This window comes from Camellia sinensis, chromosome 3 (assembly GCF_055761805.1).
Source record: "Camellia sinensis isolate YWXY chromosome 3, ASM5576180v1, whole genome shotgun sequence".
Taxonomy (NCBI): domain Eukaryota; kingdom Viridiplantae; phylum Streptophyta; class Magnoliopsida; order Ericales; family Theaceae; genus Camellia; species Camellia sinensis.
This window is the reverse complement of record NC_138963.1, coordinates 14977841-15034225: the sequence shown is the minus strand read 5'-3', so window position 1 is coordinate 15034225 and position 56385 is coordinate 14977841. Positions and strand designations below refer to the sequence as shown.

At 36.2% G+C, this 56385-nt stretch overlaps 4 protein-coding genes across 4 annotated transcripts in view; 2 read left to right on the top strand and 2 right to left on the bottom strand.

The window, feature by feature from the left end:
- LOC114278939 (uncharacterized) overlaps positions 1 to 1230 on the bottom strand; it is a 2339-nt gene extending 1109 nt beyond the window's left edge. The window contains exons 1-2 of the mRNA XM_028221097.2: positions 971 to 1230; positions 353 to 679 (exon numbers count right to left, since the gene is read on the bottom strand). Coding sequence (XP_028076898.1) covers positions 353 to 679; positions 971 to 1040 — 397 coding nt within the window. The 5' untranslated portion in view covers positions 1041 to 1230. The remainder of the gene's footprint in view (positions 1 to 352; positions 680 to 970) is intronic.
- A 26810-nt stretch (positions 1231 to 28040) lies between these two features.
- LOC114299556 (uncharacterized) lies at positions 28041 to 31471 on the bottom strand. Its single transcript, XM_028244327.2, has 7 exons — positions 31081 to 31471; positions 30725 to 30974; positions 29658 to 29858; positions 28950 to 29562; positions 28739 to 28845; positions 28587 to 28646; positions 28041 to 28486 (listed from the first exon to the last, which is right to left on the bottom strand). The coding sequence occupies exons 1-7, from the start codon at positions 31258 to 31260 to the stop codon at positions 28431 to 28433; spliced, it is 1467 nt and encodes a 488-aa protein (XP_028100128.1). The 5' UTR covers positions 31261 to 31471; the 3' UTR covers positions 28041 to 28430.
- An 829-nt stretch (positions 31472 to 32300) lies between these two features.
- On the top strand, positions 32301 to 35791 carry PTAC13 (plastid transcriptionally active 13). Its single transcript, XM_028221095.2, has 4 exons — positions 32301 to 32900; positions 34061 to 34239; positions 34972 to 35308; positions 35483 to 35791. The coding sequence occupies exons 1-4, from the start codon at positions 32331 to 32333 to the stop codon at positions 35561 to 35563; spliced, it is 1167 nt and encodes a 388-aa protein (XP_028076896.2). The 5' UTR covers positions 32301 to 32330; the 3' UTR covers positions 35564 to 35791.
- Positions 35792 to 39978: 4187 nt separating this feature from the next.
- On the top strand, positions 39979 to 41582 carry LOC114278916 (Concanavalin A-like lectin family protein). Its single transcript, XM_028235016.2, has one exon. The coding sequence runs from the start codon at positions 40290 to 40292 to the stop codon at positions 41367 to 41369; it is 1080 nt and encodes a 359-aa protein (XP_028090817.1). The 5' UTR covers positions 39979 to 40289; the 3' UTR covers positions 41370 to 41582.
- The last annotated feature ends 14803 nt before the right edge of the window (positions 41583 to 56385 follow it).

The window sequence follows — 56385 nt, the reverse complement described above, 5'->3', positions numbered from 1 at the left end:
TCACATCAGTAGTCATGATTCATTTGAGTGTGGCCCTACAATACTAACTTTCAATATACACTATTAATTTAACTTTCAATATACACTATTGATTTAAAATTCATGATAGCATTAAGAACATTTTTCAAAGACCATATCTTTTTTTTTATCTTAAATAAATAATGACTTTCCCATCTAACAAAAATGTAGTTAGTGCACCATTCACCTTATAAAAAAAATAAAATGTTACACATAAATAAATTTGTTTTCTTTTCTTTCCTTTTTAAAAATCCCAACATTGTGAACGATTTATGTGCAAATAAAAGAATTGTTTATTTTTTATTTTATTATTATTGTTGGTTTTTATTCATACCTTCGCCGGCGGCCAAGTTGAAGTAGAGATCAACAATGTTAGGGCAATTCTGGTAACAGTCAGAGGAGCAAAGCATGGCAGTGAATTGTGACTCAAGCAATGCATCCGATGATATCCCAACGTTGTTCCTATCGACACCGCACGTGCTGACGCATTCGTCGGTCTCAATGTATTCGGACATCCTCTCCACCACCACCTCCGATGTCTTACATTGGTAATCTACCTTTCCCTCCTTCGTCTCCTCATTTTCCAAAACACATCTCTTCCCAGACGATGATATCGAAAATGAACATACATCTACTGGCAAGTCCTCACATATAATCTCACCTTAAAAAATATATATAAATTTATAAATTAGCCAAAATGAAATGATCACACAAACCAGTTATAGAAATAGATACAGAATGTATATAGATGGATCAAAAAAATTAATTTATGAAATCATGAGCTCGTAGCAAAATTGAAAGAAAATACAGAATAAAAGATATGTGGATCACATTCATTCCAGGTGTAACATATGATGTGCTTATATTAATAGTTTGATTGTATAGTAAGATCCAAAAGACACTGACTAGGATCAGTTCTCGATTATAAATATATATATATATACTTATGTACCTAGAGTTCCTTGGAGGAAGAGAGAGCAAGCAAAGAAGAGGATGAATGACAATTTGATTGAAGAGGCCATGCTTTTGAAAATGAAAGTCTTCGTTGTTTTTTTTTTTTTTTTTTTTTTTTTGGATATATTTGGAGAAGCAATGGAAGTGATAAGAACTTGTGAGGTTATGTGGAGAGCGGAGAGGGGAGAGAGATATGAGCAATGAAAGAGAGAATGTTGGCTTATATATAGAGTGAGATACAGATACGGCCTTTAATGTGCTTTTTTGCTAAGTAATAAATTTGCGCCAAATTTAACGCGTTCCCTAAATTTTTGGGGACGTGTTTGGTGGCTCACTATTGGCTGGTAGGTCTCTTTAGACTTTTTCGTTGGAGACATGGCTCTTGTATAGTATAATACGTGCTTTCATTTTCAGACGCCAAACAATGACGTGTGTGTATGGATGCCTCAATGAATGTTGAAGGTTTCTAACACTGGGGAACCTTCCGTACCCTCTCGCAAATTTGAGCTCATTCGGTTGTTTGGAAATACGTCACATAGTATTTTATGATAATATGGTTAGTGAAAAATGTTGAATATTAATTATTTATCTTGAATGATTGATAAATATAAAGAAACATAATGAATAATAATTGGTGAGAGAATATGATCATATAATACTATGAAACTATTGTATAATTTTCTAACAAATTTCTCATTCTCAACTAAATATTAGATGTATCAATGATTTCACCTGACGATATTATTTGATTTTGTAGTAAGAATGATAATATTGTTAGGCTAATGGCAAAAAGTACTTGTTCATCTAATCTTATCTTTTATTAGCCAATAACACCACATAACATAACTGGAATGTTTAGTGTAGATTAAATAAGTTACTTAGAGTAAGGTCTCATTTAGGAACAAGTTATTTTAGTAATTTTTTGATTTTTTATGAAAAATATATAAAAAAGTAAAAAGAGTAATGTGATGGCTAAAATATTTAGTCCTCAAACAAGGCCTAACTCCAACGCTATTCTTTATTTTTCGCTAGATAAAAAAAAACGAAATTCTTTTTATTTTAACCATTTTTTTTTTTTTTGGCTCTAACGCTACTCTTAGTTTGCCTATTAATCCACACAAACTATTTATAGAGTCATCTAAAACCCTCCAAATATAGCTGACTTTGAGAAATTTTGTTAAAATAACTAGTGTAATAACTAGCCCGTTGGAGGAGGTAAAGTAGGACGAGACTAGCTATAATAGTCAGAACGTCTCTTTTGAACAACCTATTGGATATGTTCTTATAATTTATTTAAATTTCGAAGTTTGTGTTAAACTGTTTGGTACAATTTCTATTTATAGTTTATTAAGCAAAAATAGTTTAAATAAACTGAAAAAGACCGATTATCTAAGAAGTAGAGGATGGGGTACTTTAACTTTTACTTTCTAATTATCATCTTTTAAGCCTCGTTTGGCAACATTACTTTTTAGCTTAAAAGCCAAAAAAATCACTAAAAAAAATCATTAAGTCAACAACATATACTAAAATGTCAAAAATTCTATTTTCTGTCTATATTTTGCATATTTTTTCATAAAAAATTAAAAAGTTATTCCAAACATACTAGCTTTCTTTTTTTTTTTACATCATATTTTAGCTAAAAAATTAAAAAGTTACTAAAAAAAACATGTTTCTAAATGAAGCCTTAATTTATAATAAGTTCCATCAAACAGGCCAAATGTTACCATTACACTCTATATTTTTTGAGCAATGCAAGGACCTTATAAAAAATATCAAAAATTCTATATAATATTTACATATAAATATTGAGTAGAATTTTTAGAATCTCTACTATTTTTCGTATTTTGATTCTCCTTATTCTTGGTCCATGTTTTCAATAGGACTACTATGAATCTTTTTTTTTTCACTTTTTTATATTATCGAATATATGACATTATATTATTATTTGTTTTCATTTTTTTTACTGATTGTTTGTGAAAAATCTAGAAATTTCCTAGATATTGATTTGTGATTATGTATCAATTTTAAGCAGTAAACAACAATCCCAATCAAACAATCAAGACAAATCGACACAACAATTTTACGTGAAAAAACTATAATTGGACACCTCCAATTATGATAAAAAACCACGGGCAACAGCCACAAAACAATCCACTAAGAAGATATAAACGAATTACACAGGTATACTCTCAATTACCTAGCGAATCCACACCCGAATTGAACCAACCTCTATGTGTCTCTTCCAACCCCGTCTTCACCTCGGAATTGTCTTGACGATGAGCCACTCCAGAATTCACCAAAGTTTCAAGCTCGAATTCTTCAGAATCCACCGAAGAACAACTCTTTCTTTTATGTAGAACAAACAAATAACCCTTTGATGTATACTCTTTAAACCCTGAGTTGAATACTCAATCAAAACATCAAAGAAAACTAACAAAATATCCCCAGATATAAACCCTAGAACCCAAGAAGAAGATCTGGAGAAGTTATCCTAGATTTGGACTGAAACACGTATTTATAGAAAACTGTCCTACGATCTCCGCTCGAGTGTCGGATTGGCCGCTCAAGCGAACCTACGCTCGAGCGCGGAAAGTTCCGCTCGAGCGGGAAAAAACAACATCCAGTATTTTTGCTAGCGACTAAACTTCTGGAACTCAACATTCTCCGCTCGAGCGGACATGTAACTTGGAACGTATTTTTGCATTTTGCTTCGGAGGCGCTGCCCCTCGACCCCGCCGTGGCGCTGCCCCGGACCCATCAAATGGCGCTGCCCCCTCGACCCCCGTGAGCTGACCGGGTAGCTCGATTCCCGTCATAATCAGCGAAGTGGTAATCTTGAAAGAATTAACATCACAAACTGCTCTACAAAGCACGATTCGGGTTGGATTCACATCTAACAATTCATATCCTCACTGAAATAAAAATGCGAATAAAATTATAACACAAAAGAATTTTGTCAAACGAAATTGCCAAGAATAAAACCTAACAGTTTATAAATAAGAAATCAATCATAAGTATCCAAATATGGGATACAAAAAGATAACAAAAATCAAATCATAAAACTTGTGAATTTTAAGGCCTTTAATAATATTTCTTTTATTTGATAACAAAATCCTTTGTTCCTCTCTTTCTTTTGGGATTTCCTTCGCATTATTTTTCGATTATAAATTTATTAAATAAAAATATATCAAAAATAAAATTACCTAAATATTTTTATTTTTTACAAGTAATTATAGAAAAATAACTTTTTTAATTAATATTTATTCATTTTCTACTCATTTTCCTGTTTCAACCTTTATTTTCTTTTTCTATTGTGTTTTTTTTATAAATTCAATATCCAAACGCAACATTAATTAGATAAATATTTCATTCAATGAGAATTCCATAAAGAGTAATATTATACATTTTAAATTTTTTTTAAAAAAAATCACTGAGTACAAAAAAATGGGGTTCATGCGTATATTGTGCCTATTGGTTTTATAAAATAAAATAAAAAATCCTTGTAAGAAATTCTTTGGGTATAGTACTTTCCTTAACAAATTGTTTTTTTTTTTTTTTTTGAACTGGACCTTAACAAATTGTTTATCATATGTATTTTTAATCTCTTGATTTTATTTTTTATTTTTTGGTACATTAGTCTCTCGATTCATAGAACCTGTAACAACCCTTCAATTTTTCAATAACTAGTTGTTAAGAGACGAGTAATCAAGTTATAAATTTTCTATCTAAAAAAAAAAATTATAAATTAAATTGTTAGTAGAAGTGTTAGTATCTCTGACATTTCTCTAAATTAAAACCAAACAAGTCCACTTAGGTGGTGTTTGGCAAGTTGGGTTGGGGCTAAAATAGCCACAAAAGACAAAACAGACTATTTTAGCCACAACAAATAAAACATCACATCCAACCCATAATCATTACACTCTTCTCTCGCAAAAAAAGTCAAAAAAGTCAAAAAGCCAAAAAGCCTTTCCTAAACCAAGCTGTTTAGCCCACGCTAAAATAGCCAAAAAAGCCAAAAAGTCAACTTACTTTCCAAACGGAGGCTTAAAAGGCATATATTAAATTTTTTTTGATAAATAAAAGCATATATTAAAAATGACTTTCAATAAAGCATATTTCAATCTTAATAAAAAAATTATAAATCAATCTGACAGTCATAGAATAATGATACTACAAATAGAATCTTTTTTAGTACAATTTTGATACACAAAAAAGATTTGCACTTGCACTAAACACAAAAATGACTTGCACCATACATGGGAAACTTGCACCTCCATATAAAAATGAAATTATTTCTCCACTACTCCACACAATTTCCAATCGTAATAAAAGGTTGGAAATATGAGTATATATAATTTGTTAATGATCATATGGTTTATATTAAGAAGCTTTTACATGTTTTCGAAAATATTTCTACCTCATCTCTTACAATGTAAACGAAAAATATCATATATATTATACTTTTTTATATAAAAAAAAATATTGAGTCCTATTAACACATGATTTAATTATATTCATTTTCAAAATTACACTTATTATCTCTTTTTTGTTTTAGGAAAAATGTAATCAAATCATGTAATTACAATTATAAGATCAATATAATTTTTTATATGAATAATTTATACAGTGAAACTATTAAAATCAACAGTTTGAATAATTAAAATAACACATGTGGTGTTATATCATGGCCCGGTCTAAACTAGTCTAGTTCACAAGTCCATTCCATATTAAAAAGGTTGATTCATGTACCAATACGATTCAATAAAAAAGGATATTAAAAAAATTAGAATAATTACTAGTAAGTTTTATTGATTACACTTATTTATTCATAAGTCCAGTGCTTGTTTTGTTACATATTTATTCCTCGTTTTGATAATGAGGGGATTCAAATGCGGTGTTTGGGAACTTGGTTTTTTAGTTTTTTTTTTTTTTTTTGTTCTATTTTCACTAAAAGACAAATTGGTTACAAAATAAAAAAAAATAAATCCAAACAAAATATCATATCAAATCTCATAATCATTTTATTTTTATTCTCACAAACATCACATCCAATTACAAAAAAACACAACTATCTTTCCAAATACAAAAAAAAATTTCTCCAATTACAACTAAAAAAACCTACAAAAAAATCTATTTCCCAAACACCCAACTTTAAAAAAATTTAAATGTATTTTGTTTTTGTGAATTGATATATGTCTAGGACATTTTAATGTTTGTTTGTGACGTTTTATTTATTTTTAGTTTATTTATACTAATTTGTATTGAAATATATATGAGAAATATAAATAGTTGAATTGTATTTTTTAAAATAATTTTTAGGAACATTTACACACAAGTTCTAATTTATGAACTTATATTCCATTAAGTCCTAACTAAGAATTTTTGAACCTTCAAGTCCCATTAAATCTTTAATAGTCGGAATTGCCCTTCAAACAATAATTGTTCATCATTTACGATTATCTATAAAAGAACATGATAATTTGACATTTATTTTGATTTTCAAAATTTTAAAATATCAATTTTCAAATTGAAAAAACTAAAAAAAAAAAATTATGTGCAAAAAAAAAAACTTAAAAGTTTTTCTTTTTGAAAAAAATTTAAAATTAAATTATTTTTGGTGCAAAACTGAAAATTTTGTATTTATAAAGAATCATGATAATGGAACATTGATGTACAAAACGTATAAAAAAAAATTAAAAAAAGTCTTTAAAAATGAAAAAAAAAAATTGATAATATTCTCAGTTTTAAAACTGGAAAAAACTGATAATGTTCTCGATTTTATTAGATAGTCGAATCAAACCAAGAAATGCAAAAAATTTTAATCTCATGCTCAGTTTTTTTCATCAGTTAGTAAAATAATTATCTGGAACACTGCTATGCAAATTAATAATGTTCTTAATTTTAAATTGAAAAAAAATGATAATATTTTCAGTTTTACTGAATAGGACTTATTGATTCAAAAAATTTTAAATATGACATGAGTTATCATAACATTTCTAAATAGGACTTTTAAGTAATTAATTCTAATTTTTATAAGTTAAAACAGAATATTTTTTTAATAAATATTTTTTATTTTTTATTTTTTTTGACAAAAATTGAGTCGTAACTACCATACAAAAATTTTATTTAAAAAAAATATTTTTTTGAGATTTTTGCCAAACACACATGTAACTGCATCTGCTCAACTAGCCGAAGATTCTAGAATTATAAATGTAAGAATAGCGGGTTAAGCGGTCAACGTTCTTTGAAATGGCGAAAAGTCATACGTACCGACGGTGTTCGTTAACTCGTTCACATCGAAAGGAAAGCTTGACCACCACGTGTCAACCTAAAAACGGTGAAAAGTCAACTTACGAGAAAAGTTCAAATCGGACGGGCCACCTTTCACCTTCCTGGAGTTTCTTGTCCTCAAAGCTAATACGACCACGTTTAATGAGAAATAAAAATATTCACTATCATTGACATCACATATCAAATTGCCTAACTATGCTTTCAAATTTACCAATCAATAAAGTACGGAGAGTAAACATCTGTTACCACCCGTACTTCTAGGGTTCAAGCTACGCTTTTCTCTGTTCGACTTGCGAACACAACGAAAATAAGCTACTCGGTGGTGGGTTGTCAAAAAATCCTTTCGACGGTCAAGTCAGCACACACAGCACACACTCAGAAAGAGAGAAGACAATGTGTTAGTGTTTCTCTCATCAGAAGATGTTTCCTGCCCAGCATGGAGGGGCAGTCACGCCTATATACCTTCTGCGCGCTCCTCTGCGTCCATTCACCTTTTGATGCGTGGACCTGCTCTCTTATCCCACTTTCCCACGTGTTAGCGCAAATACAGCTAAACACCACCTAACCAAACCACCAAACGGCGTTGGCGCGAACAGACAGCCCGGCGCCGCCCCCTTTTCCTACGACCGCACTACTTCCGAGACATGCAATACTCTGAACCGAGCTTTGTTATGACCGAGCTCGGCCGCCCTCCGTTATGACATGCATTACTTCCACTGTGGCTCAGCCGCCCTCCGCTATGACTGAGCTCCTGCTCAGTTGGATTGGTCTGCGGAGGATCTGACCCACCTAGCTCAGCGAGCAAATAAAGTGAACTAGGCCCACAGTTTGAAATTACCTCGGCCAAATCGGACCTGGGCCTTAACCGAGCGCACTACCACCGGATTAGCCCAACCCAGCTCGGACCAAATTTGCCTGGCCCAATTTGCCCGACCATTGCCACAGCCCAAAGCAAGATTATGAAATCTCCCTCTCAAATAATTTTTTTAATAGTTTCTACAAAACATAACCACTCTTTAAAAATTAAATTTTAACTACAGATGGTGGTGACGCTTCAATAAAAAATTATTAAGTAATTTTAAAAAATTTATGTGATATTTTTAATAAATGAAAAATCACAATATGCAATAGCTTACATATCTCGTATAATCTAAGGATATTAAAGTTTACAATTGAGTAAATCTCCAGCAATCCCTTAAGGTGACTCGAATTCGAGACATTAAATCTTATTTTCAAGTCTTCACCATTCAATCAATTTTTTCATAATATAGTTCTCTACAAGAGTATATATGAAACTCAATAATTTTCTACAAAGGAATATAGTGTCGGTAAGAATTATCAATCCAAAAGTATATTTTTATATGCAAACATAAGTTTTAGAATTAACTGAGATACATAGACCAATTTCATAATTTAATTCCCCAAAACAAACAAACAAGCTGGCTGCAAAGGCCATTAGAGAATTCTTGATTATCAATCATATAATTTGGAGTTAATGCAATTTTTCTTGTACATTGGACAATCAAAAAACTAAAAACTAATGGTAAAAGAAATTTCAAATATATATATAATATTCATCATTTTTGTGGGGACATAATTTTTGAATGACAACACGTGGTTGAGGTGCTACGTGTCCTGGTCATGACGCCGAGAGGATCTCGACTAGGCCGAGGTTATCTGCGAAGATACCGGAATCCGGGATAAGCGGATAAAGGACAAGAGTCCTAGAATGGGAGAAGACTTCAGTTTGGGTAAGGATAAGACTCTTAGAGAGTTTATCTCAATCCTATTGGGAGTCCAAGATTAGCAGTAATCCTGAGTCCATTGAAGCTAGGCTTCTATTGGGATTAGAATAGTGTTGGCTATAAAAGAGAGGCACCCTCATGGGTCTAAGGTATGCTTTTTATGCTCTGAATAGTGAGTTAAGCACTTTTGCTATTTTTGAGAGATAACTGACTTGATTGTCGGAGTGCCTCTGGGTGGACGAGCCACCGTCGGAATCTCTTCTTTTTGTGACAGGTTGTTCGGGTTTAATCTATTCTGCCAGTGTTCTCCAGTTGAGTGCTTAATTGGTAGTGTGGTCGGAAATTGACACACACAATTTGGCGCCGTCTGTGGGAACGAAAAGAGAATAAATGGCCAACGACGGACAGAAAGAGAAGGTTGGGGACGACACTCCTACTAAGAATGGGAAACATATTGACCTTGACGTCGAAGAAGACAACTGCAATGAAGAGACTCATGATAAGAATCACGGAGGAAGGGACATCGGCTAGGAGGGCGGCGTACCGAAGAAATCGGACTGGAGTGGGTATTATAATGAGGACGACCTCCAGGTATAGAAAAATAGATGTCTGCGAAGGGACGACGAGATGAAGGGAATGGCGGACAAATTGGCGGACCTGCAAATGATCATCAATTTCCTGATGCAGAACAACGTCATGCAGCCACCGTGCTCGCTACAAGATACGTCGATTCCAGCGGCCAAGAAAGGTGCCCAGAAAAGGGGGCAAAAAAACGTTCCTACAGTCCCTCAGCATGGCGGGACCAAGAGACATTCTCACCGGCCTTCGCGGGAGGTCGGGCATGGAGAATCCCAGAAGACATGATCTCGGCCTAGATAATTAGGTTCGAGAAAAGAAGAGCTCGGCCTAAAGTGAGCAGATCCCAGATTCCAGAAGATAAGATCTCGGCTTAGATGATTAAATCCGAGAAGAGAAAAGCTTAGCCTAAGTTAAAGACTTTTTATATAAGGTCCACAAAGGAGTAGGTGGAAGCCATGCTGAGGGTTGGAGAATGATGTTTGAGAGTTGGAATTTTCAAGCTAAGATCGGTTTAACACTTGTTGAAATTTTTAAGAAAAATTTACAAGTTGAAGTTAAACTGAGGTATGTTTAACACTTGTTGAAATTTAAGAAAAATTTACAAGTTGAAGTTAAACTAAGGTCATGTTTAACACTTGTTGAAATTTAAGAAAAATTTATAAGCTGAAGTTATATCGAGGTCATGATTAAAGGAATGAATGATATAGGTTCTATCACCTCAGGATGCCGAGGTAATAGAACCTAGGGGGCAGTTGTGGGGACATAATTTTTGAATGACAATACGTGGCCGAGGTGTCACCAAAGTGTCAGCCAAGGTGCCACGTGTCCTGGTCATGAAGCCGAGAGAATCTCGGCTAGGCCGAGGTTATCTGCGAAGATACGGAATCCGGGATAAGCGGATAAGGGATAAGAGTCCTACAATGGGGGAAGACTTCAGTTTGGGTAAGGATAAGATTCTTAGAGAGTTTATTCCAATCCTATTGCAAGTCCAAGATTAGCAGTAATCCTGAGTCCATTGAAGCTAGGCTTCTATTGGGATTAGAATAGTATTGGCTATAAAAGAGAGGCACATTCATGGGTCTAAGGTATGCTTTTTATGCTTTGAATAGTGAGTTAAACACTTTTGCTATCTTTAAGAGATAACTGACTTAATCGTCGGAGTGCCCCCGGGTGGACGAGCCACCACCGGAATCTCTTCTTTCTGTGACAGGTTGTTCGGGCTTAATCTATTCTGACAGTGCTCTCCAGCTGAGTGTTTGATTGACAGTGTGGTCGGAAATTGACACATACAATTTTTATATGATTTTCTTTTCTTTTTTTTAAAGGTGAAAATCATTTTTAATATTCATTTTTCTCAAATTAATTTTTATTTTTTCAAAAAATAAAAAATAAAAATAAATTTTGAAAACTCAACCTAACTCAATTTAAATTAGCAAAAAGCTTCGAAGGCGCTAGTCATGCCATCTACATATTATCTCCACTGTTAATTTAAAATTTTAAGAATACAAAAATTAAAAAAATAAATCAACACCATCTTTTCAAATGAGTGTAAGATTGACAAAAAAAAAAGTATAATTCATCTCAAATTCAGCCTGTGAATTATGGCCCATTGTATTAATTAAAATATATATTACCAAAATGAAACCAACTTGGCTTGAGATGTCATGAACCTAGAAATCCCTATCGTTTTAAAATCTCATAATTGAAGTTTTTATTTTATTTTATTTTATTTTATTTTATGTCCTTGTTATACGTGAAGCTAGTTTTCTACCTGTGCAATGCATGGTTTCTATTAAAAAATTATTTAAAATTTTAAATGTAGAATTAATAATTACATTTAATTTTTTGAAAATTGATTTTTTTATTTTTTGTGTTTTTTTATTTTTAGTTAATTTTTTAAAAATTTTAAGTATTTTTTTTTTACTTTTTTAAATGCATCTTACTTAGATGCATCTAAAAAGTAAAATATTTGTAAAAATTAATAAATACACAAAAATATGAAAAAAAATGTACTAAATTTTCATATATATATATATATATATATTTTTGGTATTTAGTGAATTTTTAAAAAATATTTTTTTCACAAATATTATACTTTTTAAATGTATTAATGTTAGGTGTATCTAAAAAATTTATTAAAAAAAATGCTCAAAATATTAAAAAAAATTCAGTGAAAAAAAAAATACAAAAAAAAAGTTTCAATTTTCTGAAAAGTAAATTTAAAAAACTCAAATCAAACAAGCTGAATTTTTTAAATCAAACATTATTAAATAATAAATTATGAATGTATATATACTTAAATAAAAGAGTTATATATAAAAGTACTTTCAATAAAAAAAAAGAAAAGAAAAATATAAGTGTCAAAAATAAAAACTTATACACATAGTTTAAAATACATATTTCTATCTCAAATAGTAAAGTTAAAAATAACAACTTTGATAAAGAATCATACAAATCTGAAAAAAATAGTTTAAATTATTCATTACCTTTTAACATACCATTTTTTTTTTTTTTTGTGATTTACTTTAAAAATTAGATATCAAATACAATTAAATTGAGTTTTGCCCATATTTTATTGGCAAGTGATTCAGTTATTTCCCCCAAAAATAATCGTAATATTATATATTGTGAGCGCATTTCGATGATTTGTTTTAACTCAAACTGATTTTAAAATAGATTTTATAAATTAAACTCATTTCAATATTATTATTATAATTTATCTTAACTGCTTTCAATTATTGTAATTTTTTTTTCAATAAATAAATTTTTAGATGCCATAGAATAATTCATGCATTTAAATATAACAAAAATATTATATTTAAAATGAGATAAATTTTCAATAATATTGATTTAATTAGATTGTCTCACTATTAAGTAATTATTTTTCAGCATGATGAAAACGCCCTAACATGATAATATTTTTTAGAAAGTATTTTTAATTAAGGCTTCGTTTGGAAAGTGGGTTGGCTTTTTAATTTTTTAGTTTTTTTGACTATTTTAGTCTGGGCTAAAAAGCTTGGTTTGGAAAGAGATTTTTGACTTTTTGACTTTTTTGACTTATTTTGTGAGAGGAGAATGTAATGATTATGGATTAGATGTGATGTTTTATTTGTTCTGGCTAAAATAGCCTATTTTATTTTTTATGGCTATTTTAGCTAAAAAAATCCAAAAAACCTCTTCCCAAACAGAGGCTAAAGACAATACAGTGTCTTCTAAAATGACTTACCGATTATAATTTTGTCATTCAATTTTATATAATCCAATGTAAAATGATTCGTTGAAAATTACTTTACTAAACTTGTTATGTGGTCAAATTGACATATATTTTCTATTTAAAATATTTTTAATAAACAAAAAAAATCTAAATATTAATGTTTACACAACATGAGGCTCTAATATTTTTCTTCCTAAAAGAAAATTATACTTTTGTTGTTAAATCTTCATATTTACATACAATAGAATAACTTATATTTATATCATTTTCTAAGCTTACATCTTTTTATTTTTAATTTGTCTTTATACATTTGCTTTTATCGTACTTCTATTAAAAGTATTACTATGCTTGGTTATCATTTTTCAAAAACACTTTTCAAAAAATTTTATTTTTTTATTTTCCATGTTTTTTTGTTTTTACTGAATTTTTTAAATATTTTGAGCAAATTTTTTTAATTTTTAAACATACCTAACATACATATACCTAAAAAGTAAAAAAAAAAAGAAAAAAACCTTTTAAAAATTCACTAAATACCAAAAATATAAAAAAAAAATACGAGAATTCAGTACATTTTTTATATTTTTATATATTTATTAATTTTTTAAAATATATTTTCATAAATTTTTTACTTTTTAAATACATCTAATTAAAGTGCATCTAAAAAAGTAAAAAAAATATTTAAAATTTTAAAAATATAAACTAAAAACAAAAAATCACGAAAACAAAAAAATTCAGTTTTCAAAAAACTTAATTCAAAAAACTCAAACCAAACACATAATTTTCTTCTACATGATATTAAAACTAATAAACATAAATATATAAAGTGAAATAATTTAGAAACATAAATAAAAAAAAATAATAATACATTTATAGGGGAAATATGAAAAGCCATACAGGCGGAAAAGGTCCAGAAAAATGCTAGAGAAGAACAATGAAGAAAAGGCCTAAACAAATATTTCTTGATGAAATTTTAAGAAGCTAGAAGAGATGGGATGCAAACGAATCGAACTTTAGTATGTTTGGGTTTATTTATTAAGATTTTAATGAGCTTGAGCTCTCGAGCTTGAGCTCAGTAAAAATTTAACAAATTGAGCTCGAGCAGAATTGACTTAGGCTTGATTCGAGTTCGAACCTGTTCACAAGCCTTAACACATCAAAAAATTTATAATTCGAACCTGTTCACAAGCCTTAACGCATCAAAAAATTTATAAAGTCATACTTGGGTATGAGACAAAAGTTACAATTAAAACTTTGATTATATAATTAGATATACAATATATATAAACATACTAAAATAAATTCAATATTTTATCAAAATAATAATATCTATTACCACTATTATATAAATTTACTATCTATAGTTAACTATTATTTACATTTACACTTTTTAAATATATAAATGACATATTTATCTTATTTTTTATAAATATTTTTATATTATTTAATAGATAAATAATAAATATTGAACAAGTTAACTAACGAGCTGAGTCTTCGAATGTGTGGACTTGTTTATTAAAAATTTAACGAGTTCGAGCTCGAATGCAAAAAAAATTTAACGAATCAAGTTCGAACAAGCTTTTACCGAGTCGAGTTCGAACCTGTTCACGAACGGTTCTGTTCATTTGCAGCTCTAAAAGAAACACGTGACAACTTAAAACTTAAGAAAAGTCTACTTTACTTTTATATATATATTGAGAGAGTAATTTATGTGTATAAATTGGGCCGAACTAAGTCCATCTATCTTAGATATTGGGCCGAGCTACAGGCCAAGGTGGGAACTGGGTTAGCTCGGTCCTGGGCCATCTAGACACCAAGCCGGTTAGAAATGTGTCACATGGACTCTGACCTAGCTATCTAAGGCTAATTCGTGTAGCGGACCCAGGTGTTAGCAGGGACAGAAGACCGAGCTTGGTGTAGCTCGACAAGGCGCCAGGCTGCAATAGGGCTACCATGGTGTTGCCCAGAGCAATGCAGGGCAATGTTTGCTCGGTTGATCGTAATGCCAACCAAGGTAAAAGAGTTGAAACCATCTTACTTGGTTAGCAATGAGTAGGTGCTATCAAGATAAGCATTATCCTAAAAATATGATTCCTAAGAGGACTTTACTAAGAAGAGTTAGAGTCCTACTAAGATTGTACTAGGTAGAATCTATAAAAACTCATGATAGGATATTGAGACCCTCATTTTTTGAAAACTTCCACAACCCCTTTTGAATCTCCACCATTGATGATATGAACTTCACACATACATGAGTCGGTCCCATCAATGGTGGAGATCCAAAAAGGTTATGGAAATCTCCAAAAAATGGGAGTCTCAACCATTTTTCGCATAGATATTACAATTCTTACTTTTAAATACACAAAACTTTTGTGTCTATTGTCTATTTTACTTAGGCATCGGAGAAATTTCCGACACACATCCATTGGCTAACTCACATTTGTATTTCCGGATAACAAAGTGATGACGTTTGAAAGTGCACAAACCTAATCAACAAGATTATACGAAAAGATTATTCTATGCTCGTACATATATATATATATATATATGATATGTGTGGGGATATATTTCTTGGGTACCAACACATGGCATGGCGACGCCGACGTGTTTGGCCGAGGTGCCACGTGTCGTGGAAATTACGTCGAGGTGATCTCGGAGTTGCCGAGGTTATCTCCGAAGATATCGGAATCCGAGATAAGCGGATAAGGGACAAGAGTCCTAGGACAAAGAGGAGACTTAGCTAAGATAAGGATAAAACTCTTAGGGAGTTTATCTTTATCTCTTGAAGAATCCAAAGTAAGTATTAAATTGGAATTCATAGAAGTCAGGCTTCTAGTAGGACTTGGATTGAGTAAACTATAAAAAAGGGGCACCCCCATGGGTCTAAGGTACACAGTTTTATACTCAAACTTGTGAGTTTAGCACTTGATTATCTTTGAGAGATATACTGACTTGATCGTCGGAGTGCCCCCGGGTGGAGGAGCCACCGCTGGAGCCTTTTTCTTTCTGTTTCAGGTTACTAAAGCCATCTATTCTGTCGGTGCTCTCTAGCTGATTACTAGGCGGGCAGTGTGGTAAGAAAATTACCCACACAATTTGGCGTCGTCTGTGGGAATCTTAGAAGAATAGATGGCCAGTAACGGACAAGGGGGAAACATTGGGGGCGAAACTCCTGCTGGAAGTGGCAGACCAATTGACCTTGATGTTGAAGGAGACAACCATAATGCAGGAATTCATGACCAAGGCCACGTCGAGAAAGACGACGTCGAGAAAGACGTCGTCCAGGAGGGCAACACTTCAAAGAAAACAGACCAAGACCAGTACTATAACGAAGATAACCTTCAGGTATGGAGGGATAGGTGCCTACGGAGGGATGAGGAAGTAAAAGACTTGGCAAACAAGTTGGCGGACCTACAGTCGGTCGTCAACTTCATGATGTAAAATAACGTTATGCAGCCACCATACCCGCTGCAAGATACGCCAATGCTAGCGATTGATACCCAGAAGGGAGGAAGAAAAGCAATCCCCGAAGCCCCTCAGCACACCAGAAGTGGAAGCCACTCTCACCGACCTTCCAGGGAAGTCGGACGAGAGGAACCAAGGCAAGGAGTGTCCCAAAGGACACATCGCATGAAAGATCCAGGGCCCAAAGAACATCGTCATGTTCAAGGGCAAGCACTCTGCTTTGACATAACCCATGAGGAAAGATCGAAACGGGCCCACCACGAGGCCGAAAGTAGTGTGCCAAAAAGATTGAAGTCCAGAGATAGCCGAGCTCCAGGTAGGAGTAAAGAAGACTTGAGGGACTACTTCAAAAGGAGACAGCAAAATGCTAAAGCCGAGGTGACTTCCAAAGTTAAGCCGAGAACATCATTCTCGGTGGAACTTGACAAATTTGAAGTACCAAAGAGATTCAGTATGCCGAGGTTCCAAATTTATGATGGTAAGTCAGACCCCAACTTTCATGTTGGACTATACCTGAACTCAATGGCATTATACAGTGGGAACGAGCCATTGCTCTGCAAAGTATTTCCCTCATCCTTTGGGGAAATTGCATCCGATTGGTTCCATAAGCTACCAAAGGGAAGCGTAAAGACATAGGAAGGCCTGGCCGAGATGTTTGTGGCCAGGTTTGTAACAAACAAATTACAGCCCTTGAGGGTCGACGCCCTGATGGCTTTAAGAATCACCAAAGAAGAAGGCCTTAGGGCCTACGCGAAGAGATACTACGAGGTGTTCAATCGAATACCCGAATGCAACCAAGAAGTGGCGGTCGTATCTTTCAAGAACGGCCTAAAAGATGACTGCCCACTACGGAAGTCTTTGGCAAAAACACTGCCAAAAAGCATGGAAGAACTCATGGCAAGAATTGAGAAATACGCCAGAGCCGAGAAAGATACATCGGGAAACAAAGAGATAAAGCAGGAGAAAGCAAACGGCTCGCCGAAGCGAGGCCGAGGTAACAACGGACCACCCAAACAAGAAACGGAATTGAAGGGCAAACAGGCAGTGACAACAGTGTTCCGAATCCTCATCCATAAAGTCCTGGATCAAATACGAAACCAACCCTATTTCAGACCTCTAGCAAGAGCACCAGGGGAATTCATGGGAAGAAACATGGGTAGGCGTTGTGCCTACCACAATGAAGAAGGGCACCCAACCCAGGGTTGCAGAGCCCTAAAAGCACACTTAGAAGACTTGGTAAGGCAAGGCCATCTGAGGGACCTTGTTGATGAGGTCAGGACCAGAGAAGAACAAGCAAGATTGCCTCAAGCACCAGTAGCTCCACCACCTCCAGCACAGTAACCACAGGCAAGAGGACCAAGGGTGGTTAATGTGATCCACTCAAGGGTCAACGAGAACGAAGTCAGAGGAGAGACCCAGAGGGTAAGGCATTTACAGCATGTCTACCAAATCGGGGAAAAAGACCTTGGCCTAAAGAAAGCCAAGGACCAATGATAACCTTCGCTGAAGCCGACCTAGAGATGGTCCAGCATCCGCATAATGATGCCTTGGTAATATCCCTCCAGGTTGGGGAATGCCAAATAAAACGCATCCTAATAGATCAAGGCAGCTCTTGTGACATAATGTACGTCAGATGTTACAAGGAGCTAGGCCTTCATCCTGACGACCTGGAACAATCCAGCAACCCTATGGTCGGCTTCAATGGAACGCCGACATGGCCACTGGGCGCAGCAAGCGTGGAAGTACAAGCTGGTACTAAGAAGATCAAAACAGAATTTATGATAATTGACACACCTTCACCATATAACATCATCTTGGGAAGACCATGGTTGCATGCAATGGGGGCAGTTCCCTCAACATTGCATCAACTACTACGGTTCCCCACAGAGCATGGAATTAAAGAAATCAGAGGAGATCAACTGCAAGCAAAAAGTTGCTCCATGGCAGCAACAAAGTCCACTTGCAACATTCGAAAGCCAAAAGAGGCAGAGATTGAAGACGAGGACATGGAGGTCCTAGATGATGTCGGCAAGGAGCCAACCGAAAAGAGTGAAGAGACACTAAAGAAAATCCTAGTCCAGGAGGGCAACGAAGAACGTTTCTTTCTTCTCGGTTCAGGTTTAGCCGAAGAAGAGGAAAAAGAACTGGAAGATTTTTTGAGAGCCAACATTGAAGTGTTCGCCTGGACACCTTATGAAATGTCTGGCATTGACCCCGAGGTCACTTGCCACAGACTGAATGTCGACAGGTCGGCAAAACCTGTGATTCAACGAGCCAGAAGACCGACGTTGATGCACGTCGAAGCAGTAGAAGAAGAAGTAGACAAACTTCTGGAGGCCAGGGCCATCCGAGAAGTTCACTATCCGACATGGCTGTCCAACACAGTAGTAGTGAAAAAGAAGAACGGTAAATGGAGAGTCTGTGTAGACTTTACCAGCCTCAACAAAGCCTGCCCCAAAGACAGCTTTCCTCTACCCAAGATTGACCAGCTAGTAGATGCAACTTCGGGGCACGAAAGGATGAGTTTCTTGGATTCATACAGGGGGTACCACCAGATTGCCATGTACCCACCAGACGAGGAGAAAACTACGTTCATCACCCCTAAAGGCTTGTACTGTTACAAGGTAATGCCTTTTGGGTTGAAGAACGCAGGAGCAACTTACCAAAGGTTAGTAACAAAAATGTTCAAGCACCTGATTGGCAAAACGGTACAAGTCTACATTGATGACATGGTCGTGAAGACCAAAGAATCTAAGGGTCATCTTGCCGACCTAAAAGAGGTCTTTGATATACTCAAAACATACCGGCTCCGACTTAACGCATCAAAGTGCGCGTTTGAAGTTGGATCAGGCAAGTTTTTAGGGTATCTGGTAACGAGAAAGGGCATTGAGGCGAGCCCAGACCAAATCAAGGCCATCCTAGAGCTACAGAGCAACGTCGGCGAAATAGGTTCAGATACTTACTGGAAGGGCCGTAGCCCTAAACAGATTCATCAGCAGAAGCTCAGATAAATGCAGACCCTTCTTCAACCTGGTGAGAAAAGCTACAGACTTTCTGTGGACAGAAGAATGCGAAGCCGCTCTAACCGACCTAAAGAAGTACTTGACCACAACTCCGGTTCTTTCCCATCTAGAACCAGGGGAAGAACTGTATTTGTACTTGGCAGTGTCAGAACACGCAGTAAGTGCAGTACTAATCCGAGAAGAAAAAGGGGAACAAAAGGCGGTTTACTATGTAAGTAAAACCTTGGCCAGCGCAGAAACAAGGTATCTACCACTGGAGAAATTAATGCTTGCCTTAGTAATGGCTTCAAAGAAGTTGAACCATTATTTTCAGGCGCACAAGATTGTGGTCTTAACAAAGCACCCACTGAAGTCCTTGTTACAACAAGGAGACTTAACAAGAAGGATAGCAAGATGGGCAGTGGCCCTGGGCCAATATGACCTGGAGTTCAGGTCGAGAACAGCAATAAAGGGCCAAGTTTTGGCCGACTTCGTGGCAAAATTCACCCCAGAAACCATGGAACATCGGGCTCCGTTGAGCCGAGATGAGCAACATCCCAGCAAGCAAGGAGAAGCCCAGCTAAAGGCAAAAGAACAAAGGAAAGAAAAACTCAGACCCTGCAGCATCTACATCGGCGATTCATTCAGACTTTTCGTCGATGGAAGTTCAAACCGTTAAGGAGCGGAGGCAGGAGTACTGCTGATATCTCCTGATGGAGAAATAATAGAACAGTCCATCCGTTTGGGGTTCAAGGCCTCAAACAATGAAACGGAGTACGAAGCATTAATTGCAGGGCTAAAACTGGCAGCAGCAGCAGAAGCAGATGAGGTAATAGTTTTTTGTGATTCACAACTTATTGTTAACCAGTCAACAGGTGAATTTGCAACCAGGGACGAAAGGATGTCGACATATGCAAAAGAAGTCATTAGATTAGCAACTCTATTTCAGAACTGCCGATTACTCCAGGTTAACCGAGATGACAACACCCACGTCGACGCGTTGGCTTACCTGGCAAGTTCAATTCAGACTGGAAAAACAAGAACAATTATAATCGACTACATGTCGGGCCCGAGCATAGGACCAGAGAGCACAAAGCAGTAAGCAATGTGTGTGGACATGGGGCCAAGCTGGATGGATGCAATTATCGCATTCCTGAAAGAAGGAAAATTGCCAGAAGATCGTAAGGAAGCACACAAAGTCAGATTGAAATCTGCAAGATTCTGTCTGACAGAAGATGAACATCTTTACAGAAGATCCTTCACTGGACCCCTTTTAAGGTGCGTACACCCTTTGCAAGTTGAAGATTTCCTTTATGAAATCCATGAAGGAATTTGTGGAAGCCACGCTGGGGACAGATCATTAGCCCACAGGGCCATTACTCAGGGGTATTGGTAGCCCTACATGCAAAAGGATGCTGAAGCCTACGTAAAGAAGTGTGAACAATGCTAAAGGTTTGCACCTTTGATACATCAGCCAGCTGTTGACCTGAACCCAGTATCCAGCCCTTGGCCGTTCGCCCAATGGGACATGGATCTGGTTGGGCAACTTCCCCAGGCAACTGGGCAAAGAAAATATTTGCTGGTAGCAACAGACTACTTTACAAAATGAATAGAGGCAGAACCTCTTGCCAAAATCCGAGATGTGGACGTCAAGAACTTTATATGAAGGAACATCATCACCAGATTTGGGATTCCAAGAGCAATAGTTGCCGACAACGGAACACAATTTGACAGCAAACTCATCAAAAACTTTTGTGCAAAATTCAAGATCAAGAATTATTTCTCAACACCAAGTTTTCCCCAAAGTAATGGGCAAGCAGAGGCATTCAACAAAGTAATTCTGGATGGAATAAAGAAAAGACTGCAGGCAGCAAAAGGAAAGTGGGTAGACGAGTTACCCAACGTACTTTGGGCATATCGGACTACACCGAGAAGATCAACAGGAGAATCCCCCTTCGCCATGGCTTATGGCACAGAAACAGTCATCCCATTAGAGATCGGCATACCAAGGATCAGAACCCAAGGAGTAGAGAACGGCACCAATGACGTACTCCTAGCCCGAGATCTGGATCTTTTGGAAGAACGAAGAGAGAAAACTGCAATTCAGCTTGCAGTATACCAACAACTTGCCAGAGCTTACAACAAGAAGGTCAATCCAAGAGATTTTCAAGTCGGCAACCTAGTCTTGAGAAAGGTCGTCGGGAACAAGAAGGATCCCAAAGAGGGCAAGCTTGGCCCAAACTGGGAAGGACCCTACAGAATTACTTCAGTATTATGCAATGGAGCTTATCGGCTTGAGGACAATGAGGGCAAAGCATTGCCCAGACCTTGGAATACTTGTAATTTGAAATTTTTCTATCATTAGATGTGCATCATTTTTTGGCCGATATCATCAATAAAGTCTTTTTAGAATTCTTTCAACACATATGATTGACGAAATTACATATTGGTGTTTTTGGAAACATGAATAATGAGAACCCAAGTAGAACTCAGGTTCACATTGGGGGCAGAGAGAAGACAGCGACACTTAACTCACTTGTTGAAATTTGTAGCAATTTACAAGTTGGAGTGAAGCTGATTCCTTATCTTCACTTGTTGAAATTTGTAACAATTTACAAGTCGAAGTTAAGCTGAGATAATTCCTTAATTCACTTGTTGAAATTTGTAACAATTTACAAGTTGGAATTAAACTGATTCCTTATCTTCACTTGTTGAAATTTGTAACAATTTACAAGTTGGAGTCAAGCTGATTCCTTATCTTCACTTGTTGAAATTTGTAGCAATTTACAAGTCGAAGTTAAGCCGAGATAATTCCTTAATTCACTTGTTGAAATTTGTAGCAATTTACAAGTTGGAATTAAGCTGATTCCTTAATTCACTTGTTGAAATTTGTAGCAATTTACAAGTTGGAATTAAGCTGATTCTTTATCTTCACTTGTTGAAATTTGTAGCAATTTACAAGTTGAAGTTAAGTTGATTCTTTATCTTCACTTGTTGAAATTTGTAGCAATTTACAAGTCGAAGTTAAGCCGAGATTACTGTTTCTCTTCACTTGTTAAAATTTGTAGCAATTTACAAGTAGAAGTAAAGACGAGGTTATAGTTTGCACACTTATAGCAATCTACAGGATGATCCAGCCAAACAATATGCTTAACACTTGTTGAAATTTGTAGCAATTTACAAGATAATGTTAAGCCGACATGTGATCATCTGTTGAACTTTGCAGCAATTTACAGGTTGAGGTAAAAGCTAAGTATATTGTTTAAACACTTGTTGAAATTCATAGCAATTTACAAGTAGATCGTTGTTATAACTTGAAGAAAAAATTACAGTATATATTAACACTTGTTGAAATTTGCAGCAATTTACAAGTAGGTTAGACCGAGATCGCTGTTTAAATACTTGTTGAAACTTGGAAAACAGTTTGCAAAATTGACATTAAAACAATATATGTTTTACACTTGTTGGAATTTATGAAGAGTTTACAGATCTGTATCTTGCCGAAGTGAAGTTGGACGTTATTTCACCCGAGGTGCGTAACCCCGAGAAGATTATACAAAGAAAGCAAAATGGAAAGGCATGCAAAAAATTCTAAGTATAGAACTATGCAGAAGCAATCAACAGAAAATCACAAAGATTGAAATATCTATAGAGAAAACAGTTACAATTACATATTGAAGAAGGCAATACGACCTACCAGAAGTAAATCGTTTTTACAGGAAAAGGCACATCGGCCATACAAAGAAACTTATATTGTCCAAAAAACAAAAAAATGCAAAAGACATGGAAGTTATGATTCTTCAGCATCAGGAGCAGTTTGAATTTGGACCTCGACGGGTTCTTGAAAAGCTACTTCGGCAACCTTCTCGGCCATGATCTCGACATCAATTTCGGCAAGTGTTTGATTAAGACTATCATCGGTAGGAGGGACATCAGATGATGCTTGTTCAGGAGTAGCCTCCTTAATAACCTCTTCATCCTCTTCGTGAGTCAGGTCTAGGATTTGATCATCCTGAGGAAGAGATTGGATCTCACCAGCGTCCTTGGGCTTCCTTACTAGAGCATCACCGTCATCGTTATCCTCATCTTCGGCTTCAGGCTCAGACTCAGATTCTTCTTCAGCCTGACTTGGAGGTGGAAGAGGAGGAAATGGGAGAGGAACAACTTCAGCATTACGCAACGGCGAGTCATCTGGGATGTTGAGTTTTTTGGCAAGGGCCATCCAACCAAGGAAGAAGCCCCTGTTGCATGCGTGCTTAACTTGAAGTTTGTAGTCCTCAGTGACGTCGGCCATGCCCTGGGCATAGGCCTTCTCATCAGCTTTTTCGATTTCGGTTTTTTTTGTGGCCAGAGCTTTTTGAAGCTCTTTCTCAGCCTGAGCCATTTTCGATTTAAACTCCTCATTTTCAGCTTCAGCAACTTTTCTAATAGCCTCAGCAGACTCCGCTTTTTCTTCGGCTATTTGCTGGGCCTTAGTAGCAGCCTCGGCCTGATCTTCCAATTTCTTCATCTTTGATTCAAAAGATTTACTGTCCTTTTTTAGGGTAGAAATCTCCCTCTTCATGTTGACCACTCTTTGTCGATTTTCAAAAGATTACATCGAAAATGAATAGGCGTGCTGGATGGCCTGAACGAGAACAGAAGTGTTAGAAAATCTTCTAAGTATGAAGCAGAAAGAAAAGACAAAACAAGAAACACTTACTTGAACGGAGTGCTGGAGCATTAGCGCGTAGTTTTCGTACTCGCTGTACCCAGCATTTCGCTCCAGATCGCTTGGAAGGAGAAGAGTAGTACTGAGGGCGACACCGACATTAATGTCGTCGGCACTCTCAGTTGACATAATTGGCCTATCCTCCAAAGTCAACTTTGGTGCCCAGGGGACATCGGGTTTCTTGGACCCCGAAGTTGTAGCTGAGGCAGACCTCGGCTTCTTTGATTGGGTGGACTCAGAGGGCTGGGTCTCGGCAGACCTTTTTGCAGGAGCAGAAGAAGTCTTCTTACTCTCAACCAATTTTGAGATAGGCAAGCTATCCTCAGCCTCAACAGCCTTGGCCTTAGGCTGGGCCTTCTTGATTCTTTTTGGCTTCGGTGGGGGCATTGGTTGGGATAGTACAGCATCAACATTAGTCGGGAGGTCGGCAAGGAGATTTTGGGCAATTGGCTTTGCACGACCCATTTCGGCAGTTTTGACAAGGTGTCGCCGGCGTTTCTTTCTGGTATTGGGATCAAGTATGGGGCCGAAGTGGATGGTTGATTGGTTGGGTCAAATGTGGACTCTTGATCTGTTCGGGATGAAGAAGCGGTTATAGTTGTGGCAGTAGGAGGAGAGAGGCTCTTCTTCTTTTTCTTCGGGACGTCGGGCAATGTGGATTTGTATGTCGGAATAAAGTTTAGTAACAGGGGAACCTTGCGCTTGTGAATTGGAAGTTCTAGAAACTTCTTTAAATCTTTTCCAGGGAAGAAGGATTGACGAAAGTTTTTGGATGGCTGATGAAGATCTGCAAGACAAACAAACCAACATTAGAAACAGACAGAGCTTTGAAAACTTGGAAAAGAAACAACTAAGTATTGGCACTGGGCTCTTACCCGTGCCCTCTTTAACTGTTCGAGGAAGAGGGTAGAGGTGAACATCTTCGTCTGGGCCAAATTCCCAATTTCCCGAAGCAATGACAAAGTCATCCCCGGCTCCCTTGTTGGAATCCGGGAGGTCGGCTACAATTTTGAACTCGGTAGACCTCGGCTTGAGGTAGTAGACATAACCTCTTTCCTTCAGGTTAAGGGGGCACATGGTATAACAAAATTGGATATCAGCAAGGGTGATCCTAACGTTCTCTTGCCTAGCCAGGGCTATGATACCATTAATCACTCGATAAAAGTTGATGGTAAGTTGCATAGGGTTCAACCTATAGAAGTGGAGAACCTCGTGAAAGAGGGAATTGAGTGGAAGCCGGAGTCCACATTCAGTAAAGGCTACAATAGGAAAGGGCATCGTATGATCTGTGGGCATGATGGAATCACCATCCCCAGCTAGCCTAAGGTGAACATCGACTGGGATGGAGAACTCCTGCCTAAAGTATTCAAGTTTTGTTGGGGAATTTACTCGATGTCTCCACATACCCATAACGTCGGCCTAAGTTCAGAAGGCTGTGTTTCAAAAGATAGGTGTTTCAAAAGGGTTGCTAGAACCTCGGTTTCAAAACCTGGGTAAGGACTGGTAAGGTTTGTTTCAGTTTTTCCTAAAGATTGAAGGTTCTACAGACAAATCCCAAACCTAAAATTATAAAGACGAAGATCGAGGGCACAGATCTGGTAAAAACACAAAAAACAGAGAACAAAAGCGAAGTTTCAGAGACAAGAACAGGGATGGGCTCTCAAGAACACGAAGAATACAAAGGGTTAAGGGCCAAGAACAGTGGTGAAACAATCCAAGTGTTCATAGCATGTGAAAAATCATGAAATAAGACGCATTCAGGTGAATGATTCGCAAATAATGCCTAAGAAGAATAGTAATCACAAGAAACTCCAGAACTGATCAAGAACTGAAAAAAAGGGGTTAAGGGGGACCAGTTGCTTACCAGATAAAGTGAAGCCGGAGCAATATTCGCCAAGATCAGACGGCAGTTGAAACAGTGGCAAAAGCTTCGCAGGAATGGAAGAATAAAGACGATCGCAGAATTTGGGGCTTAGAGCAATGATAGATTCGAAGAATGCTAAAGCTTTTAGAGGGAGAAAAAGTAAGAAGTCAGAATACAGAAAGTGGAGAAAGGAAGAAGGAAAGAAGTTTTGTAAAAAAATTTAAAACGGCGGCAAAACAGGGCATTTATTGTGCCTGGAGCACCGGATACGTCAGACGGCGCAGATGAATAAAAGATAGCTTTCAGGCGCGTCATAGACACGGGCCAATGAAGACAGAGCACGTGAAAGGAACGGTTAGATGTGCATGACAGCTCATGCGCGTGGTGGAGTTCATTTGGATTCTTGTTCTCTGAAGAGAACACATCGGCTTGAGAATGCATTACCTAGGCCAAACAGTTTTTGAACCACTATGCAGAAAGAAATATTGATATAGGTTCCATCACCTCAGAATGCCGAGGTAATAGAACCTAGGGGGCAGTTGTGGAGATATATTTCTTGGGTACCAACACGTGGCATGGCGACGCCGACGTGTCGTGGAAATTACGCCGAGGTGATCTCGGAGTTGCCGAGGTTATCTCCGAAGATATCGGAATCCGAGATAAGCGGATAAGGGACAAGAGTCCTAGGACAAAGAGGAGACTTAGCCAAGATAAGGATAAAGCTCTTAGGGAGTTTATCTTTATCTCTTGAAGAATCCAAAGTAAGTATTAAATTGAAATCCATAGAAGTCAGGCTTCTAATAGGACTTGGATTGAGTAAACTATAAAAGAGGGGCACCTCCATGGGTCTAAGGTACACAGTTTTATACTCAAACTTGTGAGTTTAGCACTTGATTATCTTTGAGAGATATACTGACTTGATCGTCGGAGTGTCCCCGGGTGGAGGAGCCACCGCCGGAGCCTTTTTCTTTCTGTTTCAGGTTACTAAAGCCATCTATTCTGCCGGTGCTCTCCAGCTGATTACTAGGCGGGCAGTGTGGTAAGAAAATTACCCACACGATATGATTTGAGAAAATTTATTTGATGGTCTTGAAATATTACTCTACATTTATCAAAAATAAAAATAAAAACAAACACAAACACAAATATAATTGTTAGGTCCCTTGATTGTCAAATTCGGATACAAAACCTTGAGTTGTAAAAATTATTTATTTTCTGTGTTTTTGTTCTTCCCGCTCGAGCGGGGACATTGACGCTCAAGCGGAGTTTGTGGTCTCTCAGTATATTGACAGGTCTGTAAAAGTACTGGAGTGCGTAATTTTGCGCTCGAGCGGATCACTGTGTTATTACACGCGTATTTTATTGAAGCCGCTCGAGCGGGATGTTGGGCGCTCATGCGGAGATCGCGGATTCAGGATTCCTATTTATATTTGTTAGGTTGTTTTTAGGACTACTTTTTTCCTAGATCTTATTCAAGAGTCCTAGGGCTTTGTTTGATGTTTGCTTCTGAAGTTTTGATGAGTTTTTCCTTGATGTTTTGAGAAGAGTTCTTCACTCATGTTCTAAAATACATACATCAAGGAGTTGGTTACTTTAAATTCAAGAGAGAGTTCTCTTCGGTGGATTCCGAAGATTCAAGCGTATAGTTTCGAAAGACGTTTGATTCTATACGTAAGGTTGTGGAATCAACTTCAGGATTGATCAGTTCCGAGACGAAGTCGTGGAGAAAGAGTTACAGAAGATTCGAAGACAAATTGACTGAGTTGGGTAATTTGTATGATATCTTTGTAATCTTTTTTACTTCAGTAGTGGATTGATTAGTGACGTTTCGCCGTGGTTTTTTTAATCACAGTCGGAAGTGTCCAATTGTGGTTTTTTCCACGTAAAAATCGTTTGTGTCGATTTATTAATTATTCTGAAAAAAACAAACAATCTAAATCACTTTCGTAAGTGCTTGTTGATTTAGATTGTGTTTTGGATTTCTGGGATTTAGAATATTTTAATCTTGATCTAATCACGAATCACTTAGGATTTTCAATAATGAATCCTACTATTTTAACTAATAAAACTCAAGTTAGGACACCACGTAAATTTGCCCTAAAACCATCATATAATTTTCCAAAATTCAAATGAAGAATCATTCTGGTCTGGTGATGGAATATCAAATTTTTGCAAATCAATGTCACCCCCATCAATCCAATATAAAATCAGCATTATGTATTCCAAAAAAATTGTCAATACATCAGAATGCTTACAACTTTGTATTCTTCAAGATCTTCATCAGTTTTCCAGTCGTAGGTTATAAAAAAGGACATTTTTAGTACTGTAAGGGAATTAATTTAAGAAAAAACCTAGAACGTAAAGACCAATTACAAAATTGAACATAATACACTCACATGAGACGAGTCTCACCTATTTATAAGTTTCACACCTATGTGAGAGAATTATGAATTATGTCCAGTTCTATAATCAATTTATGTGCAAATAAAAGAACCGCTAATTTAACGCTAGACTAAAACCAATATTGGCTCGTACACATGTTTAGTAATGTACTGGTGCCATGTAAGAGTCATCTTTATAGTTAAACCAGTCAACTTTTTGCAGACAAATTCTCCTGATCCAAAGAGGAGCTTCTATGATTTTTCACTGCAAATTAAAAAGAAAAGAAATTAATTTTGCAGTTAATTCTATATACTTCAAATGAAATCAAAGGAACAAGAGAACGATAGTTGAAGGGTATAGTTACCAGGACTTAAAATCTGAATGCATTTTGTTGTGGATTTTACAGAAGTCACAGATTCTGGGCCTGTTTGTCAAATAAAATTCAAAGTGAAAACCATGTAAAACATATACAACAAACAAATGAATCATCAAAATTGCGTAACATGAGTGATTTACCTTGTACATTTGTGTCTTCCTCTGAAAAAATTTCTGTCACAGTTGATGAAAGCTCGGACAAAACTTGATTAGCCCCCAAATCAACATTCCATGGTTCATGTGGTGACCTGTGCAATGTTTATGAAACAAAATTACCATTAGACGGAACCAAAGAGAATAATAGGCAAAAATTGAGTCATGGATAGGCATTGTTTGATCAAAGAGAATTTACCCAGAATGGGAGTTTGGAGAAGAATCCAACAGTGATGAGCAAGAAAATTCCCCGCCGAGATCAAAATCAACCAACAATTCACTGAGGGAGAAATCAATACCAAAAGCATCCAAATTAGGCAAATCCAAGTCAAAAATCTCTCCTTCCTTGTTAGAATCAGATAATGAAATCCCATCAGGAATTGGTTTCCATGAGTTGTCAGAACCATCAAAATCTAGCCTTCCCTTTACATGATCCCTCTTGTTAAGCCTATTCAAGTTTGTCTTGACGGGCGAGGAAGAAGAAAAGCAGTGGTTTCTCTCTATTGAATAGTAGGTTAGCTGTTTGACAGGGCTCACTCTAATTGTCTCTGAGGAAATCACAATGCAATTAGCAGAAGTCTTTTGCTGTGGAGAAACATCGTTATCAGAAGTAACAGCTGAAGAAGTTTCCAGTGGAGAAGCAGATTTATTGGCTGAGGAATTCGCTCGGAGAGGTGTCTTAGGAACAGGGAAATTAGTTGGTGGTGACCCATTAAGCACCATATCATGAGGTGATGATGGAACTGCAGAGAACTGCAGGCCATTTTTTGGGTTAGTCACTGCATTGCTTGATTGTGAACAAGTACTATTACCTGCAAGGAAAATGGTGTAAATAACAATAATTAGGATTAAACATACAAAATTTATGAGGAGAGATAACTTTAATAAAGAATTTTCTTTTTTAAACCTTTGATTGGCAGCTGATTGGAGGGTAAGTGACTACACAATCTCTTTGCAGTTGAAGGGATATCCGGAACATCTTTTGGACTCTTTCTTCTTTTTGCAGTTGGATGATTTGTAATAGGTGTCGAGAAATTTGATGCATCCATTTGAGTGTTGGAGGGATTGGATGATGGCATCATTATTGGGGTGTTGTACACAGGATAATCTGTTAAAAGGACATCAGAGAAGAAGTTGCCACTTAATTTGGTGATTTTTTGCTTGATTTTGTCACATTTAGTAGAAAACACAAGGTAAAGAGAACACACCATTCAGCTTATTGTATCCCAAAATAATTGATGAGGACAAATGGTTTAAAAAAAGATTTACATTACATTCATGAAATTTACTTTTAGCAAATTATTGATGGATATATGTCTCAAAAAATTATTGCTTCATCCCAACAGACACAAGCCATAAGAGTTAGGCTGTGTTGTGAAATGTAACTATATTTGATTTACATCTCATCCACCATTTCCCTTTCGCTTGAATTAATCAACCTGCTTTTCATCAAGATTTGCAAGTGTAGCTCCAACACTCTTGAAATTCAAATTCCTTAAATTACATGGATGCACAGTGATAAATAGGATCCAATTGATTCATGATCAGGATATCAAAATTTTTAGATTGAAGCTCAGCTGAAATAGAGATTAAATGTAAAATTTAAATGGATAGTGATATACAAATAGACAATTAATACATAAAACCTATACAAATTAATGTTGTCGATCCTACTTGATTGGGACACGAAACTTAGTTTGGTTTGGTTTAATTTTCTTATAAAGCTTCTGTTTGCAAATTATTTTTCAAATTGTAAAGCTTTCAATGTGTTAAGTAGTGAACAGGTTAGGCAGCTCACACAAATAGGATTCCCCAACTCAAACCCCTTAAAAATTCAACAACTTTTGTACATAGCATCAACTCTGCACACCAGTGTCGCTGATTTCCCCACATTATTTAACCTGATTTGAGCCATAACATCGTGTTCATATTGACAACTAAATAAAGGATAAAAGGGAGGCCTAGAAATGTTACCGGCGGGGGACTTAATTGGTAAGTCTATCTGAGGAGCAGCGACTGATGAAACCATGGGCGGCGGAGGAGGGGTGGCGCTTCCACCGGCATTGTAACCGTTCATTACATCTTGCATTCCCCGCAACAGCGTCTGAACCCGAATTTTCTCCTTCTCCAAACAGTACTTTTCTTGATCCAACGTCACTTTTTGCTCCTTCAAACATATGTACTCATCCAAAATTGCCCCCAAAGTCAACAAACTCTTCGGCGCCTACAAAACCCACATAGCTCCTCAGCTAAATTCACGAAATAACAACAACAATCAAAGAAAAACCCAGAAATTTTACAGCTCTAAAACATAATATGGATACAAATACCTCTTGAACTCGAGATTTAGAGATGAGATCGGAGGCTTCGGTGCGAAAAGTGGAGCGAGTTTGAGAAAAGTTGTTGTCGGAGAGATATTGGTCCACGATAAAAGCGATTTGGACTGGAGTGACTTTCCCTTTACCATAGCTTTCTGGTTTTCTGGACTTGGATTTGGTCTGCTTCCCCATCTCTGGTCTTCAAAGTTGGAGAATCAAAACACAGAGAGAGAGAGAGAGAGAGAGAGAGAGAGAGAGAGAGATTATGAAAATTGGGGGTAGTGAAAGTATGAAGGAAGATAAAGAGAGATCTGGGTGGGAAAAAACGCGGGAGTGTTTGAAAGTTTTGGAGGAAAACAATTTTCATGTTTGGCAAATGAAAGTCGCGAGAGTTTTAGCGGTTATTTTGGCGCTTCCTTCTTCGAGCTTTTAAAACTAAACGACAAAAGTTAAACCCGTCAAAATTGGAACTCTGGCGGGTCGCATTAAAAAAGAAGACACATGGACCCGACTTGTTAGAATTCGGTCCATGCCATGTTGTGGAACCATTTCTTCATTTCTTTCTTTCTTTCTTTTTTTTTTAAATGTAAATAATATTAAGAATATTAACAAATAGCTTAACTAGACATAAAATTAGATCAACTCCACATTAAATAGTGGAACACCTTGCAAATATCCTAAGACCTGATTTGAAAAGTAGATTAAAAATTGATTTTTTAACTTTTATTTTTTTTTTTTTAAACGTACAAAAATATAAAAAGGAGATGTGACCAAAAAAAGTCAAAAAAAAGTTAAAAAACTGCTTTCATTTTTGAATTTCTAAAAACTCTTTCTCTATAAAAATGGAAAAGAATGGGTAAATTTCAACTTTTTTTTTTATTCTTATTTAGAATAGCTCAAAAAACAAAATAAAAACCGAAAATAAAACCAACAAAGCCCAACTCCTTTTTGGAAACATTAAATTTTAGTTAAAAAAAGACAAAAAATAAATATTTCTTCTATTTTCTCTGCATATTTTTTTTTATAAAATTAAAAAAAAATCATTCTCAAACATTTCAATTTTTTAACTAGACACAATATTAAACTCCACATTGTGGGAGCATCAAGTTTTAGCCAAAAAATTAACTATTTTTCTATAAAAAAAAAAAATACACATTTTTTAATAAAAAATAAAAAATTACATGCAAAAAAGAATTCTCAAAACAATTCTAAACCCACACCCATTGCATATTCCACTCGCTCATTATCTGATTTTTGGTCTGATGGTGAGAAAGTGGCCCAGGGCCGAAGTACAAATAAAGCCCACATTTGGTATTCTGGTAATTATCCAAAACGAGGATTGTAATCAAAAGAAAATCCAAACCAGAAATCATCTCGGATTCCTTACGAAGACGAAGACGAAGACGAAGATAAAGATGAAGCAAGGGCTTCTCTCATGGAGTCCTTTCCCCCACTTTCTCTCTCTACCCATCTCTCTCTCTCTTCCCTCCAAAACCCACTTCACCAAAACACCCACCAGACTCTTCGCTCCAATTTCTGCAACTCTCGAGTCTGTAAACGAACAAATCCTCACAGCTAGAGAGAGAAGACAGATGAGGAATGAGAAGAGAGAGAGCAAATCCACCTACAATTGGAGAGAGGAAGTGGAAGAGAGGCTCATGAAGAAGCCCAAGAAGAGGAACGCTTCGTGGACCGAAGAGCTTAACCTTGACAACCTCGCTCTCTTGGGTCCTCAATGGTGGGTTGTCAGAGTTTCCAGAGTTTCTGGTCAGGACCATGCTGAACTACTCGCTCGATCGCTTGCCCGAAACTTCCCTGACATCGATTTCAAGGTAAATTTCATGTTGAATAGTTGTGATTCAGAGTTTTGGTTTGTGGGTTTGTTTTGAGACCTCAAAATTGAGTAAAAGCTTCATTTTACATGAACCACCAGGCCTGTGGTCAAACTCATATTTACGGTTAAATTTGAGTAGAAGTTTGCAACTTTAAATTTGAGAGTAGCAAAATAACTTAAAAATTTTGAATATACAATTGAGTTGAGTCTGCTTGATTGGGGTAAAACTTTGAGTGAAACTCAATTTGGTTTAAGTTTGGGTCAAGGATTAAAGGGTGTTTTGAGTGATTTTTAACCCAAATTTAAATTTGATATGGGCTTGAGCCAAGGATTGAGATGCAAGTCTTTTGGGTATTTGTGCTTAAGTGAATTAATTGAGATCAGTTATTGTAATTGATCCTAAACCTTCAAATGGAGTTCCCACTAAACCAACCAAGTAGTTCCTACTAGGACAATATGAGATTTCTTATTCGTTGGTGATATACCACCACATATCCCATATTTACTCGGAAATGTTCACATTGGGTGCAACGGTGATACCACCTTATGGAGTGAATTGGAACTTAAGTGCTACTCAGGGAGAAACTGGAATCCAAGATGAAATAAGAAAATTTGAAATTCAGGAACTATTATTTCTTCTGAGGGAATTAATGTATGAACCGGTTGAGAAGTAGTGGTTAATGTTGATTGTCTTGTTCAGGATTCTTGAATTACTTGGTATTGAATGGTTATTTTGGAAGATACATGAACAATGTGTTAACACTCGAAAGGCAGAGCTGTATTGCAAATAATTAAAGTGGTACATTTTAAGAAAGCATGAAATATGGAAACTTTTGCAGCTAAGAATTAACTAAAATTAACAGAGCTCCTATTTAATTTTATTTGATTTTGTTGAGGTGATACTCCTCTTGTTCCTCACTGTATTCTTCACTAACAATGCACATCAGTTTTGGTCATTTTGAGCATTCCACGGTGCTTCTTGTCATTTGTTTTCTTGAAGATGTGTTGATGTTGTTTTAATTATATCTGTAATGTTGCTTCATTATCGAAATGTTGAAATTTTGGAAATTTAGATGTAAGATGCTTAACATTTTATTATAGAGTTAGAACTGAGAACACTTTTTTATTCGTCATCAATCCCTTAATTTTTATTCTCAGGTCTATGTTCCAGCTGTTCAGGTGAAAAGGAAATTAAAAAATGGATCATACTCAATTAAACCAAAACCTCTTTTTCCTGGGTGTGTGTTTTTGAGATGTGTACTGAACAAGGAAATACATGACTTTATACGTGAATGTGCTGGGGTTGGAGGCTTTCTTGGATCAAAGGTCGGAAATACGTAAGCATTTGCTCTCTTTTCGGTCACATTCTTTTGATTTTGTAGAACTACTTGTTTGTAATATAGCTTTGAATTTTGTAAATATCTCTAATGAGTCTAATCTCATGGGGAAGTATTAGATTTTCTTACTTTCACAGATAGGAAACAGTTATGGGATAACAAAATGGTGGAACGTAGTTCAGATTTTGTTTGTTCCAACTTCATAGATTATATGTAAATTGTTCCATTTTCTGAATGTGAATTCTTTCTCCGGCCACTGTGACTGCTGCCCTTTGTTCATGACTTTTAGGGCTTATACATCATTGGTTTTGGGCATATGTGGGGAATCTGTTTGGTTGAGTTTTCATAATCTGTTTTTTGAAAAAAATTCAAAAATTAGTTTGGTGGGAAAAAAAAATTCAAAACAGACACGTTATTTTCATATGGTTCTCTTTTTTTTAGTGGAAATCATTTTTGAAAATTCGAAAAGTTTTTTTTTTGTTTTTTGGTTTCTTTTTGTCAAACTAGTTTTCTATTTTTTCAAAAATAAAATAAAATTCTAAAAACTCAACCAAACAAAACATTTTGTTCAAGTTCTTTGTGGGTTGCTAGCCTCTTTCTATAGTATGTTTTCCCAGTTTCCAGACAGCTCATTGATTACCATATGTCTATTGCAAATTAATGTTTGTACCTTTCTTTTTGCTTACTTTCTAGTCAATCTCATCAGAAACTGTTCTTCACACACATCTACAGGAAAAAACAGATTAACAAACCCAGGCCAGTTTCCGCTGTTGATATTGAAGCCATTTTCCGACAAGCAAAGGAAGAACAGGAAAAAGCTGACCAAGCTTTCAAAGACGAGCAGCAAGGGGAAGCAATCATCGACCCTGAGAAACTGAATGTAGTCTACTCAGACTCTCAATTAACTTCCTCAGATGTTACAGAGTCAATTATAGATTCCAAGCCAAAGCGGCGATCCAAAAAAACTTCTCAACCGCTCCTTAAACCAGGTTCAACTGTTCGAGTTGTATCTGGGACATTTGCAGAGTTCTCAGGCATCCTTAAGAAATTGGAGAGTAAGAGAGGAATGGTATGTCCTTGTTACATTAAGCATTTTCCTTCAAATATTTGTTATATTTCTCTCTTAATCTATTTTTATACTCTATTTTTTTTTTTTTTTTTTTTTTTGGAGAAGCATATACCTAGTCAATTTATCAAATTGTCTAGAAAATGATTTAATTTTTGAAAAATTATCTTCTTACAGGCAACTGTTGGATTTACCCTTTTTGGGAAAGAAACCTTAGTAGAGCTTGATGTCAATGAAATTGCTGTGGAGACGAAGTAATGTATATCAGTTCTTTTCTGATGATTAAGTTATAATTCTTGGGATTTAATTCTTTTTCCCTTCTAATAGGTGAATGTAGAGTTCTAACATATTGCGAGAAAGTGGAAATTAAATATTCCCCGTATAATGTTAGTGATTACACAAAGATCATTCAATCTTATTGGTTACTTTTAACCCATTCCCTCTTCCCATTTTTGAATATCAATTGGAAATCAAGCTTCTTTCTCATATTCACTTTTTCGACTTCTGAAGTTGCTATGATTCCATGCATCTCCTGGGACTTGAGAAAATAGAAATAGCTTGAAAAAGATGAATTGCCAACTAGGATTGGTTGCTATGTTTGATCTGTCGTAAGCTCACATGTATTGTAATTTGTTGGGAAAGAGATGGTGTAACAAGTCCCCGGTTTGTGAAATTTTGTAAGAAACATTTCCATTGCTCCCGGCTGATGAAGGTTGATCTTAGATTGGATTTCTTATATGATGATTGCTATGGCTGGTGAACCGTTATCCCATTTGTGATATTTCTAAGGTTGAATCCTAGTTAAAAATACAGCTAAAAGGAGGGCAGTTGCATAGAAAATGCATCTTTTCATGTTGCATGCTTTTGCAGTTGATTAATTTACAAGTCTGGTTGGTTGGGTTTTCGTTTTTTTGGTTTCTGTTTTTATTTTTTGAAACACGGACAATTTGTTTAACAAATTATTTCTGAAAACAACCCGCTTTTTACAACCAAAAAATTGTTTTTGCACAAAAAAAAAAAAAAAAAAAAAAAGGATATTGAACAAACAGGTAGTGGAGAACTTTTCATTGTTTTTGTTTCAAGTAACACAACCAGAAATGAAAAATCAAAACAGAGAACAAAATTGCAATAAAACAACAATTCAAATAAAAAGCTTACTCAAAAGATTTTAAAGTTGAGTGATTATACTTGTACATCTAGTTGATCTGTGCTTTAATTGTTATCAAATCACTATCAAAATAAGCTTTATAAAGCACTAATTTCACAAAAAGTGGAGAAAGTGCGAAGATGGGAAAGATTCAGCACTACCTTTATTATTATAGGCTCTACAAAACGTGTTACCGTCCAGCTGTATGGTGGTTTAGTGATCCTATCAGCTATGCTATCTGTAGAAATTCTGAGAGATAGTGGTTGGTGTCATTAGTTGAAAAATAGGTTTGTGATATTGTCAACTTTAATATCTTTTTCTCTTCTAATTGGTATTGCTGAAAGAGTGTTATTATTAGCCTTTCATTTATTATTTTAAAGGAAAATGTTTGAGGGCCACAATTTTTGTGGCCACAGTGGCTCAAAACTGTTAAAACGACGTTGTTTTGGGTGCAAAACATGCCAAAACGACGTCGTTTTGATAGTTTTGAGCCATTGTGGCCACAAAAATTGTGGCTCTCTAGCATTGTTGTATTTTAAACTCTTCATTTTTTTGGATTCTCATCTATAAATTTTAAAATTCTTAAAATTTCTTTCCACCCTCAAATAATGTTAAAATTATTCTTATAAAAATATTAGTCCACTTAAATGCACACTCCCCACACCCTTAAAAATTATTATCTCCCGAAATCCTAACCCAAAAACAAAATCTCAAAACTTATTCTCTCTCTCTCTTTCTCTCTCTCTCAACGGTGAAAGAAAAATGTTTCTGAAGTGAATCAATCAGTGTAAGGAACGTGTTTCATTTTTTTCTTCGCATTAGGTGCATATGTATTCATTCAATTCCAATCAATTTATTTTATCAGCCCCAAACCCTAAAGACAACAAATATATATATATATATATATGTGTGTGTGTGTGTGTGTGTGTGTATGAATAGTTCGAAGGGGGCAGATTTGCATTTTGTTCAATCTGAATCTCGTTCCTCTCCTATCCTTCAAAGTCTCTCTCTTCTCTCTCTCTTTCATTGAGAATGTTTGAACTTGTGTTTCCGAACAAATAAGCTATGTCTGGGTTTGTATTCCCAAACAAATAATCAATGTTTGGGCCTGTGTTTCAAACTTGATAAAATGAAAATTCTTGCAAATGTAAATAATTTTAACCCTTCAAAGTATATCAATTTTTCATGTTTAGACATGTGTTCCTGAACAAATAACAAATGTTCGGGCCTGTGTTCCCAAACAAATAAGTAATGTTTGGATTTGTATTCCTAAATTTTGATCATATGTTCAGGAGTTCAATACCGAAAAAAATATAAACAGTTTTTATCATTTTTGACGTGCTTTTCAAGAAACTTACCCTTACAAGTCTATCCTCCTCCAAGTTGAGAATATCATCAAAGTTATAAATCTCTTTTAAACTTACATTATTGTACTCCTCTCGTCTCATGAAATTATGGTTGCCAAAGAAAATTTCAATCATTGTCATTGTCAGAAAAATATATATAATTGAATGGTTGTCATCCTTACCGCCGAAATATCGCTGATAGAGGGTTCTCAAGGTTGTGATGGTAGGATTTGGGAAAGATTGATGAGTGGTGATAGAGGTGAGTACTCTCACAAACTATATCTCATAATTTAGTGTGGGCTCAATTGTGAGATGAGATGTCCCAAAATTATTGATATCCTCTTTGTAATTTTATTTAAGGTTATTATTGTAATTTAAAAGATAAAAAAATAAAGGGTCTAAAATAATAACAACAGTGATGCATACCCCCAGTGAGGTGTCGCACCCCCAGTGAGGTGTCGCACCCCCACTGGCTGAAATCCAAAAAAAAAAAAAAAAAAAAAAAACAGTTTTTTTTTTGTCAAATGATGGACTGCCACCTCACTGGGGGTCGACCCCCAGTGGGTGTATGGGGCATTTCTGAAATAATAAATAGGGTGTTAATAGTAACACGTTTGTTGAAAACATTAATCTCAAAGTGTGCAATAATTTTTGGGGCATTTACATACAAGTCCCATTTTGTGAACTTATAATCCATTAGGTCCTAGATAAAATTATTTACTTCTTCAAGTCCCATTAATTTTTAATAGACCAATTTACCGTTCCAAACCTGAATTTGGGAATCAGATGATCTTCTCCCACGATTTTTAGATCCTTGTGCAAAAACAAATTGAAATTCAAAAAAAAAAAAAAAAATCCAAAGCAAGTAAGACATGGAAACCGAAGATTCATTCCAGAGAATAATAATGATTCATGAATCAACTTGAATTTTGATTCTGTGACTTCTCGAATACGTCTAGATCTACAATTTTCAAGCTCACCTTCGCGAACTCGCTCGATGCATTACTCGAGCAACAAGAAGCCGGAACACGATCGGAGACAGGGCTCGAGCAACGGCCATTCGAAAACCGTCCGTCGTTCAGAACCTTCCATATCCGTCGCCGCGCGGCGGTCTGAGAAGCCATTACCTGAGCGAGACGCTGGGTGGCGGCCTTGACGGCGAAGTTTTGATTCCTCTTGATGGTGGAGAGACCGATGCCTGGAGAAGATGACCCTGTGCTGCTTCCACTCCACTGCCTAGTGTACACTGGACTCGCCGCTCGCCTACGATCCATACAAGTATATATATATAGATGTAGTCTGTGTTTTCGTAGAACGCTGAATTTTCAGAGATGCCGAGTCTCTTTTTTGAAATTGAGAATATTCTCAATTTATAATATTTTCAACTTTAATCATGAAAAAAAATTCAATTCAGCAATCTAATGTGTCAGGTTCCCAGAATTATCTTTCTTTTCAATCCCATACTTTTTTCAGAAGCCAAACAGAAATTTTTTAATTTGATAATTATATACTAAAATCATTCTCTGTTTTGAAAATTGAGAACATTCTCAGTTTTTGGATTAAAAGGAAACACGTCTTTTTACCTATAAATGAGACTTATTGGTTCAAAAACTTTTTGACAGAACCTAAACTAACACCAAATATGTAGACAAAACTTTTTGATAATTAACTCATAATTTTTTGATCTTACAAATATCTCAAGTGGCCGTGGTACAAAATACAAATATTTATTTAGAGGGGAGCTAAGACCATGTGAGTTGCTCTCCAATCCTTTATATATATATATATATATATATTTACTGTGGGTTTTAATTTAGATCTATACCTATGATCTATACTGTCTACTTTGTAAGAGTTATAACACAGATTATTCATAAAAAAATAACCTTATCAAACATTTATAAATACATGAATAAATTACATTTCGTTTATAAAATAAATGACAAATATAATTATAAATGTAAATTATTTATTTTATAAAATATAATACGATTTGTTCATATATTCATAAATCTTTAATGAAATTAATTTTTTACAAACATAATTTTAATATAAAGTTAGAAAAAATACATTTGACTCATTTGTGTGTGCCTCTCAAACGTTTTATGAGTTTTAATTCAAATTCATACGGATGAATGTGAAATAAAAGCATACTAGGGGCCTACTTCCTAAATTACAAAACAGTCGGGCATTTACAAAAGAGTCTCATGTTGATATTCCCTCTGTCCTAGACCACTGAGAGAAAAGTAAAAGCAGAGTGTCTTGCAGAAAACAGTGTGTGTAGTAGGAAACCATATTAATAATTCACACAACCTCCAACCCCACCGACCACCACCACCCATTTTCACCACTTTCCTCTGCTTCTTCCCCAGACCCTAGAATTTTTTTTTTTGAAAAAATGAATCACCAGACAGGTTCAATCCACAAACCCTAGAAAACCCACAGCAACAGACAAAATCGGCAGGAGTTTCAGCTCAAACCTAGATCGAGTATGGCCACACTGTCCACTTCCAGGTACTTCACAGCCCTTTTTTTACTCATTCTCTTCTTCAAAACCACAGCCTCAGACACAAACTCGACCTTTGCTTTCACAAACTTCGACAAAGATTCGAACTTCGAGTCCACACTCACTCTATATGGCTCTGCCAAGGTTGTTAATGGCGGTTCGTCCGTACAAATTACTGGGTTTTCGAGTTTAAGCTCTGGGCGAGTCTTTTACAAGAAACCCATCAAGCTAGTCGAAGGAAATCCCAAAAAAATGGTGTCTTTTTCGACTTTTTTCACTTTTTCGATGTCTCCGGAGAGTGGAGATGGTTTAGCTTTCGTTATGGTTCCTGTTGGGTTTCCATTGAATGTGTTCGACAATGGTTCATCTGGGTTGTTGAGTGACAACAAAATTAGGACTCTGGGTGTTGAATTTGATACATTGATGGATGACAAGTATGGCGATTTGAATGCCAATCATGTTGGTATTGATGTCAATGGTTTCGTATCTGTTAAAGTGAGCAATGTTTCTTCAATCAATTTGGTGCTGAATAGTGGTAATAAATTGCAAGCTTGGATTGATTACGAGGCGGGTTCGAAGCGAATAGAGGTTAGGTTGAGTCAATTGGGTGAATTGAGGCCTGTTGATCCATTGCTTTCATGCCCAATTGACTTTTCACAAATGTGGAATGAAGAGGAGGTTTTCATAGGGCTAAGCTCTTCAAATGGGAATTCTTCACAAAGATGTAATGTGTATTCATGGAGCTTCAAGCTCAGGACAGTTCCGAATTGGCTGCATTCGCAGCCTTTGGATCCCGGGCCTTTCTCTAAGAAGACGAAAGCCCTAGCGGCTCCAAAGAGCCGCGATTGTGTTTTGAGAGTTCTCGTATTGCTGATATTTGGGGCTGCTTGTGGTGCATTGGGAGCAATCATTGTGCTGGTTGTTTGGAGCATATTTGGGAACAGGCAGCAGGCTGTGGTGCAAGAGGGGTTTCCTTTGCCACCTCCACCGGTGGTGGTGGGATTTGAGTATGAAAAGCACTTTAAAGTGGTGTTAGATAAAGCCATCGAAGATGGTAAGAAGTAGGTGGTGTTTAGTTTGGTATGTTGTTGATGTAAATTCATTTTCTTGTTGTAGTTGTGTGTTCTGTTTTTGGGGGGGTTTGTTTTGTTGCTGTAATTTGATGATCAATCATCCAGTGTAGTAGTGTTAAATATTTTTTTCTCAATGTCATGATCATTGAGATACAGCATCAAATTGGGCAAATGGAATATGAAGTGGCTACATTCTCGTGACCAACTGTGTCCAGTTACAGTGTCATATCTAGATTTTTGGAAACAAAAATTTAGTGATAAAATCATTTTTTAGGATAGTTCATTTTAAATCTCATATGACTTTAGTTTATGATTTTGCAGTCTCAGTTAACTCTACATGTTAGATCATTGGAGTATAAATAAATTCACTTTTTCACTTTTTTTTTTTTTTTTTTTCTTTTTGTAACCATACAAACATTATTTCATTTGGTAATTGAATAATATGCAAAAAATATATAAATAAATAATAAAAATTTAGCCCAATCAATGAACAACAAAACTATCACCATTTGGATTGAAAATTGTCTTCATTTGTCTTCTTCTTAGTTTACTCAAAAATCTTATCTCTCTGTTGTTCATCATGCCATCAGAGCTTCACAAGACCAATTAGCAATGGCGACACCTCACTCAGACTCATCTACCTCAGCATATGCAGAATCAACTCCAAAAACCAGTCGGTCTTCATGAAATTTCATTTTCTAAGATTTCTGTTACACAGTGAGAGTGCATCCAAAAATTACAAGGTTCACATTGATAGTGCATATGCCAATCGTTTCACTTTCACAAACCTGTGCCACATCGGTGGCACGGGAATTCAGCAAAACTAACCTCCTGGGGTTTCCCGACACAATTGAGGTGTGGGTGATAGTTAACGATTTTAATGGTTGCCCCACACTTGACATTTGAATAGCTGTCAATTTGACGGATGCATCTTGTATGAAGAGATTGCTCAGACATGGCACAATCATAGAACCATAATTTCGGATTTATTTCTTTCTCAGAAATCTCACAATAGTCATCCTTGACTTGGTCTTTGAGAGGACAAAGACGAAGGGGAGGGGAATAGGTTAGGGTGAATGGGTGTTTATCGCGTCTGTTAGGAATTGACCCTTCCTAATCAAGATCGGTGAGATACGAAATAACAAACAAGAAAGAAATTAATGAATTAAACAAATTACACAAACAAGAACACAAGGATTTACATGATTCACCTCAGAATAGGGTTACATTCACGGCAGCTGCGGTTTTCACTATGATCAGAAAAATATAACTCTCTCTTAACCTAAAAGAGGCGCCCCCTCATCTATTTATAAGTATAGAATTAGGGTTACACGAAAGCACATGGGAATTACGAAAGTACCCAAACCCCCCAATGGATCCAATGTTTGAGTGAACAGTATTTATTAGGGTCCACCGATCCAACAATCTCCCACTTGGAACCTGATAACACAAGCTCTTCATTATCTTCATCACATAGAGGAACGTCACAACAACTCGATCTTCCTTCATCAATCTTGAAGGCCAACTGAAGTTGCACACAACTTCAGTTTGTCAATGGTGACTGTCTTGGTCAACATGTCTGCTGGATTCTTATTGCCTTGGATCTTCTCAAGAGACAAGACTCCATCATCTACTAGTGAACGAATGAAATGGTATCGCAACTGAATGTGTTTCATCCTAGAATGAAAAGCCGGATTCTTTGCAAGATGAATAGCACTTTGACTGTCACTATACAAAATACTCATCTTTTGCGTCTTACCTAACTTTGCTAAGAAATTTTGTAACCAAGTCATCTCCTTCCTAGCTTCAGTAATAGCAACATACTCAGCCTCTGTTGTAGAAAGGGCCACAATTTTCTGTAACTGTGAAATCCAACTCACTGCTGTACCACCCAATGTGTAAACATAACCAGTAATACTCTTTCTGTTATCCATATCACCAGCCAAGTCTGCATCAACATAACCATGTAACCCAATGGCGGTTCATCTGAAACAAAGTGCCATGTCTGTAATACCACTCAAGTATCTAAGGATCCACTTCATTGCCTTCCAATGCTGTTTGCCTGGATTACTCATGTACTTACTAACCACTCCCATTGCATGTGCAATGTCTGGTCTAGTACAAACCATAACATATATTATGCTACCGATAGCTGAAGCATATGGAACATGTTTCATATAAGCCTACTCTTCTTCAGTCATTGGAGACTGCTTTTTGGTAAGTTTGAAATGGCTAGCCAATAGAGTATTCACTAGTTTTGCACCATCCATGCTAAACCTCTTGAGAACTTTCTTGACATACTTAGCCTGTGACAACTTCAAAGTACCATTTGCCTTGTCCTTGTGAATCCTCATACCAAGGATTTTGTTTGCAACTCCAAGATCCTTCATCTCAAATTGGTTGGACAAAAGTTTCTTCAATCTTTTTATCTCTTCAATGCTAGATCTTGCGATAAGTATATCATCAACATATAAAAGCAAAATAATATAACTTTTGTCAAACCTCTTGAAATAACAACAATGATTTGCTTGACATCTTGTAAAACTGCTGCTATACATAAACCCATCAAACTTCTTGTACCACTGCCTTGGGGTCTGTTTTAAACCATACAAGCTTTTTCGAAGTTTGCATACAAACTCCTCTTTGCCACGTGTCAAGAAACCTTGTAGTTGCTTCATATAAATTTCATCCTTCAAATCATCATGGAGAAAAGTCGTCTTCACATCCATCTGCTCAAGATGCAAATCTTCAGCAGCCATAATTCCTAGCACCAATCTGATAGTGGTCAACTTTACAACTAGAGAGAAAATTTCAGTGTAGTTAACCCCTTCTTTTTGTTGAAATCCCTTTGCAACCAATCTAGCCTTGTAGCGTTTACTCCCATCATGTTCCTGTTTGACCCTGTAAACCCACTTGTTGTGTAAAGCTTTCTTACCCACTAGTAATTCAATCAACTCCCATGTCTAGTTTGCCATGAGTGAATCCATTTCATCCTGCATAGCTGACTCCCACTTAATTGAATCATCAACCTGTAAAGCCTCATCATAACTTTCAGGTTCACCCCATCAGACAACAACAAATAATGTAAAAATGGAGACCAACACTGTGTAGGTTTAGACTCTCTTTCTAACCGTCTCTTCTTAGGAGTAGAAGTATGTGGCTCAGTTTGTGGAATAAGTTTTTCAGGATTATTTTGAATCCTACTATTCAAATCACTCGCACTAATCTCCTTTAACTCAACATGTCATGACAAGTAATAGATTCAGATTCACATGCAGACTTATCCTTATCTTTATACATTACTTTCTCATTAAATACGACATCTCTACTTCTGATTATTTTCTAATTTTTATCATCCCAAAATCGATAACCAAATTGATCAATGCCATACCCAATAAAAGTACATTTAACATATTTCGGATCAAGTTTATTTCTATCAGTAGAATCTATATGCACATATGAAACACAGCCAAATACTTTCAAAAAAGAAAGATTTACCTCTTTACCACTCCCAGCTTCTTGTGGTAACTCTCCATCTAATGGAATAGATGGACCATGGTTAATTAGATATGCTGCAGTGTTAACTGCATCTGCCCAAAACATCTTTGGTAATCCGGCCTGTATCCTCATACTTTTAGCACGTTCATTCAGAGTTCTATTCATGCGTTTTGCAACGCCATTCTATTGAGGTGTCTTTCAAACATTTTTCTCCATTCTAATTCCACTTTTTGCACAATATTTCTTGAACTCATTATCCTCATATTCCTCTCAATTATTTGATCTCTAGCACTTAATTTTCAGACCTGTTTCAGTCTCTACCAAGGCTTTCCACTTCCTAAAAGTAGTATAAACTTCAGATTTATGTTTCAGAAAATAAACCTATACCTTTCTCGTTGAGTTGTCGATAAAGGTAACATAGGGGTGTTTTGAGAAATTGGTAAAAAACTAACTTTTTGGCTTTTTTAGCTTATTTTGTCTTTTTGTGGGTAAGTTATGTGAGACGTGATGTGGCCCAAAATGGGTAAAAAACTAAAAGTTGGCTTTTTACCAGCTTTCCAAAAGACTCCATAGTATAATGATCCTTCAAGAGATGAAATTGGTGCAGGTCCCCACACATCTGTATGAACCAACTCCAATTTTTTTGACTTCGGTTTCTTGCCATCCTTTGAAAAACTGACCATCTTTTGTTTGCCGTAGATGCAATTCTCACAAAAGTCAATGTCCACCGATTTCAAATCTGACAGTTTCCCCTTAGATGCAAGTACCTTTATCTCTGTTTTGACTCATATGCCCAAGCGTTTAGTGCCACAGATTTGAGTCTTCTTTCTCACCAGCAACTGCTACTGTATCTCTATTATTCGTAGTCATGTAAAGGGTGTCTTATTTTTGGTGATTTTCCACAAACCATCTATGAAGGTTACAACATGACCTTCATTATCAAGTTGTCCAACAGAAATCAAGTTTCTTTTCAAACTAGGCACATGTCTGATATTCTGTATCTTCCAAATAGATCTGTTTGGCAACCTGATTGTTACATCCCTTTTACCCACAATCCTCAGAGGTTCATCATCAGCTAGATAAACTTTCCCGAAATCACCACCAATGTAATTGTCCATGATTTCCTTCTGTGAAGTAGAATGGAATGATGCCACAGAATCTAAAATCCAAGATTCAAGAGGGTTGTCAATACTCAAGATCAAAGCATCATAAATCTTCTCCGTTGTAGCATTAGCAGACTTCTGATTTTGATCACCTTTGTTCTTGTTCAATGTCGGACAATCTTCTTTTAGATGTCCCTTCTTTTCACAGTTCCAGTAACTCCGTCCCTCTCCAGTTTTTAACTTGCTTCTGTGTTTGGATTGTTGCGGTTCTTGTTTTTTCCTACTAATCATCCTCTGGCTTCTGTATTTAGGGAAAAACCTAATGTTTCCCCTAATTCCCTCCTACGCATTTCTTCACTCATAATTAAATCTTGAATATCATTGTAATTCAAATTTTCTTTTCTCGAAGAATTACTCATTGCCGTTATAGTACCATTCTAACTTTCTGGCAAACTAGATAGAAGAATCAAAGTCCTAACCTCATCATCAAATTCGATAGATACAAAACTCAATTGTGTTACAACAATATTGAATTCGTTAAGATGCTCAGCTACCGAAGCACCTTCTATCATCCTCAAATTAAACAATCTATGTATCAAATAAACTTTATTTGAGGCAAAAGGTTTTTCATAAATGTTTGAGAGTGCTGCCATGAGACTCGTTGTAGTCTTCTCCTTCGCTATGTTAAATGCAACGTTACAAGACAACATTAGCCGAATAACTCCTAGCGCTTGGCGATCAAGAAGAGTCCACTCATCATCCTTTATCTTTTCTGGTTTCGTCCTTGAAAGGGGCTCATATAGTTTTTTCTAATACAAGTAGTCTTCAATCTACATTTTCCAAAATCTGAAATCTGTGCCATTGAATTTATCAATTATAACCTTTTTGTCTATAGCCATCGCTCCCATTCGAACCAATGCTCTATACCAGTTGTTAGGAATTGACCCTTCCTAACCAAGATCGGTGAGATACAAAATAACAAACAAGAAAGAAATTAACGAATCAAACAAATCACACATACAAAAGCACAATGATTTATGTGGTTCACCCCAGAATAGGGTTGCGTCCACGGCTGCTACGATTTTCACTATGATCAGAAAAATACAACTCTCTCTTAACCTAAAAGAGGCGCCCCCTCATTTATTTACAAGTATAGAATTAGGGTTACACGGAAGCACATGGAAATTACGAAAGTACTCAAATCCCCCATTGGATCCAGTGTTTGAGTGAACAGTAGGGCTGAGTGAACAGTACTTATCAGAGTCCACCGACCCAATAGTATCCATGACTTAATTGTGCCCAGCAAAAGAGCACAGCTATCACAAAAACTCAGATTGCAAAGGTCGCATACAAATGCACAATGAAAAGGATCATAATCGTTATTACAGGCAGCGCAACTACTGGACCATATTTGCCTTAGAGTGAGGGTGTGCTTGTGAGCTTTGTGTTTGATAATATGTGGTAGGTTTGCACACTTACAATCGACGAAGAAATTGCAGGCAGAACAGCCGGAAATAAACGTGTTAGAATCTAGTCTAGTCTGCAACATCGACATTCAGCTAGATGGAAATTTGAGGTCAAGAGAAGTAGATGATCCAAGTGACATGGGTGTCAGAGTTCAGTGGGTAACTCTGCACACCACTCATGCTGAAAAAAGTTGCATTTGGTACAACAAAAAAATGGAGCAGAAATGGTTTGTGCACACCCATTGCATTTTTCATCATTCTTCATCACCTCATTCAAGAGGGGCAATCTGCTCCCAGAGCACGATTCACTGTCAATTTGCTTGTTGAAAAAAATTAATGGGTGGCGATTGCTAACATGTTGGATCTTTGTCGCTCCCTTGTTGTAACAACCCCACCACGTATAATGATTAATACTTAGTTAATTAAGGAGAATTGGATTTTAATTAGTCATTATGAGAAGTATTGAGAATTATGAGATTTAGAATTTATGAGAATTATTGGGCCTAATTCGCATATGGTTTTGTCTAGTATTTATTTTGAAAGTCTAATGGCTGAAGGAGGTAAAATTAATGAATTTGATTAAATATTCGATTCAGTTTAGTAAAATTGGGATTTGATTAATTGGGTCCGAATTGAAGTTAATTAAATTAATGAAGTTATGAAAATTGAGAATTATGATTAGTTTGAATTAAATTTATTTATGAAGTGTCCAATTTGAATATGTAATTTATTGACGGGAATTTGGAGTTTGATCAGAAATTGAAGGCCTAAATGATTTGAGAAATCAAAATTTATGATGGAAATAAGTTTAATTTAATATTTGGAGCTTTCAAGAGTTTGATTAAAATCTGATTCAGAATGGTAAAGTTTAAATATAATTAATTAGGTCTTAATGGAAGTCAAATTAGACTAATTAAATCATGTAGGAATTGTAATTAGTTATGATTAATTAGGTTATATGCTAATTATGATTAATCAAGACTAAGTGATATTTAATTAAACTAATGTATAATTAGTGTGCTAAACTAATCCTAACATACCACCACATGGGTTCATATTATAAGGACAAGTGTCCCACTAATAAATAAAATAAAATAATAAGAAAAAAAAAAAAGATGATGAATGAAGTCAAAGGGTGGCCTTCAATTTGCTGGAAACAGAGTTAGAAAAAAAAGAAAGGAAGAGAGAACACGGCTGAGAGAGAGAGACACCGGAAGGAAGAAAAAAAAAGGGGAAGAAGAAAGCCTTGTGAGATACCAAGATTCAAGCTTAAAATTATGAAAAATTCACCTTCAAGTAAGAAATTTCATCATCTTCTTAGTATTGTTTAAATAATCTAAACATAAATTGATTTAAGATGAATTTTGACAAAATTAAAATAGAGATTTGAGGATTAATTATATAAATTCATGGAAATTGAGTCTTTCATATTCAATCAAGTTAGGTTACAAAATATGAGTTATGATTCTTTAAACTTGCAAGTTTTGGTTCAATTTTGAGAATTATTCTTGAATTGAGTCCTATAAATTACATGCAACAAGACTTATTTGAAGATTTGACCCATACAATGGAGTTATGTTCAATTTATGGAAATTAAGAAATCAATTATGTTTACGTTTTCAGTTTATATTTACAAAAAATTTATAAACTGATTTTTGTTTATTTTTAGAAAAATATAAACTACAAACGCGTTTGGTAATTGACAAAATGTTTAAACAATTGTAAAACTATAAAAAAGAGTGAGAAATGGCAATTGGTGGCAAGCGGCGGCGGAAGACAGTGGTGGAAAGTGGTGACGGTGGGTGGTGGAGGGTGGTGGGTGGTGCGGGTGGTGGTGGCAGGTGGGTGGCGGATGACAGGTAGTGGTGGGTGGTGGCGGGTAGGTGGCGGGTGTTAGTGGCGGGTGGTGGGTGGTAGCGAGTGGGTGGTGGTGGTGGTAGTGGCGGGGTAATGGATGGTGGTAGCAGGTGGGTGGCGGATGATGGGTGGTGGCGAGTGGGTGGTGGTGGCGGGTAGGTGGCGGGTGGTGATAGTGGGTGGGTGGGTGGTGGTGGTGGTGGGTGGTGGTGGCGAGTAGGTGGGTGGTGGTGGTGGGTGGTGGGTGGTGAGTAGTGGTGGCAGGTAGGTGGCGGGTGGGTGGTGGTGATGGCGAAGGGTGGGTGGTGGTGGCGAGTGGGTGGCAGGTGGGTGGTGGCTGGTGGGTGGCAGGTGGGTAAGGGTAGTGGTGACGGGTGGTGGGTGGTAGTGGTAGGTACGTGGTGAGTGGTGGTGGCAGGTGGTGGTGGCGGAAGACGGTGGTGGAAAATAGTGGCGGGTGGTGGCTAGTGTTGGGTGGTAAAAAGAAAAAAAAAACTCAAAACTCAAAACGGAAATACATTTTTTGGCCAAATTTATAAACTGAGGCCACTGATTTATAAATCAAAAATTTACCAAGCAAGTTTTTATTTGAGTTTTTAAAATTTTTGTAAATATAAACAGAAAACTGAAAACGTAAGTGTTACCAAACGGCACCTAAGAAATTGGTTTGTGTAATTCATAGTTAAGTTGATTTTTGTTAATAATAAAATTGGGTTCTATTTTTTACATACATCATGAAATTTCAAGAGTTTGGAAAGTCTAATTCATATTTTAAAATTGTGGGTTTGATATAAAGAAAATGAGTTAAATCCAAATTTGGACAATTGGAGCATGATTTTAAATAAATGATTTCTAATTGGGAGTGTCTACTAAATCACACAATGGTTCTCCATGATTTTGTACCAAAAACACAAGTTTTGAGGCTTTGAGTATCAACTTTGAAGCTCAACACAGTTCTGGAAATTCTAGAATTCATATTGTACGCTTGAGCAAGGAAAGCTCTCCTCGAGCGTGAAAATCGAGCTCCCAGAAGTTTTACAAAATTTTACAATCCGCTCGAGTGACCAAAGTGGCGCTCGAGCGAATGCCCTATTTTCAGCATATTTTGAAAAATTGCATATAATTCACATTTTTATTCTTATCTCTTTCCAAAGCATTCTAGACATGATATATGACTCAATAAGGATTAATAAGCTAACAATCAACATTAATTAGTTGACTAAAGAATAAGTCATTAACTTAGTGATACTTGATTAAGAAGCCAAGTGAATTGGTTTATTCAGAAAAGAATGATTTAGTAATAAATGAGATTTATGAAATGAGAACCCGATTCATTTGACTAAATAAAGAATAAGCGTAGTGGACCTTCAAATTATTTAGACAGAAAACAAGAAAATCAAGTTTGATCATGGGAGTAATATCGTGCTTCAATGTGTATATCAAGCTTGATCTGTTGATTTGCTTCTGCTACTATCTGTGAGTAATAACTCTGTAAAGTTATGTTTAATTATAAATATTTTCTGACTGATATGACATGATCTGTTTTCTGAAATGCAATTTTATGAATTATAAATGAATGTCCATTTTTCTGAAATGTATTTGTGGCATCCTTAGTTCACATGGCCCTCGCCCGGGGGTAACAATACCGTGGCCAATATACACGTGGCCCTCGCCTATGGGTAACAATATTGTGGCTTATATTTACGTGGCCCTTGCCCGGGGACAACAATACTGAGGCCTATATTCACGTGGCCCTCGCCTGTGGGTAACAACACCATGCCTATTTGCTCGCAAGATATGGACCTTTATGGTCGTCGGTACCGATTATACATGTGGGTCTCAGGACCAAGTTGATATGATAGCTAAAGGGTGTACCGCATATGATTATATGCAAAATCTAAATATGAAAATGATCATGAATATGTATATGAATCTGTTTCTGATTTGGAATCTGAATATGCATAAGACTCTTTTTCTAATAAGAATCTGATTTCTAACTCTGTAATGGACATCATTTATTAAACTCTTTACTTTGTTATTATTTACTGGGCACCAGCTCACTGTTTATATATATGTATGTAGGTGATCAGGGCGTGACCAAGCTTAGAGGCGTCTGCCTGGAATCAGTTTTTGACAGCCAACCTATGTGCCTCCCGTGGAGGTTCTGAACATGTCTGGTGGTTATGGCTAAGTGCATAAGTTGAAGTCTTGTTTTCCTGTTCAGTTAGACAAGTCTTTGTGTATTTTGTAAATAGGGCTAAGTCTCTTTTTGTCTAGCTTATATATGTATATATATGATGATATGTATATGTACGTATATAAAGTTTAAAATTTTTGTCTCATATAAGTCTGCACAGCTCAATGGATGTTGTATAATTACTATTTGCTTCCGCATCCCCTAATTATATGTTAGTCTGTTAAGAGCCTTTGGTAATCCAAGGATTACTGGCCGGTTACGACGCTAAACTTATAGGGGCGGGTTTGGGTTGTGACACTTGTACTTCCCTTTTAGTCTAATGCCCTTGATAAATTGAGTCATCAGATCAATAGATTTATTTGACACTAGCAAAGTGATCACAATAGGGTCAAGGACTTTAACTTTAGTATCTGTTTTGCAATTCCTAAAACTACAAAAAGAAGATTAATAAAATGTAATCAAACAAGAAGTAAAGAACCGATGAGACAATAAAAAACCAGAGCACCAAGAGGAAAAGAAGGTCAACTTGGATAGCTTTGTTTTTGATGATGTTATCCCCGAATCAACAAAATTAAGCTTGATCAGATTAATATCAAAATCTTTTAAGTCCGCGTTCTCTGAAACCACATAATCAAAGATGAAAGATAATTAATTTAAAAAATTAAAAAAGAGTAAACCATTTAAGCATAAAATGAAAGAAAATGAGTTGCAAGGAAAAAGGATCAACATGAAATGTTTTGTTTTTGATGTTACGCAATTTACATGGACTAAATATCTGCATTCAGAGTCGGAAGAACAATAATAAACCCAATTTCTTTTATTCACTTCCTTGTCACAGACGCGGCAGATGGTGAAAGGAAGATTATCTTGAAATGGAACATAATACATGAGCGTGAGAGGGTGATGGTGATGACAGAGTTTAACGGTGTTAAGCAATGAATCAGCACATTTCAGGTTAACCCAAAACCCACAGGTGGTACAAAGATAGGAGGTGCCTTGATGTTTTATACCACAAGCATCACATAAGAAAATGGTTGGCCTTTCAAGGGAGATCAACTTGTGTTGTGTATGACATTTGTGCTCAATCCTCCGTTGAATACTATACACCATCGAAGCACACCTCATGTCAACATCGAAATTGCATATAAAACAATGGTAAATGAATCTATTCCAGGTTTCTCCACAGACATCACAAATGCAATTACCATAAGGCAGGTTTGAAAGGAGAGTAAAGGGGTGTTGAGGATGAGAAGGATCTGTCATTTTTCTTGGGAGTTCTGCACTTGATTTGTAGAAGAAAACCAGACTCCGATTGCAACCGTAGTAGGATTAATCTGAGATTATCGGTTGCTCACACCTAGAGCAAGAAACTCTCACACCATCATCATACTTATGCTTTGTATTGAGGATTATATGGATGAAGTGTTCAAGCTCCGTCTCTCTCTCTCTCTCCTCTCTCACTCTCATTGCCTCTGCCTCTCTGTCTTCTTGATTTCAATTGAATTATGGTTGTATTAATAGGTTAACATATTACCTAACCAAAACCTTATCAAATCCAGTCCATCAAAATAAAATAATCATAATAGAAAATTTGAAACAATCAATCCAGGTGGCTATGCACAGTTCTGTTCTAATGTTCTTTGAACTTCACAGAGTTTTGGGCTTGATAGGTTCAATTTGGAACCAATTTCGGTGATCTAAACTGTTCACTTTTTTGGATTCGTTGGGTAGAATATTTATGTAAAAAATCAAAATGATTGAACATTGGCAGTTGTATATTTGAATCATATTTGTTTTTAAAAAAATGAACGAAAAATATAATTTCAAGAATAATCATTCATTTTTTGTGATACTAATTTGATTCAAATATATAGTTACTGATATTCGATCATCTTATTTTTTGTATGAATATTCTACTTAACGAGTCATAAAATATGAACGATTCGGATCATTGAAACAAAACATGTGATGAGCTCTACAAGTCCCTCAAGTTCTCTTATGTTGAGATGTAAACATAAGAGAATCTTGTTATAGATGATATACATTAAGAATCCTGCAAAATAAATAGTACGGATCATCAAAACAAAACCCGTAGTAAGCCCTATAGGCCTTTCAAGTTCTCTTACGTTGAGATCTCAACATGAGAGAAGCCCAACCCTATTGGGAACTCCCAAATAAGTCACTTCCTTTCTTGAATTTTTTTTTTCAAATTATGTCAAAAAAATTTAACTTTTTCAATCCAGCTTGTGTAAACAAATTAAAAAAGTAAAAAAATTCTAAAAAAAAAAAAGAAATTGAAAAGTCCAAAATAAGCCAAAAAAAAGTCTACTAGCTTGGCATATTTTTGTCTTTTCTAGACCTTATTTTAATTTTTTTTTAAAGTTTAATTTTTCAATTTGTCTCATTGAGTAGAATTCAGAAGCCTAAAGTTTCTTAATTTTTTTTTAAAGTTGACTAAAAATAAAAATATGCCAACTAAAAAAAAAAACTTAAAAAAAAAACGAACACTCACATAATGTTGTGATAAACTATTATTCTAAACTCTAATTTCCTTAGTCTAACATTGAATTATGATTTTTTTTTTCAAATTATCAATTTAATACCAAAGTCTTGTAAGCTCAAACAAATATGACCTACAACATAGAATAACAATTTTTCATCTACAAACTTATTATATAAAAGAAGGGGGCAGTGAAATGAAGCCCTAAGGTAGGAATGTTATCAACAATGTCTGCCATAATAAAAAAAAAATGATTATAGAAATAATCAATTTAATTGACTTGAACTATCCAAAATACATTTTGTTGAAGAACAAGTTGTCTTAAAAAATCTTTTTTGATAACAGATCTAGACCAGCTTAAACTCACGATTTAACTTTTATCATATTAAAAAAATTAGAATTAAGAAAATCAAACCAAACTAATCAAACCATAGTTGTTAAACTTTTTGACTCAACCCTAGTGCTTTCTTCTCGAAAAGAATAAGATTGGGTATAAATTTACCAGAGCATTCACATAAATTCTAGGCTTGGTGTCAAGGTGCGCCCATCCAAGGGTCAACACCTTGATGCCACACACATTTGTGCCCTTTGGAGAGCCAAAGACATGCCTAAGAAGTTGTTGATGTAAGTGCAAGCAAAGGCCCAAGGCATAGTGCAAGATAGTCCACGACATGCCATGAAACAACCTACCCATCAAGTAGCAACTTTAGGCCAACTTTTAGAGGGTCAAATGTAATCTTTTTTCCTTATAAATTTTTATGTAAATACCTTAGTATTAAAAGTGTTTTGGGACCAAGAGTTGTAATTTTTCTCTTTTTGTAGAATTCTTAAAAATCCATTATGACTCCTCAAACATAGTGGATGTTTCCTACTGCCAGCTAGGAAAAGGCTTAACAAGCTATATTAAGGAGGGGGTACCCAAGTGTTGAATTAGACCACTTGTGCCTTTAATGTACCCCAACGTAGCTTATGGTAAGGCAACTTTTGTAGCACGTTTAGTGCATTGTTCAACTATTGTAATGCCTTCTTTTGATCAATGAAAAGTTCATTTCGCCTTTAAATTGTGCAAAGCCTTTCAATTGTTGTTTACTTCAATTTTAGCTTGTTGATTGCTATTTTGTGGCTTGTCTCCAATCTTGTGGCTCATCAACTTAACTAATATTGTGTTTGCTTGTCTTTGCAAACATTTTGAGCATTATTGGCGGGCTAGTGAAGAGAGTTAACTAGCGCCACACACACTTGCATATCTTTGTCAAGGCTTCCGCATTGCTGGTGTGTGACAGTTGGTATCAGAGCCCAGTCTATTTGGCTTTCTCTATTATTGGCTTTCTAAATGGATGCTACTGGCAACCGTCAACCTACGCAAAGGGAGAGAATTGAGCTCTTGGAGCAGCGTATGGACAACATGGAGGCCATGGCAGCTTCATTAGCCACCCTTGAGCAACGGGTTTATGATCTTGAGCAAACTCATGGCTCTACTCAAGGGGAAGATTTTGAGGATGTTGTTGCTGAACTCAGGCAAGAGATTGAAGACCTTAGTGGCCAGGTTGGTGTTCTTCCTCGTGCCTTTGGCAACGCACTTAGTGGTGGCATGGAATTCACTAGGGTGCGTGTGCCCGAGCCCCGTGCCTACGGTGGCGCCCGGATGCCAAGGAGTTAGACAACTTTCTTTTTGATATGGAGCAATATTTCAAAGTTGTAAAAGCCGATGTTGATGAGACAAGGATTTCTATGGCCATAGTGTATTTGTCTGGTGATGCCAAGTTGTGGTGGCAGACTAAACATGATGAGATGTAACTCGGCTTATGCACAATTGAGACTTGAGAGCAACTTAAGCATGAACTTAAGCTGCAATTCTTCCCCCAAAATGTTGAGTATAATGCCCAGCGTGCTTTGCGGGATCTCAAGCACATTGGCACTATAAGAGATTATGTGAAACAATTCTCTGGGCTTGTGCTAGACATCAAAGATATGTCAGAGAAAGGCAAGCTCTTCTTCTTTCTTGAGGGATTGAAGCCATGGGCCATAGTTGAACTTCAAAGGCAAAGAGTGCAAGAGTAGGGGAGGTGGAAAGTCCCAAGGCTATGGCAAACCTAAGAGTAGGGGAGCCAACACTTCTACATCCAAAATCCATTCGGGTGGAGGACAATGGCAACAGAAGAGCTATGGTGACAAGGCAAAAGCCCCTCAACAATTCTCTACAAGCAAACAAAAGGCCCTATCTCTTGTTTCTTATGCAATGGGCCACATCGGTTATCTAAATGTCCACAAAAGCGTGCCTTGAATGCTCTAGCGACTGTGTCTGACCATGTCTCTCAACCAAGTAACGATGATAGCGAGAAAGAAGACATGTAGTCTAGACGAAGTGGCAAGGGTTCTAAGGCAGC

Bases quoted from the DNA above. Each gene is read 5' to 3' on its own strand.
- LOC114299556 (XM_028244327.2), bottom strand. From the start codon at position 31,260: ATGGGGAAGCAGACCAAATCCAAGTCCAGAAAACCAGAAAGCTATGGT. The intron at 29,563-29,657 runs GTTTAAAAAAGA...TTTTCCTTGCAG, and splicing joins CAATCAGCTGCCAATCAAAG to GTAATAGTACTTGTTCACAA. The intron at 28,647-28,738 runs GTAAATCACTCA...TTTGACAAACAG, and splicing joins GGAAGACACAAATGTACAAG to GCCCAGAATCTGTGACTTCT.
- PTAC13 (XM_028221095.2), top strand. From the start codon at position 32,331: ATGGTGAGAAAGTGGCCCAGGGCCGAAGTACAAATAAAGCCCACATTT. The intron at 34,240-34,971 runs GTAAGCATTTGC...ACACATCTACAG, and splicing joins GGATCAAAGGTCGGAAATAC to GAAAAAACAGATTAACAAAC. The intron at 35,309-35,482 runs GTATGTCCTTGT...ATCTTCTTACAG, and splicing joins TGGAGAGTAAGAGAGGAATG to GCAACTGTTGGATTTACCCT.
- LOC114278916 (XM_028235016.2), top strand. From the start codon at position 40,290: ATGGCCACACTGTCCACTTCCAGGTACTTCACAGCCCTTTTTTTACTC.